General features: G+C 33.0%; 1 protein-coding gene across 47 annotated transcripts; it reads right to left on the reverse strand.

The window, feature by feature from the left end:
* Nucleotides 1-13,236: 13,236 nt before the first annotated feature.
* On the reverse strand, nt 13,237-23,028 carry SWEET50 (sugar efflux transporter SWEET50). 47 transcript variants are annotated; one of them, XM_041014446.1, is made up of 18 exons: nt 22,719-23,028; nt 22,476-22,601; nt 21,776-21,867; nt 21,446-21,484; nt 20,654-20,875; nt 20,260-20,453; nt 19,879-20,089; nt 19,469-19,630; nt 18,652-18,785; nt 17,836-17,967; nt 17,567-17,664; nt 16,750-16,801; nt 15,990-16,288; nt 15,778-15,919; nt 15,266-15,384; nt 14,755-14,844; nt 14,214-14,348; nt 13,237-13,445 (listed from the first exon to the last, which is right to left on the reverse strand). In XM_041014446.1, exons 2-9 carry the CDS (start codon nt 22,552-22,554, stop codon nt 18,762-18,764), a joined length of 1,023 nt encoding a protein of 340 aa, XP_040870380.1. In that variant the 5' UTR covers nt 22,555-22,601; nt 22,719-23,028; the 3' UTR covers nt 13,237-13,445; nt 14,214-14,348; nt 14,755-14,844; nt 15,266-15,384; nt 15,778-15,919; nt 15,990-16,288; nt 16,750-16,801; nt 17,567-17,664; nt 17,836-17,967; nt 18,652-18,761. The 47 variants fall into 47 exon arrangements, with proteins under 47 accessions (XP_040870380.1, XP_040870378.1, XP_040870373.1 ...); XM_041014444.1 differs by having other exon boundaries at nt 15,990-16,327; XM_041014439.1 differs by having other exon boundaries at nt 15,990-16,604.
* Nucleotides 23,029-72,089: the final 49,061 nt, after the last annotated feature.

Consider the following 72,089-nt stretch of genomic DNA (forward strand, 5'->3'; position numbering starts at 1 on the left):
GCCAGGATGAATAGGAAAGTTATCTTGCAAAAAAAAAAAAAAAAGACTCAGCCTGACAGATCACATGAGGCAACTATAGATTCCACTCTGAAAGATATACAACGTCATGGTGAGAAATTATAAATAAGATGTTTGCTTTTAAAAAAAACATTAGTCTATTCAACTTGACTTAATTTGTCTATATTCTTAAGTCATGACAGTTGATTCATTAGAGGATATAAATTCTAAATCTACACAAGGTACAATAATAGAAAATCCTTGCTCCATTTTTTTCCCAAATTTTAATTATATCTATGATATCTAACCTAAATTGTTACAACATCTTATTCTAATTTTTTGTCTGAGGATGAAAATTGCCAATCCAACAGTAATGAACCTACAATCAATATTGAAGGTAATACTTATAGCTCTGATATAACGTTAACGATATCAGCTGATATGCTTTAAATTAAATTGTACTATCTCATTAAACAATTTCAGGCTATCTGACTTGGGTGATCAGGCCATGCAATGTAGACATTGTAATGCAAAAATGTGGTATAATGAAAGAATTTCAAAAGATAAAAATACAACAAGTCCAAAATTCAGCTTATGTTGTGGAGATGGCAAAGTTAAACTTCCATTATTACAAAGTCCACCGAAATATCTTGAACGACTTCTGTTTGATGATAATGCAAGTGATAGTAAAAATTATCAGTGTAACATACGGACATATAACATGATGTTTGCCTTTACCTCTGTTGGTATTAAGCTAGACAAATCAATTAATGAAACCAGAGGACCTCCTACAATTAGAATTCAGGGTCAACCATGCCATCGAATAGGCAGCTTATTACCAATGCCTGGAAAACAACCGAAATTTGCACAATTATATGTCTTTGATATACAGAATGAAGTTGAAAATAGAATTAATACAATGAGGTAGTAGTTCTTTTGTTTATTTTATTATCAAATATGAAGAATTCTGATTGGGAAAACATGTTTTTTTGACACCAATGGATGTATTTTTATATTGTTTTTTGCATCCAACATGCTGTAATTCAACCAGAGATTGTTTCAACTTTAAGTCAAATGTTGGATGAGCACAATGTCCATGCAAAAAGTTTCAGAATGGCCAGGGACAGATTGGCAGATAGTCAACTAGATAATGTAAAATTGAGATTGATAGTTGGACGTGAAAAAGATTGTCGTACATACAATCTCCCAAATGTTTCTGAAGTTGCTGCCCTGATTGTTGGTGATTTTGATGCAGACTCAAGAAGGGATATTATTGTTGAAACTCAAAATGGAGAATTACAAAGAATCCATGAATTGCACTCTAGTTATCTAGGACTGTAGTACCCTTTACTCTTCCCTTATGGTGAAGATGGATATATACCTGATATACTTCACCGCTCTACATCTAGCAGCAGAAAAAGGAAGAGAAATCGTCTAACGATGAGAGAGTGGTTTGCTTATAGACTGCAGTCCAGGTCAAATGAAGCACAAACTTTGTTGCATTCTAGAAAACTATTCCAACAATCCATCGTTGAAGCATACACCATGGTTGAGTCTGAAAGACTTAGCTACATCAGGAACAACCAAAAAAAACTTAGAGTTGACAAGTATTGTAGTTTACAAACATCATTGGATGCTGGAAGCAGTAAAGGCTCGTCTAAAGGAAAAAGAGTGATTTTGCCTTCTACCTTTGTTGGCAGTCCACGTTATATGGACCAACTTTACTTTGATGGTATGGCAATATGCAACCATGTGGGTTTTCCAAATCTTTTTATTACTTTAACCTGTAATTCAAATTGGCCTGAAATTCGTAGAGTACTTGCACCTTTGAATCTAAAAGCAACAGATAGACCAGATGTTATCTCACGTATTTTCATATTGAAGTATGAACAGATGCTTTTTGACTTAACAAAAAAACACCTACTTGGAAAAGTAGTTGCATGTGAGTTTGCAATTAATGTGCTTCTTAAACTTATACATTTGTTTATTGCTTTTCGTTTTTCCCTCATATGATACAACTATGCAGAATTTCTATATTACTGTTGCACTATTAATACGATCAGCTAACAATTGCAGATATGCACACAATTGAATTTCAAAAAAGAGAACTTCCTTATGTGCATCTATTGCTATTCTTACACCCCCAGATAATAAATATTCATCTTCAGATGACATTGACCAGATAATATCAGCAGAAATTCCTTCACATGAAAATGACCCTGAACTCTATACATTAGTCCAAAATCATATGGTACATGGCCCATGTGAAATTATGCAATCTAAGTCTCCATGTATGAAAGAAGGCAAGTGTAGCCGTTTTTACCCTAAAATGTTTACCCTCAAACTGTTTTAGATTCAAATGGCTATCCAATCTATCGTAGAAGAAATGATGGTCGTACAATTTCAAAGAATGGAGTTATTATTGATAATAGATATACTATACCTTACAATGCAAAATTTCCGAGGAAATACCAAGCACACATAAATATTGAATGGTGTAATCAAAATACTTCCATTAAATATCTATTTAAATATATAAACAAAGGTTATGACAGAGTCACTGCTGTTGTTGTTTATGATGCTAATGGTGCACTTGAGAATCCTATCACTCAAAATGATGAGATTAAAGAATATGTAGATTGCAGGTAATATTAATTTAAGATGTATACTTAATTTACTCATTATTTCTTTAATTATCTTTTTTAATTATGAATTTTTTATGCCAGATATATTTCTCCGTGTGAAGCTACTTGGAGAATTTTTTATTTTCCAATACATGCTAGAAAGCCTGTTGTAGAGAGATTACATTTTCATCTGCCAAGGCAACACAATGTTCTTTATGAAGATGATGATGATATCCTATCAAAGCCAAACATTTCAGATTCAAAATTCTTAGCTTGGATGAATAGTAACAAATGTTTTTCAGAAGGTAGAAATCTTACTTATTCACAATTTGTTTCCAAATTCGTGTACAACCAAAAGGCTAGATCATGGAACCTCAGAAAGAAAGGCAATACAATTGGCAGACTAATATGGGTTCCACCAACCACTGGTGAATTGTTTTATCTAAGAATAATGCTTACTACATGCAAAGGACCTACTTTATTTGAGGATATTAGAACAGTTGAAAATGTTCTATACCTTACATATAGGGAAGCATGCTTCGCAATGGGTTTTTTGCAAGATGACAGAGAATTTGTGGAAGCAATCAAAGAAGCTAAGGACTGGGGCACGACTAATTATTTGAGGAAATTATTTGTCTTAATGCTATTTACAGGTGCCATTACTAAACCTGAAGAACTTTGGAATCAAACATGGAATTCGTTAGCTGAAGACATTGCATATCATTATAAAAAAACAACTCTGAACACATGTTAGTTTTAATCAGTTTGTAACTTTGTATGTTGAATAACATCATAGATAGGCATTGTTTAACTATTTTCTTCATCATTTCTTAGAATTAGAGATTGATGATGAGCAACTTAAAAATTTAACATTACTGAAAATTGAAAAACTTCCAACTTTTCTTTGAAAAAAATTCACTGATCATAACCAGTTTTTGAAAAATGTGTATACACCTGAAGGGTGAATGTTGTGAAAGTTTTCCCGAACGCCTAAAAATGGACTCGGATGAATGCACAAATTGATAAAAGAACATATTTTGGAAACACTGGGTTGACTAAAGTAGAGAAAATGAATCATGAGCCCTAGCATCACATGACCAAAATTTTTTCGACACTTGAGTGTCCCCATAGGTGCATGCATGACTAGTTTTGCATAAAATTTCCTAATCATCATTATTGCATTTGTGTCATGGAAAAAATATGGGGCATCCCCTTTTATCTCGGAACTGCTGGCCAAACCCACGCCCTAACATATGTCATGTCCAGCCGTTCTACAAGCTTTGAGCCGAAATCCCAACTTACCATAAACCTTGACCCAGGGTGAGAATGACCATAATTTGTCTCTGCGTGCCATTAGACACGATCGGGCCTGGATGGAAAGGGCGTAGAATAACCATAATTTGTCTCTGCGTGCCATCGGACACGATCGCCTCTGGATGACAAAAGGGCACAGAATGACCATAATTTGTCTCTGCGTGCCATCGGACACGACTGTGTCTGAATGGCGAAAAGGTGTGCGGAATGACCATAATTTTGTCTCCGCATGTCATCGGGCTCGCCACCTCTGGATGACAAAAGGGCGCAGAATGACCATAATTTGTCTCTGCGTGCCATCGGACACGATTGTGTCTGAATGGCGAAAAGGTGTGTGGAATGACCATAATTTGTCTCTGCCCACCACTCGACTCACTACTCCTGAATGACAAAGGGCGCAGAATGACCATAATTTGTCTCTACGCGTTTATCACTTGACTCGCTGCTCCTGAATGACAAAGGACGCAGAATGACCATAATTTGTCTCTGCGCGTTTATCAGGCATCGAGTCTTACAGATAGCAAAAGCGTGCGGATGACCATAATTTGTCTCCGCATGTCATCGGGTTCGCCTCTTACAGATAGCAAAAGCGTGCGGATGACCATAATTTGTCTCCGCATGTCATCGGGTTCGCCGCCTCTGGATGACAAAAGGGCACAGAATGACCATAATTTGTCTCCGCATGTCATTGGGTCCGCCGCCTCTGGATGACAAAAGGCGCAGAATGACCATAATTTGTCTCTGCGTGCCATCGGACACGATCATGTCTGAATGGCGGAAAGGTGAGCGAAATGACCATAATTTGTCTCCGCATGTCACACGACCTCAAGGTCAGTATGACTGAGATTGTGGGGTGGCCGACAAAAGCAAGGCTCTTGCTCCTACGTATCCTCAATGAGGAACTCAGACCTACGTAGTTCTGGATAACTTGTGAGACTAAAATAGTCTCGGTGTTTTCTTCACTAAAATGCGAACATGCTTTAGTAAAGAGACAAAACTTCCAACTGATCAGAGCAACATATGCTTTTTGGATGAAAAACAATGTGTCTACCGGGGAAGGAAAGTATGCTGATGAAATCTTCTCATAACCATAAATGAGATTTTGGACGTTAGCATTTCGCTTCTAAATGACCATTTAGAGGAAACATTGGGTTCAACAAAAAACTCTTCATTTACTTGGCACCTCTTCAATTCACAATTATTCACTTCACACCTCTTGACAACCATGCTCAGTTTAAAAGCAATGATCAAATCAACTGTCAATTATGGCATTGGAAACAAGCATATATTAAATACCACACTCTAGAAAACGCTATAATCTACCTTCTCCTACAAATCCTCTTTCACTTTTCTGTCCAGACTCCACTTTCACGCCATCCACAAAATGAACAGCACATCTTCAACAGCATCAAGTGAAGTAAGTCATTCCTACTCTCCTCTTCACACCAAGCAATTTTTTCTTCCTTTTCTTCAAGATCTACACTTAATCTATTAAAACTACGATATCTCTGTCATTGCAGATGAAAAATCCCATGATCGGACCGCCATTGATCATCCAATTTATCGCTGCCTTCAACAACGACAAAGACATCTTTTTTTTTTCAATTCTTCCATTAATATTATCGTTGCATATACATGCATTTATATTTCTCACTTTTTTTACAGAATACATACAACTTCCAACGTTCTACCATACATAATGGGCACCACAGTATCCCGAGTTTGTTCATCTGAGATACAATGGAGCCATCTACGAAATACGGGTCAAACGACACAAAGAAAAAGTGTATTTGGTAGATGGACTCGAAAACTTCAGGAAAGATTTGAAAATCAACGAGTCAACCACCATCAAATTTTTTGCCTGTGACCATCACTGCGTATTTGACATACATTTCATACCACCACTGGAGCGGCAAACATGTGGCAGGCAGAGACATTCATCCAGAAAGCATATCTGGACTCTTCGACTTACTCAGGAAATGCTGGATGCTCCTGAACCCCTGGTAAGTTGACTTTCATACATTAATCTCTTTAAACACATTTTTACCAGTTTAACAATTTTACTTTTTCCTATTTATAGAAACTCTCGCGTTGTACAGAAGTTCCTCTTAAAGCTTGTGGTAATCACATGACAGTCTTAAGGCGATCTGCCCCCCATTGCAATGGAAAGTTGAAACCCTGAATCCTGTTATTGGTGGAAAAGGCGTTGTCCAACCATGGTACGATTTTCTTGATGGAGATGAAATCTCTATTTACTATAGATACTAGTTGGTGACCCATGCGTACACGCACGAGTCAGTTGATTTTTTATTTTTTATTACATAATAGGAATAAAATGAAATATAGTGTGAAACAACAAAGAAACTTATTATTTATAATAATATTGTGCTTGAAACTATAAACTATTAACGGTAAATGCTAATTTCTATAATCCCTTTTTCATATATTGACGGTAAACTTACTATTTGGTTTTTTATATGCTTGAAACTACATAAAAGAGGTTAGACATTCACCTGTAAGAAGAAACATTGTTAACCGTACATAATTTGGATCCGCTGGTAAATGAAAAGAGCTAAAAACAAATACTGATATCAATTAACTATACCTTTCAATTGGTCCTTCAAGGATGAACTTGTCACAAAAATGTATGACCTGCTTACAATAAATCATTCCTGCATATGTTATCCTTGCATATAAATTATATGATATCGTTGTATATGAACTTATTTATAACGACATTGAACAAAGAAAGCAAGAAAAATCGGTAAAAGCTCATTTAATTAGGTACAGCTCTTCAAGTTGCAATATAGGCTTAAAATTAAATTGAGAAGTGAATTATGAAGAAAGTAAATATTTATAATTAACTAATTGTTCAAAATACATCATTCAATAACATGTCTAAAAAATTGTAAGCTACAAAAGGTAGTTTAATCAATATTACTATCATCCCAATCCTTTTGTCTTCTAATTACCAATTTATTTTCTTGTCTAATCCTTTTTATTTATTTTCTGATTAGAAAATAAACTAAGAAACTATAGAAGAACAAAGCCTACATAATAATAATAATAACAATAATAATAATAATATAAATGTTTTCTTGGCTCTTTCTCTCTCTAGGAATTGTCGCTACCTCTTTCAAAACCAAAGAAGTAAACAAATAATAAAGATAATTTTAACATTTATAATATAAATGTTTACAACAAACAAAAATCAGACAATTGCAAATAAATACGCAACAAGTATAACAAAGTATGAAATTATTTTTTTAAAACAAAATTAAAGTGAAAAAATGAGAGGAACATTGACGTCTTCAAATTCCGTGGGTTGCCTTGACCTACTCATGGTGAAGAGAAGAGATCACAAAAGCGAATAAAGAACGAAGAAATATGAGAATATCATGATTGCAATTTTAAAGAAGAAAATGAAACACGAATTAATAAGAATGAAGAAAGAAGATATAAATCTATAATAGAATAGCATGAAATTTGAAGTTGAAGTACCTCTCAAATAGCTTGAACCTTCCATCAAAATAATAATAATCATAATAATAACAAACATGCATAAAACAAAGCATAAAGAAAGAAACTTGTCGGCTGTATGTTTTTTCGTGGATCACCTTGCAAGTGAGAAAATCAGAAAGGGGAAAAAAATGGGAAAATCAATAAGGAAGGAAAAACATGAAACAAACAACTATAGAAACAACTTGTGTTTTGCTGATATTGCGACTCAAGTTGCACATCCACTCAACGAAGCAACAATTTATTTTCTTTCCTAATCCTTTTTATTTATTCTATGGTTAGAAAATAAACTAAGAAACTATAGAAGAATAGAGCCTAAATAATAATAATAATAATAATAATAATAATGATGATAACAATAATAATAATATAAATGTTTTTTTAGCAGAGCTTGTTATCTTCTTCTCCAATTTCTTTTTCTTGGCTCTTTTTCTCTCTAGGAATTGCTGCTACCTATTTCAAAACCAAAGAATTGAAAAAATAATAAAAATAATTTCAACAATACGCAACGAGTGTAACAAAGCACGAAAATTTTTATATAAAAAAATTCAAGTTAAAAATTAGAGGAACACTAACGTCTTCAAATCCCGTGGTTGCCCTGACCTACTGATGGTGGAGAGTAGAGAACACAGAAGCGAATAACTAAAAAAGACATATAAGGATAAGGAAGGACAATTTATCAAAATGGTGTCTACAATATAATGAATATCATCAGGAATGAAAAAATTAAAAATTATTATAGATGTATACTGCTACTCGCGTACCTTGTCCAGTATAAAAAATATATATACTATCTACTATACTTTCAATCCTTTACACCCCTGATTATTCTATCCAGATATAAATGTGTATAATTTTTTTAAAAAGAATTAGACCAGTTCAAATTAAGCTTTCATAATTTTCTTTAATTATCATTATTTATATCTTATTTAATCTTAAAATATTTCTTTCTATCTTTTTTTATCTTTTCAGTTAACAAATGATAAGAAGGATAATTCTATTATCCAATAAATTGAAATACATGTCTACGTATTTATCTCCAAATTAAATGATTAATCGAGTGAAATCAATTTTTTATAATTGTAATTATAATTAAAGTAATTAATTTTTATAAATTCTATTTTATAATTAATGAATGTAAATCATTTTTTTATTTTATCTTCTAATTTAAAAAATTTCACAATCATATTTATATTCAGTATTAGTATTTAATTAAAAAAATTAGTATGGAAAATATTTTTGTAAATAATTTAATTGAAATTAAAATAATTATATTGAAATAAAATATCAAATTAACTATTTAATGGTCAATTGATAAATTAAATTATTGAATACATAAATTAAATATTGAATTATTGAAATTGAACGGTCAATTATTAATGCATAAAATATAATAATTTGAAAAAAATAATTTTAATTATTAATTGATATAAGTTAAATATATTTCAAATATTATTATTGCTCAATTTCAATCACGCAGTATAAGAGGAAGGAAAAACATGAAACAAGCAACTATAGAAACAACTTGTCTTTTGCTGATATTGCGACTCAAGTTGCACATCCACTCAACGAATCAACAATTTATTTTCTTTCCTAATCCTTTTTATTTATTCTATGATTAGAAAATAAACTAAAAAACTAAATAGAGCCTAAATAATAATGATAACAATAATAATAATAATATAAATGTTTTTTTAGCAGAGCTTGTTATCTTCTTCTACAATTTCTTTCTCTTGGCTCTTTTTCTCTCTAGGAATTGTTGCTACCTATTTCAAAACCAAAGAATTGAACAAATAATAAAAATAATATTAACAATACGCAGCGAGTGTAACAGAGCACGAAATTTTTTTTATAAAAAAATTCAAGTTAAAAATGAGAGGAACACTAACGTCTTCAAATTCTGTGGTTGCCTTGACCTACTGATGGTGGAGAGCAGAGATCACAGAAGCGAATAACTAACAAAGACATATAAGGATAAAGAAGGACAATTTATCAAAATGGTGTCCACAATATAATGAATATCATTAGGAATGAAAAAATTATTATAGATGTATACTGCTACTCGCCTATAATAGAAGGAAATTACTCAATATCCTGCTATTTACATCAATATACAAGGATATTCAAAACATTCTAGCTACCTATATCCCACACATATTCTTTTGAAAAGAATTCATATATGCATGCTCAAGGTATTGTGCCAAAATTACATATGTCTGTATTCAAAGTATTTTGCTACCAAAAATTACATACGCACGTTTCTTTGCTAAACTTATACACATGCATACTTGAAATATTCTTGCTACCCAAGCTCATATACATACATGTCTTTGCTAAATTTATACACATGCATATTCAAAGAATCTTTGCTACAAAAGAAATTACATTTCATGCGTATTCAAGTATCTTGCTACTCATATTACATTTCAATTTAACAAGGTTTTTGGTGAGGTATCTCTTCGCTATCTACATGCAACACACACATATCTTGTGAGGTATTTTGCCACCCATTCTACCTCTATATGTGCATGATGAACAACATTCTCAAACAACTAGGCAAACATCATGGTGCAGCCCCAAAAATCAGCCGCTGGCCTAAAGGGAAAAATCCCTATCACAATGCCCTCATTTTTATGCTTTCTTGCACTCAAAACCAAAGGCTTGGATTCCTAGGTCTAAGTCCTTAATTTGGGCACTTATTTTAATCTTTACATGTTGTCCATATATACACAAATCAGCCCCACAATCCAAAGTTCACAAAATCATGTCCAAATGTCATTAAGGCATTTCACCGAGCACTTGGTGGGCACACTTTTGGGTGCCAATAACAAGGGAATAGGGGCAATGTGGCTTGCCCCATTATTTCAGAACACAACCTAGGCCTAAGGCCATCCCCTACAACCCCTCAATTCAAAGAAACAAAGCACAAATTTGCCCCAATTTATCTCACGGAATTGGCCAAATTATAAACCATCCAAAGCATAAAAGGCATCAATGGAAAGCTAAAAACCCATTGCGAAGCATGCTTATGTAAAATGAAATATAGTGTGTAACAACAAAGAAACTTACTATTTATAATAATATTGTGCTTGAAACTATAAAATATTGACAGAAATGCTAATTTCTATAATCCATTTTCATATCATATTCTTTTCCTTTCACTTTACCGTCAAATATACATATGTCAACCTAGCTACTTCCATAAAGTAAACATGCAAAACAAAGGAATGATTCTTAACATCATTAATTCAAACTCAAATCAACTTGAACAATTTGAGTTGTGTTTTGTAAGGAATTGAGTCAAATCTAACTCAATCCAGTTAGACTTGTTCATATAAAGGTTGAATAACAGATCTTATTTTTAAATCCAATTCAATCCATAAAATATAATTAAATTTTGTATTATATAGAAATTAATTATTAAATATAAAACACATTAATTTTTAGCTAATATAGTTTATTAAAATATTAAATTAGACCACCCATGATTTTTTAAAAATTATTTTTATATCTGTCTTAATCTTAGTTAAGTTTTCTCATGAGAATAATCTAATATATTTTATTTCTATCTAAAACAAAAATATTATATTAGAATTAAAATCATTAATTTTTACTGTATTCTTCCCCGACAACAAAGCCTTTTTTAACATCTTAAAAGAGTTAAAAGAAAAATAGTACAATATATTAGTTATTAGTGGCTACTCAAGAGCCTGGCTCCCGAGGCCTTCCACAAGTGGGATGGTTCGGTTACTGAAGAGAGAAGATCTCTCCTCAATACATGTTAATCATTTTGCTCCAGCTCATCTCTAGAGAAAGATAACATTAGTCTTAAATATAGTATTTGTTAGTATAATTAATAGTTTTTTAAAAGATAATTAAAAGAAAATTTAACGTAGATTAAAATAGTATAAGAAGCGGGTAAATTTTATTTTATGTACAAAAGTTACTCTACTTACTAAATCAAGTAATAGCTCATATTTAATTTTTATTCATTCTTTTAGGGTTGAGACCAAGGGAAAACGTATTCATACCCGAAATATGGTATTGCATATCATGACCATATAGTGAAAGATCATATTGCTAATATGTAGCCTCTTCTGAAACATTTAATTATATGCTCGAGTTCAAATTGTCAAAGTTAGGAAAAATTATTAGATAGCATGTATTAGCAAGTCTTTATAGTTCTTATTTATCTCTATATAACATGTAGTTGGGTTTTTTAATTTCCGAGGAAAACCAATAATAATTAAATTAAGTGTTATTAAAATTAGTTGGAACTACAGTAGTAATTTTTCTAAAGTAGTATTTCGGATAATATATCTGAGGTTCGAGTTAGTAGGGAAAAACTTATAGACCCCAAAGCTTAGTAAAGGATAGAAGATGAGGAAAAATAGGAAGGTAAAACTGAATATTTTTTGTGTCTATTTCATTCTCACTCTATTAAATTTATATTCTAACTCCTATACAAAGATAAAATTAACTTTGGCCGTGTAGGGCTAATCACTAATAACAGAATTATCATAACAGAATGAAAACATTCCTTTATTGCGGAATGGGATAGTGGCTTCAAATAAAATCCCTGAAGCATGTAGGCTTTCTGATGGTCCTATTGGGCCTGTTGTGGTCCACTTTGTTGTTATGTTCTCCATGTTCCTCATAGTCCAGGTTGCTATCAGAAACGGTAACATTTCCTTGGCATATAAGCTATTCAAATTCCCAAAAAATATCTAAGATCAGCTTCATATCCTTATCTGTAGAAGATAGTATGATTTACTACATCTCTCATACATTAATATTAATTGAACAAACTAAATTATCAGCGAGTTGATAACATAAGACAACCTACTCGTATCAATTTTGTCACTTAATGGATTTAGTATTCAGCATTTTAATTTGATATTACGGTGTTCAGATTTTCATATACTCATGAGTTATGAAAACAGCAAATGCTCCAAGAGCACGATTTTCATATACTCATGAGTTATGAAAACAGCAAATGCTCCAAGAGCCAGTGCTTTGAGAACATCTGTGATCTGTCAATTGGTACAGGAAAACACACTACTAAGAAAACTGCGTTTTACATCGGTGAAATAAGCATTTCAAAGACGGTGGACACCCGTCTTTGAAACTGACGACTTTGTATAGCACGGATCCTTCAACGGCAGTCGTTACAGGACCGTTTTTTAGAAAGACGCCCCTAAGCAAGTGGTTACAAAGAATAGGAACGTAGCAGGAAAAACTACTTTCTACATCGGTCGTTTAATAACCGATCTACAATGTAATTTTTTTCTACGTTGTTGTAGAAAATATTACATTCTAGATCGGTTATTAAACGACCGATGTAGAAAGTAGTTATTTCTAAAATAATTTTTATATATAAATTTAATATTATAAATTGATAATAAAAATAATTATTTATATTTATTAAGATTATATAAAATGATACTTAGTTAGATTAATAATATAATATTAAATTAACTAAAACCTATGTATAAGTTGAAAATTTAAAATTTATTATTGTCAAGTAATTATGATAAGGTCAAAATTTTAAAATTATATAATAATATTAAATTATATATAAGCTGAAAATTATGTATATAATATTAAAAATATAAAAATTATGCATAAGCTGAAAGTTATGTATATAATATTAAATTATATAATATAAGAATTATATAATATTAAATAGTAAATTATGTATATAATAAAACCATAATATAACCTGAAAATTTAAAAATTATTTGACTTTTAATTTTTTACTAATTATCATAAGTACATATAATTAAGCATCATATAAATAAATTAATATTATGTAAATAAGTACATATGAAGCAAGCAGAACTCACACCATGTGTCCAACAACCATGATTTGAAGCCCTCAGTTGCATAACAAAAAATTTCTACTATTAAGCACTAAAAAGTTGACAGACATATGAAGTTTCCAGCAATTAGCTGGCCATACTCCACTCCTAGTAGAAGAAAAGAAACTACCTGAAACAACAAAAAACCAACCACCGTACAAATTCATTCATAGTATATAAATGGTTAAAATAATTAATTAAAAAAAATTCCATCGTGAGACATTGGCTGTTATCAAACAAGGATTCACCAAATTCATGAACATGAAGGCTAGGCACTGATTAGAATCATCATCATCAGCAATGATTAGAAACAAAATATGAAAACCACTCCTAAGAGATCATCCAAGATATGATTAGAATGCGAATTTTAATTCACTTAAAAAATAATGAATTAAATCAAATTATTAAATGATAAGAAATTGAAATATAAAAGACTAAAATATATTTTATCTTTCTTTATAGGTTATTAGTGTTGTTATGTATATATACACTACACGTTTCACTTACCCCCATTTCACCTTCTAATATATATATATATATATATATATATTAGAAGGTGAAATGGGGGTAAGTGAAACGTGTAGTGTATAGAAGACAGTAGCAGTAGAAAATAAAAGGCACTTAACTCAAGTTTCATTGATGATATGGATCATAAATTCAGCGTGTGGATGAGTGTATTGATGAGTCTCAATTATTTAGTTTGAAAATGTTTTAGAAGAAAGGATGAAGAAGGGCAAGGCAAAGAGAATGGAGCAGGGGAGAAGGTGACAGAAGCTTTAGAGAAAAGCCTAGGAAATAGCAAATCTACGTTGGAGTATTCATAAACAATTACAAAAAACACCCACTATGACAGCAAAGGCAATGAAGTTAAGAAATGCATCAATTATTTAGCACTTACAGAAAATTATGATATCTTTGAAATCATATAATCTTCAGCTCTGAGATTGCTCATCATCAAATTCTCCATTGGATAAATCTGAATTTCGGATAGAATCTTTTCTATTGTGCTCCAATGAAGTTGCTTCATATATCCCTACATTATTCCATTACAATGAACATTTAAGATTATTAGCTACTAAAAGAGAAAAACAGAAACAAGAAATCCTTAATTCAGTAATCATTATATTTACTCTCTCTGAAATACAAGCTCAATTCTAGAAGATAGGAAAATGTAGTTGAATGGTAGTGAATAATGACTAGTAATTTTGGAGCCTCCTTAAAAATCAAATTATTACTAGTAAGAAAAGGCAATAAAAAAACAGTGAAGTTCAAGAATTCAACATGAATTGCTTCAAGATAAGCTGAGTTTAAAACAGATTTAACCTTTTTCCAGAATATGAATGTCATTTAAAAATCCAGGGGATAAAACCAATGTATATAGAATCCAAGAAGCAAAGTATCATAAAAACAAGTTAGGGCCTGTTTTACTTCCTTCTCACTTTTTGGTTTCAAAAACTGCTTTCTAAAATAATTCCATGCACGCACCAGCTGCTGCTAAATGCCTTGGCGAGGAGAAAACCATGTGTAATCTACAAAAAGAAAAGTAAGAATTTTCAGCTACTTCACAACAACAAAGAGTTCCAAATGTCATGCACCATACAGAACTTAAAAATTCAAATACAATTCAAATCTTCCCAAATCAATATTGGATTTAAATTTGACCTAATTTCTATCCAACTTCTTTCATATACATTTGATGAAGTCAGATAAGTCACTTAATTAATTTCTAGACAAGAAATTATAATTTCATAAAACTGAAAATTGAATAATTGATTCTAATGAGGATTAGGAGAATATTACTGCTGGAATGCTTATGCCATTTGCTAATAGTTATTTTATAGAACCTTGTCTGATAATCTAAAGAGCATAAGAAACCTAATTTCAAAATGCATAAACATCTTCCCATTACTCACTTTACTTATGGCAAGATTATTATCATTCATGGCATACCTGTCCTCTGCAATACTGTCAGCATAAAATATCACAATATTTCCAAACAGAATAGTGCTCAAGAAGGCCCAAGCAGAAAAAGGAAGCTTTGTGTTGCTATCAGATTCAGATCATGATCCCTGAAGGACATGAAAGAGGGGGGAACAAGAGGGTTATGAAAATTGTCAAATGTCAATCTTGCAAAAACCACAAAACAATATAAGAATCCCACAAAGACATAACCCTATTTAATATAGACGTAAAAGTGAAAATTACAAAGAACTCACTATGATCATGTCCCACATGGCAATAGGAAACATAAAACATGTTGCAGAAGCAATAGTTAAAGCATGGAGTCGCCTTTTAAGTTGATTCTGAAAACAAAATGTTCAGGGAAAAACTATTTTTCGAAGGCAACCCATTTTTTAAGCCATCACAATGAGCCAATTCATTTAGCGCACACACAAAAAAAATAATTATGGAATACACAATACAACACTTAAATTAATTATCAACCAAATGCATGCAAAAACCTGAAGCTTCTAGGGACCACCGAAACGAATTGCATCAATTTTCTTCTCCAGTGAAGCAGGGTCACCCACCAACAAGTCTAAATCAACCTTCATTTCTTCCATTTGCAAATTTTTCCCGCAACCAAAACTAGAAAATGATACCCTTTAACGAAAAAGTGTCAAAATAATTAATAAATTCATAAAAGGAAAAAGGGAAATCAAACAACGCACACCTCTTGACAACATCTGAATTGGTTGAAAGGCCATGAGGCACAACACCGATCTTGTCCTCCACCTTCAGTGGATCTACAAGCTCGTCGAAATCTCCCTCGGCATTCGCCTGAAACATTCAGTGGATCTTGGTCTTCTTCTTCATCGTCTTCTTCGTCCTCCTCGCGTCAGAGAAGGCGCGGATGGTTGAGGTCGAAGACTTGAAGGAGAAGGAGGTGTGGAATTTGAGGGGAAAAGGAAGGGATTGAGGGGTTCTGATCCTCAAAAGAGTTCTTCGCCCGAGAGAGAGAGAGAAGCGAGACTAAGGAAAGAAATGAAGGGTCATAGGTCTCTGCAGTTGCTAGCGAAATAAGAGAGAGAAAAAATAATAAAAATATAATCATTCAAAGACGGTGGGATAAGATCGTCTTTGTATAGAGAAGCACCACGACGGTCTTTTCAATGACCGTCCTTAAATTTATAATTTAATTACGAGCGTGTCATTCCATTATTTTCAAAGACAGGGGTATATCGACCGACGTTGTTAGCGCGTCGTAATAAGCAAGTTTTGTAGTAGTGACAGGAACTGTTCTTTGAGCAGCTTCTACAATCTATTAAGCTTTTAATGCCTAATATACCTGCGATTAACTAAAATTAACAAAGAATGGACATGAAAAAGATAACATTGGAGACCACCTAAATCAGACAGTCAAAATATGATTTATTTCTACTTCAATAGGCAGGAAATTTCAAAAGGACAAAAATAAAATTACATCAAAGTACCTTTTCTAGACCAAATAATTGTTTCGAAATGCTCCTCTGGAGAGGTCTAATCCTGGGGACACGATTCCACAAAACCACAAGTTACTACTTCAACCTACATGTGTCTGACGAGGTGACTGATGGACATCATCAAAATGCAGTTAGCTGGGTGGTATAGTTATAGGGCATCAAGGTTTAATGGGTCTTGGGAGGGTGTCCTTAAACATATAGCTACATCAAATGATCCCTAAAATACCCATGACTGAGAGCACCTAATAATAGTATATTTCATTCATGAGAGCATTAGTTAGAAACTTGTACCAAAGCCAAGCAAATTACAGAACATAACACAATGCAAAATACTATCCCTATAAGTGAAAGAGCCAGAGGCCAAACCAACAAACAACAACATCACAAGCTTACAATACCTTATTAGCAACAGTGTCATTGCCTTTCTCCCCCTTAAATATTTTATCCATGAATTTGTGGAGAAAATGTCCAAAGGGCTAGAGTAGGCGAAACCATAGAGCTGCTTCAGTACTCAAAAATTGTTCAGTACTCAAAAAAATTTCACTACAAACTTCAGTTCTGCTTCATCTTTTCAGAAAAGGTGAAACAGGTAGCATAGTATTTTTTTTTCATATGGTCATTGGTTGAGAGTTATGAAATGGTTAATGGTAAAGACCAAACTCTAGTTACCTTCATGGAAAATTCTGGTTGTTAGAAAATTCAGTCCAGACATATAGATAATGTCAAAATTGAAAATGAAATTGAAACAGTGATTTCGCACGTATAATAAATGATTTAGAAGAAGCACAGTTAAGTCAAGTGGACATACCATGAAAAGAAGTACCCTTCTAACTGAAGTTTCTTGGCCCCAGATAACTTCTGTGCCACTGCATCACTAAAACCAGCTAAAACTGCCACAGTAATCGCCTAAAGCCGCAAAAGTTTTGTTTTTTCAACAGCCCCATTAGTCTCTTAACAACCAAAGTGAAAAATAAATACATAAAAACATTTTCTTTCTTTCTCTCAATTCAACCCAATCATTCTCTTAGAAATTAAAGTGAGAAAAATGAAAAGCGGGTGAAAAGGGAGATTAGAAACCTTGGTTCTGAGAGGATGAAGCTGAAGTTGATTAAGATATTTCTTGAAAACGTTGTTGACTTCGTCAGACATGATGGTTGATCAAACCCCGAATCTTGTGTGTGTAGTTTAGTTTGTGATAATTACTCTATCCTGTATAAGATGGAGTGAGATTGAAAGTGACACAAACATAGGAAATATAGAAGGACGAAACAAAAGCATTGGAATTTTTTTGGGGATACAAACTATACATTGCTAGTATACACATATATATATTCATAGTGCTCGAATATCAGTGTTATTTAAAAAAAACTATACACATATAAGTATACAATTCTAAATACAAATCTATTAAAATGCTGGAATGAAAATATATCCCATGTGAAAAATAAATAATTTTAAAAGTGCCACAAAATGCACTTAGCATATCTCCACCTTCCTCCAACATCATTCCCTGGTCACGACATTCACGATTGAAAATGCCCTCTCTCCCCTGAATTATAATCATACTCATAAGCTGTTTAGATTAATCACCCAATATTTTTTCACTTAATTTCATTCATAATCAGTCTTTTTATCCTAAAACAATCACGCAGGCAAAATACAATATTTTTGTCATCAGTTAATAGGCGAAAAAGATAACAAATTTGAAACTTTGTCCATCAAGCGATCAACAATATGATATAGGTATGCTATCAAATTCCATGCAGAGATTAAAATTCGTATTCCAGAAACAGGTCAAATTTTCATGAGCTTGACATGCATTCATGCCTATAATATTACCATTGATTAATGGCAATGCTGTTTATGGGGATGGATACAGAAAAAAGCAATTACCTGTACATGTAGATGTCCATATCATGCCCAAGATTTTTGTTGCAGTAAAAACAGAAGCTCCTTTCCCTTATGACAGAGTTAACTTGGCCTTTCAAGCATCTCAACGCATGCTACAACCCTAAATTGGTAGTCTCCTTCAACAAATATGATCAATCTATATTTCCTCGTCCGATCTTTCCAAATTATATCTAAAAAAAAAACTTCGTACCCCATTGCCCAGAGGCTCTTCGCTATGCGAAGGTATGGGGGAGGGATGTTGTACGCAGCCTTACCCTTGCATATGCAAAGAGGCTGTTTCCGGATTTGAACCCATGACCAACAAGTCATCAAATTATATCTACGAGAAAGAAAATTACTACTCAGGGAAATGATCAATTTGGTTGCAGAGATGCTAGAACATAAATACTTATATGGAGAAGGACTATGAATGAGTGATCAATAAAGTGATATTTGAGATTTTTGGAAATTGCCATATGTCGGATAAGAGGCAAATTATATATCTAAGTTTAAATCTGTGTGTAAACTTATGGATATTAATTACTATCTATCTATAAATTCAATTCTATAAATATTATCAGCAATGCTATGTAGCACGAAAGTTTTATGCATGAACACTAAGAAAATAAAAGCTGAAATGTGATTGGTCGAGTTTAGATGAACAATTTTGTAATCAAATCCTTTGTCACAAATTAACGGTGGTAAAAAATTTTGTGCCAGAACAAATTCGTATTGATAAACATTTTCCAAATATTATATAGTGAGATATAATGGAGCTTTGGAAATTAATGATAGCAAGCTAAGATTTAGTATAACTTACCATGGCAGAGGGAGGTGAGAAATACATAACAATGTTTAAGCCTGCTCCCATAACACCAACAGCACCACCACGAGCTTCTCCTTGCAATGCTAATTGAGAAGTAGCTACTGCTTCTGCCGAAATTGCCACATCCAAAATCACAGCCAAAATGGCAGTCCTACCCTGAAATCAGATTCAAATTAATCTATCACCACTTAACAATAAACGGGATTTTGTAAGGTGAATTAATTAGAAACTGGCTTATATAGTTATAATATAATTAATTCATTAATATAGTACATATATGGTAAGTTGGATGGTTAAGAAAAAAGAGGAGAGAAAAAATAAATTTGATTTTCTCTCCTAATAAAACTAAGAATATTAATAATTAACATTTGTTCTTTTAAAAAAATGAAATATATACTACATACCCTTATCCCTTTTGGAGCATATATGAGAAATAGAATAACATAGATTGTCTCCACCACAATGCCAAAGCCATTGACAGTAGCCACGAGGTACTCTCTAGCCTTTATGATTCCATAGTAAGTCCATAAGGAGCAATTAAGCAATGTGCAAATGTAAGGAAGGCTCGAGAAATCTTCCGTAGATCCATGCTTCTTTATTTTCCAAAATGTAGGTCTGCATCCTTTTATTTAATTTATGTATCATCCAGTAGCAATAAATATGAGATATATTATAATCTAGAAAGCAAATTAAACAATGAAAAGTGAACTCTGCAATATTAGTTGATAGACTATTTACTAATAAACAAAAATTTGTATTTTGAATATTTGTTTATTATCACTTACATGATGTGCTGGGGCTTCCAAATGATAGAATAAGTGTGGAAGTTTCTGGTGGGGTCGAACCAGAGATAGAACTGTTGCTCCCTATTACCTTTGCCTTGGGTGAAGACGTTTGTGCGGAGAATATAAGGGTCCCCACTTAGGTTTCGCAAAAACTCGAAATCAATCTCATCATGTGTTGGCCCTTGGGATGACAACTGCACCGCAAAAAATGGAATTACTAGTTATTGAAATGACCTTTGTGTGTGGCAGCAGCACAAACAACTCCACAAAGAAAAGGACCTCATTTTGGAAAATTGTGATGTTTGTTTAGCTTACTTTCATTTCTTGAAGAGCATGCAAAAGTGGAAAAAAGACTTTATAACTATAACAGTGAAACAAGGGAAATGAAGACAACCTTAATAATTTGCCCCAGTTCACCCTCTTCTCTACTCTTGACATGCTTTGTCTTCAAATTTAAATCTTTCACTATAACACTATTGTCATGCTTGAAGATTTTAGTAATCTCCCCAACTTTACCCCCTTTCTCGTCCAGATATGACTTGCACCGCATCTCCTGCATTTTGTGCAAGATAGGAAGACTGTTTGGTTTACACTCCTTCCGCTCCCATCGTTTAAGCTGCCAGAGGTGAAACAGAAAATATATTACACAAAACATTAAGGCTAGCTACATAATATATTTGAGTATAACTATGTCTAGATACTGTTTTGCAATATAAATTTAGAGAAGCTTTCAGACTTGTTTTGTTTACATTAACATGAAAAAGGTTCATAACTCATTGTAAAGATAATTGAAAATGGATCTCAGTAAATACAAAGCAAAATAACGCTCACAAAATTTGGACAGGTTACAAAATGTGTGTTTCAAACATTGTTATATACACTTCTTTTGAACAGGGTTTTTAAATACAAAGCAAAATAACGCTCACAAAATTTGTAGAATTCTTTATATCAAGTGTGGATCAAATTTGAATCACAAGCATTGACTGGATCAAGTTCAATTGTGCTCTCAGATACCAACAAAATATATTTTAAACAAATTGATTTTATTAAGTGCCACAAAGTACCAACAAACAATGAACTCCAAATGACTGCACATGCAGTGCTCTTAAGTCCATTTTGATTGAGCTTAACAAAATTTGAAAAGAATAATCATTGGTCATGGATAAGGCAAGAATCTGATACTAACACTCATTACAATGGGACATTGCTTCTCTGTTGACTTACCCTGCATATGACAGATAATATAATATCAATTATCAAGTTAGTCTACAAAACTCTCGAGTACTGTAGGAATTATGAAATTTAGTAACAAACTTGATTTATTTTATCCTTAATGACCATTCAATTCGTTTATCCTTTGACCCAACACCTGAGTTATCTGCATTTGCATTAGTAAAAGAATCTACAAATTGAGGCCACATGGTAATATATATATATATATATATATATATATATATATATATATATATATATCACATAAAAGTAAAAATAGAAAGGGGGTCATCAATAAACTAACCACGAAGGGGGTCATCAAAAACCCGTGGGTGAGATCCTGGATCATCACAGTTACAATGGAAGTTGGAATTATCATAATACAATCCTTGCATCCTGCAGGACAATGTACCAAACTGGCTTATTGCAAAATTGGCTAAAACTGGCTTATTGCAAAATTGCCTAAAATTAATCATAATACGATCCTTGCATCCTGCAGGACAATATAATCCAATACATATAAAATTAATCACAGAACAATGCCTAAAACTGGCTTATTGCAAAATTGCCTAAAAATTTAAGATGCTTTGTTTGGCCATAAAGAAATCAAACCTGTGCATATGCTCAACAAAATCATCTATTAAAACAGGCCAAGCACATGCAAGCAAAAAAAAAAAAAGAGCATTGCATCAGTTAGTCAAAACACTCCACACCCAAAATTGAAAATTTATTTATTTATTGAAAAGAAACTATATAATCAAGCTCAAGCACATACAAATCAACAGTTTTGCAAATTGAAAAATAAAGAAGTTATTATTACATCCAAAATCCATTAAAAAAATACAAAGGGGTTAAATCCAATTAATGGAGGAAAAAAATCGACATGCAAAAAAGGAGAGTGGGAAAAAATGGCAAAAGCTGGGAACTTGAAGTGAGTCTGTGTGTGAGACACAGTGGGAAGTGTAGCTATAGTATCATAGTATGAGAAAAGGACTCAAATTTACCCACACTTGCAGCATAGTTGAGCGAATCCACCAGATCGCAAAGGCCACCCCTTTCTCCATTCGTGAGTGCACGAACCATTCACAATGCAAATGTCGGAACCCATTAATCCAAATTGAAAAATTCCACTGCCAAATACACACAATCCAAAACCCAAATCAAATTCAAAAACCCTAAAGCAAAAACCACAACAACAAAAAATTTAAACCTATCACACACTAAAATTACCCAGAGTCCATACATACCCATGCACAAAGTCTCAAGATTCACAAAGGGGAAAAACCAAAGGGTAGTAAAAAAACAACTTTAAGTATTTAAGCATAAAGAAAACAAAACCCAGATCTGACATGGAAAACACCAAAAAAAAAATAAAGGAAAGAAACGGAGAAAGCAAAATGAAGAAGAAACAAAGGCAACGAAGAAGAAAGAAAGCAAAACGCAACGAAGAAGAAAGAAAGGAAATGCAGTTGGTGAGTGGTGAGATGAAGGCAGACTCAATCTCTATGTGGCATGCGTCTGAGATGAAGGCAGAGGAAATGCACACGGCAACAAATGAAGCAAGGCCAAAATACACACGTCAACAAATGAAGCAAGGCCAAAATGACGTGGACCAACCAAAGACTGAAGCGGAAATGTCCAAAAAAACCAATAAATTGGACACATGTCAACAGCAGGAGCATGGACACAATAGGTTTTTCCCTAGACAACTCTTTTATAAGACTTAGTATAGATTATTAAAAAATTTGTGATATTATAATTAGAAGGCACGAGGATGGGGAGGATAGTGACAGTAATTAGACTACCTTTGGAAAAAAAATCTTGCTCATGTAGTTTCAACAAACTCTGTTAATGTTTATTCAATGTATTTATTAAAACCCGTGATTTTACTTAGTAAGAAATTAGGAGACTTACGTAATATCTTGTATTTTTTGTTTGTCCTATAACAAGATATACCCTCCTATCAAATATTATAGTATTGTTATAATATACTACAAATTATGATAGATAAAAATAATTATTTTCTGGTTTTAGATTGAAGTTTTCTTTTACTAAAATTGATTAAAAATGAAAACTAATTATCAGAATGGGTTGGTAAAAAAATATTTATTAAAATAGGTGAATTTATTAGGTATAAATGTAGGAGAAGTCATTCTATATGACACCTTATACTTTTTTTTATATATTATTGTCCGTCTTATATTGAATGAAAATTTTGGTTTTTAAAAAACAAATAAAAAATATCTTTTTGAGACAAAAAAAAACCATTTAAACCTCAATTTTTTTATTTATAATGTTTTGGTTCAGTATCTTTCCGTAAATGGCAACTAATTTCCTCAAAAATGATCAAGCAGCCGAAAAATTAGAAAAAAAAATGATTTCAAAGAATGAAGACCCAAAAATAAAACTTTCATATAAACTAATTAGGAAAAAAAAATTATTTTGGGAAGCCTAAAGAGAGGAATCAAACATTAGAAGGATAGAATAGGTTGAAAAAGCTAAAATTTCTTCCAGCTAAACGAGCATATGATCATTTAAAATGCAAGCTTTAAATCAACATAGTTAGTTTTGTCTTTATTTCATGCACTTCACCAAAAGAATGCAAGCTTTGAATTTTTTAAATAATTAATCGCTAATGCTAAATTTTTCTTTTTCTTTTTTTTTAATCCATTTATACACAATTCTTTCAAGTATCTCAATGGCATGTGTTGGATCAAGTGGCCTCGAAATAATTAAGAAGGGGAAGTTGAATTAATTATGAACGTGTCTTGACTAATTAAAAATCTATCTTTCTTAATGTTACTAGATTCAATTAGGTTTTTACTACTAAGTTAAGAAAGTAAAGAATAGAAATAGAAACTTAACCATAAAGTAAAAGCGATAATTAAAAGTACACAGCGGAAATTAAAGAGTGTAGGGAAGAAGAAGACAAACACAAGATTTATATTGGTTCAGTCACAAACCGTGCCTACATCCAGTCCCCAAACAACCTGCGGTTCTTGAGATTTCTTTCAACCTTGTAAAATCCTTTACAAGCCCAAGATCCACAAGGGATGTACCCTCCCTTGTTCTCTTTAAAAAACCAAGTGGATGTACCCTCCACTTGAACTGAACCACAAGAGATGTACCCTCTCTTGTTCTCAGTATAGCAATCCCCAAGTGGATGTACCCTCCACTTGAACTTATCCACAAGAGATGTACCCTCTCTTGTTCTCAGTGTAACAATCTCCAAGTAGATGTACCCTCTACTTGTATCACAAAGGATGTACCCTCCAATGTGTTGGGACAAAGAATTCTCAGGCGGTTAGTCCTTTGAATCTTTGTAAGGGGAAACAAAAGATATCTCAAGCGGTTAGTCCTTTGAAATCTTTTGCTTAAGGGGAAGGGAAGAATCAAAAAAATTTTCAGGCGGTTAGTCCTTTGAATCTTTTGGAAAGAGAGAAAAGAGACACAAAAGAATTCAGGCGATTAGTCCTTCTATTCTTTTGGCAAAGGGAGAAGTGAATGAAGAAAATGAATAGCACAAGTTTTTGAACAAAGAACTTTTCTTGGAAGAGAAAGTTTTGAACAAAAACTTTTAGAAAGATGAAGAGAAAAATGAATCAAAAAATTCAATAGAAAAAGTTGAAAGATATTAAATGATGTTGAGAGAAGATTGAAAGATAAATTATTGATAGTTATTGAAATTCATGTCATGGTCACATATTTATAATCTCTTGATGACTCAAGTCAAAGCTTGTGACTCTTGGCAGTTTCTTTAAAACTAGTCACTTAAAAAGTTGTGAGTTTTGAAAAAATCTTTAGAAACAAGTCACTTGAAGAATTGTGACGTCTGAAAATTTATTTTTCAAAATCAGTCACTGGTAATCGATTACCATTAAGATGTAATCGATTACACATCAACAGATGTGACTCTTCATTTTAAATTTTGAAAATTAAAACATTTAAAAGCTCTGGTAATCGATTACAAGTATTGTGTAATCGATTACACAAGTTGAAAATGTTTAAACACAAGTTGTAACTCTTGAAATTTGAAATCTTAACGTTTTAAAACACTGGTAATCGATTACTACCTTCTGGTAATCGATTACCAGAGAGTAAAACTCTTTGGTAATGATTTTGTGAAAATTTCTTGTGCTACTCAATGTTTTGAAAAACTTTTTAGAACTTATCTTGATTGAGTCTTCTCTTGTTTCTTGAATCTCGAGTGTTGAATCTTGATCTTGATTATTCTTGAATCTTGATCTTGATTATTCTTGAATCTTGATTCTTGAATCTTTGCTTGAAACTTTGCTTAACTCTTGATTATTTGGCATCATCAAAATAATCCTGGAAGACATTGCTTCCTCAGCATGTTTTTTAGGCTTCAATTTATTTGTATTATGTATTTGTGCTATAATAAAGAAGATTCATTTGGTTATAATATTGTTTTATTTAAAATATCATTATTATTAATATTTATATGTGGGAATCAAACAAAGAGATTTACAACAACCCACATCATACTAAACCAATTGAGTTAGACTCTTATGATAAAATACATTATTTTATTAAACAAATATATTTTTAAAATAAAAGAAATATATTTCAATTATTGTTTAATCTTTCACTGTATAATTATATTTTATTATAAACTTTGTAATTCTAATATATTCTTCATTTTTACTTATATTTTATAATATTAACTAAAAATTAAAATTAAAAGGTGAGTTTATTTAAATTTATTTTTAAAAATACTTTATTTAATAAAATAAGTAGTTTTTTTATTTTATAATCTTAAACATGTATGTTGACGCTCATATCATGCTAGTGTCCGATATTCTTACATGACAAAAATTACCCATTATGATAAATACTTTCTTGATCAACTTATTATAATAATTAGTTTTTATTTTTACCTCATTTTAGTAAATAAAACCTTAGTTCATTTCATATGATACGGTATAGAAGGTACACCATAATACTATAGACTAATATCAATCTAAATGTTTACACGAAAAAAATTACTTTCCCACCATATCATGTGCTGCGCCCACTTTTCATTATGGAAGTTATTCAAATGTGGTTTCCTAATATATGAAAAATTAATTTATTTTAATAAACACAATTCCCCTTTAATACTTTTTGTACATCCTATTTAATTTGGCTTTTAAGATTTTAACACAAATACTAAGAAATATAATTAATATTCTTAATTTAAAAAAATTGTTTATTATTATTATTATTGTTATTGTTATTATTATTTAAAGCAAAGACCACTACTACAAAAAGCAGTTTTAACATCGACTTATTAACATCGGTTTTGGACAAAATCGATATTAAGTTAAACGCGGTGTCATATTTCTAAATAAAGTATCCTTCTTAACATCGGTTTTCCAAGAAACTGATGTTAATGCATACACGTTAACATCGGTTTTTCAAAAACCGATGTTAACCAATGATGTTAACATCGGTTTTTCAAAAACCGATGTTAACGTATAATATGTTAACATCGGTTTTTCAAAAAACCGATGTTAATGCATACACTTAACATCAATTTTAAAACGATGTTAACTATGATGTTAACATCGGTTTTTGAAAAACCGATGTTAACGTATGATATGTTAACATCGGTTTTTTAAAATCGATGTTAATATAAACTTTTTTTTAATTATTTATATATTTTAAAAAAAATCATATATTGCGTTATTAATTATATTTTAATTAAAAAAATATAATAATTAATAAACAATTATAAATTCAAAAGGTAAGCATTTAAAAATTAAACTAAATTTTTAAAATGAATTTCGTAATTTTAATTTTATTATTATTTAATCAACAAAATTTGACCAGACTTCACCATATTTTTTGTCATTTGACTAAGCAAAGTTTTTTCTTCACTGCTTAAATGACCAACATACAAATGGAGGTGAAATTTAATATTTTGGTTATTACCAAATGCATTGTGTTAAGAGTAAATAGTGGATGCTACTAAAAAAAAGAGTAAATAGTGTATGTTAATAATTTAATTTTTTACACTAATATTTAATAATAAATTATTATGTACAATTTTTTCTCATGTTAGTTATCCTAAAAATTGTAGTAATAATAAATTTTAACTAATGAATGATATAAAAAAATTACATGGTTTCTTTATAGAAATTAAAATTTTGCGTAACTTTTTTTTTGTCAAAGATCTGTCTATCGCAAATGTCCAAATGTAGTGTGTGACTACTACCCAAGTAAGTGTAGGGTCGAATTGATTAATTTTTTTATTCGTAAAAATTAAACATAAAAATATATAATAATTATTCAACCAAGAAAAGACAAAAAAAAAATAATTGTTTAGTCAGATCTCTTTGATCGATAAAATAATTAATTTCAATGGGCATATTTCAGAATAAATATAAAATCATTGTTATTTATAAAAAATTCTAAAAATTAATTTAAGATATGATTCTTGCATAATACTAAATACATGCCGTTAAAAAGATACATATTTTAAAAAATGTGATTATATCCCATGAAAATTAATCAACATTATAATGATTAGCTCAAAAAGATCCAAATTTTTAAAATTATATTGAGCTTTATAGAGTTAAAAACTTTAATTATGATGATTATTTAAAATAGAAAAAATTTACAATTTATTATATAAAAAATAATTGTTAATAATTAAAATACACTATGCCTTGTATTTAAGGATTTTTTTTAAAAATAATCTTATATTTTTAAGAACAGAGGAGGAAGTATATAATAAAGAATAGAAAAATTATTGATAAATACCTAATATGCTAACAATACCTAGTGAGAGAGAAAGAAAAGTAAAAAAAAAGTATAAATGTTATAGGTAATGAGATTTGAGATATGAAGAGATAAATAAGAGATATTGATTAGATATATAAAAAAAAACATAAGTATCCATGTACTCCTGATTTTTTTTAATTTTTATTTGAAAACTTTGATTATAGAAAAATAAATCAAATATTAAGTTGTATATCGATAAATTGTTGGTCCAAATAGTAGTGGGTTAAAGTAAGATTTTGGATTTGGATCTCGTAGATGAAAAAAAATATTGTTAAGTAGTTTAAGACCATCATGTCATCCATCATTCCGACCAATAATCATAATAAGTGAATAATAATTATTGTATTATTCATTGATCTAAGGGATTTTAATTAATTTAAAATATTAAATTATCTATATGTCACATGATTATTGATTAGGATCATAGATAATATGATAGTCCGAATCACTTAATAATTTCTTGATTGAGAGGGAAGAACATATGAAATCATTTTATTTAAAAAGTCAGGTAATCAAGTTCATATGTAGGATCTTTAAGCATTTTATCTTCAACCATTTTATTTGATTAATCTAGAATATTTCATCTAATTGATTAAGATGATAAAAATTATTTTGGTTATCATCAAACATGTTTCTAAAGCCACTATGAAGCATTGTAACATCATCGAAAAAAAATATATTTTAATCCATATATTCACTACAAAGAATCATTCATCAAAAAATAAAAAAATATGACACAATAATATTCCAAAAGAAAAATATAAAGAAACAACACAATAGAATTTGATAGACCACAAAATTATCATAAATTGGTGTTCGACTTTCACTTAAGAGTTATAACTGTCATGTACAACTTACCGTACCCTCGATTAGGAAATTTTTTGAAATATATCCCTATTGGGTAATTTTGAAAAAAAAATTGCCTACTCTTAATAAAAAAAAGCCGACAAGTTTACCTCTTACATTTTTTATTTCTCTCAAGTTGAGATATGACTTTGGCTCTGAATTAATAAACTCTTTTATCTATCTTTCTATTGAGCAGTATACTACATTACATAATGCAATCTGTTTTGCACTTGCACGCATATACTACCGATCTTAATTAATAAATAATATAAAATCCAATGCTACGATATTAAAAAAAAATCAAAACTATGGTCAGCTTATTTCTTTTCCTAATCTTATAATCATTAAGTTGAAATTCACATTACTGTAAAGTTAGTTAACTTTACTGTTAACAACGATAAGTTTGGCTCCTTTTTTTTTTTTTTTATCAAGAAAGGACAATTATTTTCCAAAATTTCAAAATGGAGTTACATTTCGAAAAATTATCAAGTCAAGGGTAAGTCGTAGATACCATTTACGACTTTAGAGTTTTTTTATTTTTGTTTTTTTTTAAAAAAAGTCGTGAAAATTTCTTTGACTTTATTATGAAATCTGATTTTTTTAGAAGTCGTTGGTAGATGGGCCTGTGACTTTTTAGTTTTCCTTTTTTTTAATATGTTTGAAATAGAGGTCGTAGAATATGTTGGGATTTCTTTTTTTTTGAAATAAGTATTATTAAAATAAAAATTTATTTAATTTATTTAATATGATTATTTTAATATTAAGGATAAAATATTTATTTACTAATAAAAGGTAAGAAAAATGTGAAAAAGAAAGAAATAAATCATGGATAAACTGACGACTTCAAATTGGAATTAAACAAAAAAAAATGAGGTTGCAAGGGTTTCATGACTTTGGTGAGGACAATTTTTTTTAAGAAAAGGAAAATTAAGAACATTCTAATTTAATTTTTACAACATAGATTTTACTGTGCAAATGTGGTTTACCAACTGTTTAGATTAATAAAGAGAAAAAAATTAAAAGGAATGAAAGAAAACAAATAAAAATTAAAGATAAATATAGTCGAAAAAAGTGTTGTTTAGGCAAATAGAAAAAAAGAAAAATAAGTGGAAATATTAATATTACTTGTTTGAATGAACGTAAAAGAAAGCAAAAATAAATAAATAATTATATTAAATTATTTTATATTAATTAAAAAAATATGCAAATATATTTCTAAAACAATTTTTAAAAAATTTACTTTATAAAAAATCATTTAGTTTTTTACACATTACCTCTCATGCCTCAGTCACTAATATTAAATTATGAGTAGAGACGTAGAGTAACAAAAATATTAAATTATGCCTCATTTCGTAATTCCTTACTACTAATTAGTATTTTTTTTTATCATATTAGTAAATTAATTTGGAAAACAATATCTTTTTTTTCAACAGAAAAAACCTGCAACACATCTGCACTCGGAAAGCTTGAGGCATGGACTACGGCCAAAGCGATGAAAAAGAAAAAAGAGTCAATTTTAAAAGATTTAAATAAAATTAAAAAAAAAAAAATGGGAATGATACATAGTTTCAGGAATTAAATGGATTATTTCAAGTTTTGAGATGATGCTCCTTCCTCTCACTCACTCACTCACTCTCCCTCGTCGCCGCTGAGACACGAAGAGTAACTGTCATCCTCACTGTGTCGCCCTTGCCATCACGAAGAGTAGCTGTCATCCTCACTGTGCCGTTTCAGGTGAAATTTTTATGCCTTCATCACGATTTCACCCTTTATTTTTAGGGAATTTGATTTCGAAATCACAATAGAAGTTGAACTTCACTACACCCGTAGGGACTGCACGTCTTTAGTTAGAAAAAGAAGTCAAGAGGCAAAACCTAGCACAAAAAGCATATTTGATTGTTAATGTTGATGGAGAGTGTGGAATGCCAGTGTGAACATTATTCTGGGGTGTGTGCTTTGAAAGAATTGTAGTAGCTAGCCATAGTAGCGTTAGTATTAGTAGCGACCCCAGTGTTTATCTTTCACCTCAACTTTTTAATTTCTTCCTCTTTTTTGTTGCAGTGTCTTGGAGAGACCCCCTTGACCACATGGTTACTCACAACCAGCTACGTACCACCCTAAAAGAGCCTTGTATGTAGTAGTTGCCATCTTTGCTTTATCTCTTTCTTTTGTGTTCTTCTCGATTTAATTTTCTTTCACCAATTTTTAACATGGATTGTATACAAATTAAAGTTGTTAGTATGATCCAATAGTGGGCCACTAAGGAAAATATGTAAGGGATAAAGAAAATAGATTTTATAGTGTTTCATCTTCAAACTAGGGACATCGAGTTCCTTCTTTAAGTGAAATTTTCACTAATTAACCCTTAACTACAACCAAGTATTTTTAATTATCAGCCTCTTCAGACCTTACAACATGATCCTATCCTAACATCACTTATCCCAAGTTTACAACATGATCCTATCCTAAGATCACTTATCCCAAGTATTGGTTTTTAACGCTAAACCTCGCCAAGCTTTCAAAGACCGCAAAAGTTTATAGGTTTATAAGATAACTCTCAACAAAGAAAATATATACAAGATAAATAGCACAATACAAAAGCTTTGCAAAAGCAAAGTATGAATTTTTTAACTTTAGCGTTTATTATCCATAAAGACCAAAGTTTTTGAGACTTAAAATATAAACTTCGCTAAACGGTATTGGTCTCTATTTTTTGTTCTTCTCTTTATAGTTGGTGAATGGTGATGAAGACTTAGTCGTTCGAAAATATTATCTTCTCATTCAGTTGGTGCATTAAATGCATGGGCACATTCTTCACGTAAATATAGATTTACTTGTATTTTCTAAAGAAGATATAAAAGGTGTAGCAGTCTAAGATTCGATAGTTTATATCTAAAAGGTACACATTCATGAAACATACACATTTGTTGGATGCTTAGTATAAAACTTTTTTATATGAAGTCCATTTTAAATACAAATTTGTTTCTTTACAAAGTGTAGTAAACAACATTTTTATAGTAAATCATATATAACTACACATGAAACATATTGTTGATAGTCGATAAATTTTAATATACAGCATTTGTTATCATCACAGCATTAAATGGGGTATAGATGCTTTTGTGTCTTTGGTTCCGATATATGATAATTTAATTAAAATATCATATATACAATTATATATTTTATAAATTATTAATTCAATTACTAAAACATAGCATTACTAAAGTCATGAAGTTCCTTGAAAAAATAAAAGACATGAAAGTGAACCCTATCTAATATTAGATGATTATGTTGCTAATGTTATTTGGTTGTAACTTATGTTTAAATGATTTAAGGTTAGGTTTTGGATGTTTTTAATTATGATGGTTTTTGAAGTTATGTTTGGATGAATTAAGAGTGAATTTTTAATTTAGTATATTTTTATTAATATTTTTTATTAATTTATTGACATTACGCCACATAGTAAAGTATGATTGATAATGAACTTAGGTATAGTATGTAGTGCTAGATTATTGTTAGACTTTTCGTAAGCACACCAATTGTCGTCTCAAGTTATAGATTTATAAAAAGATATCGTCTCTACATGGATAGTTCAATAATTATGTACAAGTTTAGTTGAAATATCATGGGTTTGTTTAACTAATGAAAGATAACTTAAAGTAACAAAATAACAGAAATAACAAAATTAATAGAATTTAGTACGTCAGAAATACATAAAATTACAAAAACAATAAAAATGAAGTTAATTAATTCAAGAAAACGTAGGATTGAATTTTATCGATCACACCCTCAGTATCCTAATAAGATTAATATATATGAATCATTTTTTAACATTACCGATGCACGCATTAAATTATCCTGAGTCGGTCCCTCGCACTTGAGACCTAAGAATATTTAACGAATATCGATCTCTCGCATATGAAGTAAATACCCCAACATTACAATCATAATCTCGTGCTTTTTGCAATCAAAACGTTGTGCTCTATTCCTAGCAATGTAACGTAAAGAGTAACTTCATTTAGTTCAAATTCTAAGAGTACTTCCCGGTCAAACTTAAAATTCAATTTCATGAAACTAGTGATCAAATAAAATCATGCATTACGAACAAAATTAAATCGCAAATAATGAGTATAAAATATTCATACATATATAATATCAAAAGAGATACATAAGGGTACAAAGATTACATTCAATCCTTAAGAAAAATTAAACGATCATTGCGCAGAACACAGGACTAACAAGAAAAATGACGAAGGATGCGATTCACAGTCACAACTCTATAGCGTCTGGGCTCCACTTTCCACTTTCTTCTTCACTTCCTCAACTTCTCACGTTTTCTCTTTGCTTCTGGATGTCCTTTTCATCTTCCTAGACACGACTATTTATAGAAAAGAGCCAAGAGGTGCAGACAAATTCACCTAGGCGAGCAGTAGCTCACCTAGGATAATTTCTTGTTTAGTGCTATAGTCAGAGCGAATGAATGTCTAAAATCTTGGAAAAATAACTATTTTATCCTTCCTTTTTTAATTTATTTCTATATCTTACAAACAAATATCAAAATCTATAAAATCATGGATGAATCTTTCATATTTAAACAAAAACATTAGTATATATAAAACAACTAGATTTAAGGGTAATTTATAAAAAAACAATTACAATGGAAAGATAAGTGTTAACATTTTAATTCCAAAAATACCTGAAATATGACACTTATCAACTATAAGTTTTTTATATTTTTTATTATATATTTTTAATATTTTTTAGGATAATTTGATCTTATTGCTTGTTGTTCTTGTATTTTTTTTCTTTTATACCATTGTACATTCAGATTTTTATAATTAGAATAAAGTCTATCTCTTCATTTCTCTTTGTTCTCTCTTCTTCCTCTTAATTTCCCTTATCTTTATTTTTGCATTTTTAACATATAAGTATATATGCAACGAATATATGGATGAGAATTAAAGTTTCTACTGCTGTAAGTATCTAAATGAGTGTCAGTATCGTATTTTATTCAAATGTGGATATGGAGATGAATTATTTAATTAGTAACCTAGGTATTCATTGTTATCCCTGAAAATGTCATTTATAAATTGTTTAATTTTTAGCATTATAAAGTTAATTATGAAAATTATGTTATTTTTTGTTTAATATTATTCAATACATTATATTAAAACCAAAAATAATATTATTTAAATATTAACAATTTAATAATGATTAATTAGATTATTAAACTTTAAATCAAGAGAGTGAGAGAGAAAGTAAGAGAGTGGGGTAACAAGTAACAACTTAAGATTTTATATATAATGTTTAATTAATTTATTTGACTATAACTTTTCTGTTATTTTTTTCTTGGCACAAGTTCATCACGAAGTCATTCAAGCCTTGGCTAGAGTCAACTGTGGAGAGATACAAAATCATGTTAATTAAAAATTATTGATTCGCAAAAGAACATTAGAAGTTTAACTAGACTCACGGATCCAAGACAATGAGAGGAAAAAAGAGATGATCAAATTGTTCTCCAGAATTATCGTGGAAGATTGACTACTTAATTTGCTGTCAATAAAATTTTTACAATAATATTTCAATAATACTAATAGATTATTAGTTTTTGTGATGCAATCCTACCCCCCAAGGGCATTGGATAAAAGACTCTAAGAAGATTGGGCCAAAAATGCAAGAGAAGGTCCTAGAGTTCTCATGAGCCTTAGGATAGATTTCGGGCCCATGGGCTACGTATGAGCCCACTTATCTTGGTACATATTAGATTAAGGTTTCATTAATTTTGGGCCTTGTATTTAGGGCTCCATAATGTAGGTAGGGTACCCTAGAAATATAGGATTTTTCAGCCCTTGTATTTTAGGGCACCTATACTAGTTTTTGTATTAGGGGTAGTTTTGTAATTTCACATGCACTAAGTGGATATTTGATGTGTGTGGTTGGAAATAAATTTAATTGAATTGGTAGAAGCCTAATCCAATTAAATTTTAGAGGGGGAGGTGAGCATTTGCTTACTACACCCCATTGTCACATCATATAGTCACACTCTGTGCATGTCCTTCATGCTTTTCATGCCTCATGACACCTAAGCACACTTAGTGGAGAATCTTGGAATTGATCTTGGATTAGTGGGCTGAACCATAACTAAAATTCACTAATCATAATTAGTGAAATTTTGGCTCCAAAGTTTGGCTCCACAAATTCAATTTCAAATTCAAGTGAAATTTGAATTTCCCTCCAATTTTGTGTGACACTTAGGCTATAAATAGAGGTCATGTGTGTGCATTTTTTTGAACTTTGATAATTTGAATATTAAACTTCAGATTTCAAAGCTCATTTGGAGCACAAAATTTCGTGCTCTTCTCTCCCTCTCCCTTCATTCATCTCCTTCTTCCTCCAAGCTCTTATCCATGGTCTCCTATGGTGGTGAGCTTCTTCTAGACTCATCTTCTCCTTGAAGTGGCGTCTCCTCTCTCTCTTCCTTTCTTCATTCCGCTGCCATTCATCTTCCAAGAAGCAAAGGAATCCATTGATGAAGAAGATCCTAGGCCTACAAGCTCCAATGGAGCTTGCATCATTTTGAGTTTTACTTTCGTATAACTATTATAAAAAAAAAAATTACGAGACTACTATAATTAAACTAAAGAAAACAATATGTTATACAATATTAGTTTTATTGTAAAAAGATGACAATGAAATGATTAAATTTAAGTATGTGTTTGAAATTCATGAGTTCAACTGAATGTTAATCTATTTTTACTTTTTTTTTATAAAAAAAAGCAAATCTAGTTTTATTTTTGCTACTTTAGAAAAGGGGGGTTTTTCGCTTACAAGTTCCCAAACAAATTTTCAAATACATACACCCTAAGGTATTTTAAATCACTCATACCTGTTGTGTTTTTGTGAAAGTTAATAAAAGTTACTGTGCATTTTTTTATTCTTAAGTTCTAACGGCCAAGCACTCAATCTTAAGTTAGTCTTCATATTAATAAACTGTAACTAAAGATGAATTTTGTCTATGGTATAAAAGGTTCAAATTTTGAAGTAACTACCTTAATAATAAGGCTTCACTAATTCCTCTCTTCACCTTTTTTTTTCTTGGGTCACATATGACGAGTGTCACTCAATTTATTGAGTTACAGATTAATTAATCTCATTCATGATTCATGATTGTTGTTAGTTCAAAAAAATAATTTATACACAGTAAAAATTGAATATAAATTATCTTACAAAATAAATTATTTTCACTCATAATTTTATTATTTAAATATATTTTCAAACAATCAAAATGTGGGTTCAAAAATGACATCAAATTAATGAAAAACTTTAATAAGGGATTTACATTAATTACTCTAAAGTCAAAAGTTAGTCTTACAATTATATTTATAAAATTATCTAGTCAAACAATAATAAATAGTAAATCATGTGACTTTATTATGTTGGAATTTTTAATAAACAATAAAATATCATATAAGCATCAAAACACATAACGTCAAATTATCAAGAGATTTTTAGGAATACTTGGATCCATAGAACTTGATTAACACATAGCGGAATCTTACAGCGATCACGAACAATTGGTTTAATGACCTTCCTCAACTAAATCACATTCTTCCTTATGGGACCTTCGTTTTCTCTTCAGATAGGGAGAAGAGAAACTGTTTCTTGATTTGGTGTCTTGGGGCCATAACCATGCCTTAGGTTTTAACCTATAAGGGTTCCCATTATCCCCTAATGGGCCAAACTAGTTTCCGCTCATTAATCCCATATCATTTTTCTGTTGGTAGTCTAATGGGCTCATTGAATTAGATCAGTCTATATTGAACTGATCTAAATATAAATAATTAATATAAATGTTATAATATAATATGTAGCTCATATTAATTAATTAGGAATTATAAAATTCCTAACAATCTCTCAGTTGGGCTTCATATTAACCTTAGACATTTATATCACAAAATTCTTTAGACGTGCAACCGTATGTTATTTACTTTTAGACTACTTTTATACAATCTGGTTCATCTCATATAGCAACAGGAAACCACTGCGGTTTTCATCACAATTCAACGTGACTAAGCCACAATGATCACCACTGTTACTCATACTCGATGACATAGATCAAATATGGATAAGCGGCATGAAAATTACATATAATGTGATCTTAATCATGTTTATTTCCAACTTGTCCAAACTTTATTCTTTATAGAGATCAATCCAAAGTGCAATACAAATATTGCACACAAAAAAAGCTCATAATAGAATGATAAACATCAACTTTATTTTTGTAGAAAAGCCAAACAATACAAATATCTTAAAAACATAAGATATAAAACATAAATGGGACTTCCACTAAACTAAGGTACTGTTAGGAACTACACCCGTATGAGCAGTGTGCTCATGAAAAACTCTAGATACCAAACCTTTAGTAAGTGGATCAGTTAGCATGGAATCAGTTCCTATATGTTCTACGGAAATCTGCCAATTCTGAACTTTTTCCTTCACAACCATGGTTGTACTCCTATTGCTGTTGGAGTCAAGAACGACAAAGTTATTGTCACAATAAATTTTCAATGGTCTTTCGATGCTATCGACCACACACAAACTAGTGACAAAGTTTCGCAGCCATATCCCGTGATTAGATGCCTCAAAACAAGCAATGAACTTCGTAGCCATGGTTGAAGAAGCTACAAGAGTCTGTTTAGCAAACTTCCAAGAGATAGCTCCTCCAACCAACATATATATGTATCCAGAAGTGGAGTGTTTGCTGTCTTGACATTCAGCAAAATCAAAGTCTGAGTAACCGGTGATCTCCAAATTGTTAGACTTCTGATAAGTGAGCATGTAGCCTTTTGTTCTCTTCAAGTAATGCATTACGCGTTTCACTTCCTTCCAATGCTGCAATCCAAGATTACTCAAGTATCTGCCCAGAACTCCAACGACAAATGCTATGTCAGGACGAGTACAAACTTGAGCATAGATCAAACTTCCTATTGCTGACGCATAGGGAATATTCTGCATCTCAATTCTTTCAAAGTCATTATTGGGGCATTGTTTGAGACTGAATTTGTCTCCTTTAGCTATTGGGGTATCTCCTAGTTTACTATCTTTCATATCGAATCTATCAAGTACTTTATTGATATAACTCTCTTGTGACAACCTTAGGATACTTTCAGAGCGATCTCGTAGTATCTTAATACCTAACACAAAAGAAGCTTCTCCAAGATCTTTCATTTCGAAATTTTTCGTTAGAAATCTCTTGGTCTATTGTAAGAAGCCTATATCTCTTCTAGCAAGTAGTATATCATCGACATATAATACCAAGAATATGTATTTACTCCCACTGAACTTATGATATACACAATCATCAACTACATTTGCCTCAAAACCATATGAGGTAATGACTTGATGGAACTTGTAATACCATTGACGGGAAGCCTGTTTGAGACCATAGATGGATTTCTTTAGTTTGCATACCATGGACTTTGAGTCACCTAACACAAAGTTTTCTGCTTGACATCCATATGATGTAGCTCTAAGTCAAAATGAGCTACCAATGTCATTATAGTTCTAAAAGAATCCTTTGAAGAAACTGGAGAAAAGGTTTTTTTATAGTCAATGTCTTCCTTCGGAGTAAAGCCTTTAGCAACTAGATGAGCCTTATATCTCTCGATATTACCCTTTGAATCCTTCTTGGTTTTAAATATCCATTTACAACCAATAGGTTTCACACCTTCAAACAATTCGACTAGATCCCAAACTTCATTGTCTTTCATAGACTTCATCTCATCCTTCATGGCGTCAATCCAATTTTGAGAGTTAGAACTGCTCATAGCTTGACAGAAGTTGATTGGATCATCGTCTATTAAACCAACGCCATCCTCATGTTCTTGGAGAAATATAATATAATCATTTGAGATTGCAATTCTCCTTTCTCTAATGGATCTCCTTAATGACACTTCTTGAGGTTGCTCTAAAGGTATTTGAGGGAGAACCTTATTGTTGTCTTGTTCTGGAGCAATGTCAATAGTTTGAACATTGTCTTATATTACTGGAGTTGTGTCTTAAACAGTAATAGGTACGAGGACTTGATCACTGTAAATAACAGGTTCTTCTTCAAAGACAACATTCCTTATGTTCTCTTCCTTCCTAAACTCAACTTCCTCAAGAAATCTCGCATTTCCGTTCGAAAAGATCTTAAGGTGGGATTGTAAAATTATAGCCCTGAGAGTGTTCAGCATAGCCAACAAAATAGCAACTAATTGTTTTTGAGTCCAGCTTTCTTTCATAAGGCCTATAAGGTAGTGCCTTAGCCGGACAACCCCAAATGTGCAAATGTTTAATGCTTGGCCTTTTACTAGTTCAAAGTTCATAAGGGTTTTGTTAACTGCTTTACTTGGTACCCTATTAAGGATGTAAACTGCAGTCTTTAAGGCTTCTCCCCAAAGTGACTTTGGCAAAGAGCAATGACTAATCATACTTCTCACCATATCCTTTAGAGTTCAGTTTCTTCGTTCTGCTACACCATTCATGCTAGATTTTCCCGACATAGTGTATTACAAAACAATTCCGCACTCTTTGAAGAAAATCGCAAAAGGTCCTGGACGTTGTTCTCCTGATCCATCATATCTGCCATAGTACTCATCACCACAGTCAGATTTGACAGCCTTAATTCTTTTTCCAAGTTGAAGTTCAACCTTAGCCTAGAAATTCTTTAAAATGTCTAGGAATTGGGACTTCTCATGTATCAAATATAGATAACCGTATCTAGAGTAGTCATCTATGAACCTAATGAAATATTGTTGTCCATTCCAAGAAGTTGTGGGAAAACGACCATAAATGTTTGTATGCACTAGTTCTAAGACATCTTTAGCTCTTTCGACACCTAATTTCCTTATGTTTGTTCGTTTTCCCTTTATGCATTCAACACAGACCTCAAAGTCTGATAAATCCAAAGGGTCAAGAATTTCATCCAACACAAGTCTCTGAATTCTCAGTTTACAGATATGGCCTAAACGCTTATGTCATATGGTGGCTGAATTCTCATTCAACTTTCATTTTGTACCATGTGAACTTATTTGCAGTATTTCATTATAGGAACTAACAACATCGAACATGAAAAGATTATCAATTAAAGAACTAGAACCAACCATATTTGAATTTTAGTATAGACTAACTTTATTATTTCCAAATGAACAAGAAAATCCCAATTTTTTCAAACTAGAAATAGAAATCAAATTCCACCTAAAAGATGGTACAACAAAAGTCTCAAATAAATCTAAATAAAATCCAATTTTTGACTATAATCTAAAAGTTTCAATAGCTTCCACTGCAACCTGTGACACCCTCTACCCCACACATATATGCACTAATAATAAAAGAAATAATTAAAAAAAATTAAACTTAATTCAAGTTTTTAAAACATATTTAAATACAAGTCTTTCAAGAGGGTAGCAAGCTCACATTCACCTTTCTAACATCATCATAAAACTTTTCTAAATAAATAATAAATTCACTTCAGCTCAAACAAGGCCGTCTATAAAACCCTATACCCCAATGTCACATTGTATCAGAGCGTTGTGTCTCGACGTCCTTCAACACATGGTTCCTTAAAGCAATTCACCTAGTCATCTGCTCCCCCGAACACAAAGTTCAAGATCATCACAGGATCCAAACACAAACAACACACGAGGAGTAAGTTATCACATTCCTAACTAATAGAGCAACAAGACAACTAGATATACATATCATATAAACCAAATAAAATTTAGTTACACGTAATTCACGTAATTCCACCACTTTGTCATTCAAAGTCCAGTTTTCAATCATCAATCACATTACACAAGAATCACACGCTCTGATCAAGACATAATAACACATCAATTTCATAATGAACAATTAGCAAGCGCATGAGACAGTTATGCTAAGACTCAAGCCTATATGCAATGTGGTACCATGTCAGTGAAAAACCACCCTGGGGCGCTTAGGAGTACATAACAAGACACACCAAACAATGGGTTTGTCAGGTCACTCTCACTAAGTAAGATCATAGGGAGACCAATCAGGGTCACGATGTTTTGCGAGAATGCTCCAACCATATGGGATCAGCATAGGCTTAAAGGAACACTCAAACCCGGTGACCCCCAAGGCCTACACTCCGAAGAGTCCGTCAGGGCCTCTCCCTCCTGATTCAGGTCCAACCCCTAAAATCATTTTAGCACACAGACACTGCTCGTGAATTATACAATACCCATGACCTCACACTCGTGTGTTAAACATGTAAACATATTGCGCTACAATTTAACACTGGTTCCTAAATAGGAAACCTAAGCTTTCTCTTTAACACTGCGCATTTACACTTTTCTCAAGATAACACTGGTCGGGTTATTGTACAATTCACAGCTTACAACACAAATAATGTCACATCAAGAGTTAATCACACACTTATTCACAACCAAAACTCATTCACAATTTCACATCTCATAATGTCACAATCCACCATCACATGTTTTCACATATCTCACAATTCAACACATGTTCTACTTTACACTTTTACTCAATCTCAATAACAATATTATAATCTCAAGGCAACATATTATTCCATAATTCATCATATATTTCATTTATAAACACTGCTCATGAATTATACAATACCACGACCTCACACTCATGTTTCAAACATGTTTAACACAATTCGCTACAATTTAACACTGGTTTCTAACTAGGAACCTATACTTTCTCTTTAACACTGCGCATAAACATTGGTCGGGTCATTTATAATTCATAGCTCACAATATAATTAATGTAACATCAAGTGTTAAACATATTCACTTATTCACAATCGAATATCAGGTCCATACTTTAACATCTCATAACATCACATCAACCTTCTCATAACATTCCTAATGATATTCATAAGGTACAACATACACATGTTCATCAAATTTAACCATAATATTCTCAAACTCCAACACTTAATAATTTTTGAAATCATACTATAACACTCTACAATATTATTTACATAAATTATTAATATAAATAACTACCTCTATATATATAAACTAGCATACATCATATTGAATCACAAATTACAAAGTAAGCTTTCAATGCACAAATTCTGAATAATTATATGAACACTTTGGTCAATTTCAATTATGATATCAATTTTTTAAATTATATATAAAAACTTAAAAAAGCAAGAAAAGTAGAAAATACAAAATCAATATCTCTCTTTAAATTTTTCCATACTTTATTTCATCAATTCTTATTAATTAGAAAAATGCTTGATTTATAGGGTTCATGCTCAACACAATAGCATGTCAATTTCACAACAATTGGTCTGTTAAACATATATAATTTACTGTAATAATTATAAGGATAAAATGAAAATTGCAAAATACCCCAAAACTCATTCTAATTGATATCTCTAAGGATCCCTACACATGTTCTCACTAATCCCCAATTGTGAATAACTCATCCCTTATCTCTGAGCGGACTCACGTGTCTTCAGCCAGTGATAGCAGCATCTCTAGCGGTTCCCTGAGATTCCTTCAGTTATTCCTCCAACTGCTCCGATAGAATTCTCAAACGTCAGAGAGACTGAGAAGAGATTGAAACCTCCACTTGTACTGTCTTCATGAGATTCCTTTTTCTCCATCCACAAATAATATCTCGTAAATCCCAACGGTGGAAGTATGTGCAATTGAATTTCGAACAACATATCCAAGTTTCATGAAAATCCAACGGTTAGTGAAACCGGAATCATAGTTTTACCGAGACAGTTTTGGGTTTCTACGGGAAATTAAAAGGCTACAATATGAAGGGTTTTCCTATAATCTCAGATATGATTTTGAAATTTCCAACGGTGAGAATTCTCACAAATGGGTTGTGAACCTGGTGTTTAAATTTCACGACGATCCAACGGTGAATGAGTCCGAGATCGTCATTTTTCTGAGACAGGTTCAGTGAGCTGCGGGAAAAAGAATGGGTTTTGAGAGGAGAAGGGGGAAAACGAAAATGAGAGGCAGAGAAGGCTGAAGAGTCAGTCTGAAAAACCTAGCATGTTGTTATTTATAGCTAGGGGCATTTACGACCTATTATTTATTCTATTTATTTATTTTTATTATTTTTACTAAAAAACTTTTTAAATTTATTTATGAAAAAAATGAGATGTACACAACCTTCTCGCCATCACCTACAAAGAAGAACCTTTCATCATCACTTGGCGGTCGGCTCCATAGGCAACCCTGCATAGTCATACTTATGTGAGTAGTAGCACCAGAATCTATCCACCAGGTATCTTTAGGTACAAAAGCCAAATTAAGTTCAGAACAAACTAGAGTAAGAAATTTAGCTTTCTTCACACGCCATACGACATACTTGGGACACTCTTTCTTCATGTGTCCCGACTTCTTGCAAAAGTAACAGGTAAATTTCTCATCATTCTTTTGTTTCTTTTGCTGAGAAGTCCCTTCCACAACACCCTTAGTCTTCTTCCTTTTCTTATTCTGAGAGGTCGAAGTCAAGTGAGCACTTTCTGTCCTATCTCTCTGCAGCCTCTCCTCCTCTTGCACACAGTGAGATATAAGCTCATTGAGGGACCATTTGTCCTTCTGAGTGTTATAGCTCACTTTGAATTGCCCAAAGTGTGTAGGAAGCGAGATCAAAACCAAGTGCACGAGCAGGTCTTCACCAAGCTTTAACTTAAGTGACTTGAGTTTCGATGTGAGATTGGGCATCTCCATAATGTACTCCTTTATGTTCCCTTTGCCTTTATACTTCATGGAGATGAGTTTAGCCAAAATGTTACTCGTCTCCGCTTTTTCATTTTTGGTAAAGTATTGCTCAATTTCCTCAAGGAATTTCTTTGCACTTTGACCTTAAAATATAGAGTCTCGAAACGGCTCTGAAATAGAGCGCTTCATGATCATAAGGCACATTCGGTTGGACCGATCCCACTTCTCAATTTTTACCTTATTAGAGGTTTTCGGAGTGGAAATGGATCATTTCGTCCTCAGTGCCAAGTCCAAATCCATATAGCCAAGAATAATTTCTACGGCTTCCTTCCAGACCTTAAAATTTGTCCCATTCAACATTGAGATAGAATTCAATTGGGCAATAACATTTGTAGCATTGACAATATTAACTAAACAAAGAACAAAAATTAATAACATGTTCACAAATAATCAAGCAAGTCATATAAAATATATATAATAAGACATGCAAATATTTTCCATAACAGATCCATCACAAGATACCCAGCACAACATTAATTCTAGTCTTTGGACAGAGAAATTAATTTGTAATTGGTACTCTCAATGCAATGATCAAATATTGACAATTAGTTTTGTCAAATAATAGCCTTTCTTTGGACCGACTATTATTCTCATGAAAAAAAACTTTACAATTGTCACATATTTATCATCACATATATGTTATTATTTGGCCAAATTGTGTCTTCCTTTGGACCGAGCACAATTCGCATAAATAATTCCATACTAACATTCATGCAATTTAATTAAATCAATTTACACAGTAGAGGTTACTTTAGCAACATAATGGTTCAATCAATTTAATTAAAATTATCGGACATGCAAATAAATGGAAAGGATCCGTAATGGTTAAATTTGCTCCCAATTATGACAGCAGTAAATATTTGAAAACAACATCATGGTAAACTAATTATGCATCCGAAATGAACATACCACGGTACTATCACAAATTTATACTAACCACATGAATATCATAAACTATCAGTCTATCACCGATTCATGAAGGAAAACCAGTTGGCAAAAAAACAATAAATTATTCATATAAGACAAAAGACCATTGCCTTATTACTTATTCATATAAACAAATATATATATATATATATATATATATATATATATATATATATATATATATATATATAAATGAAATTGTGCCAAGTACAAAATACCAACTTTGTATTTGACGTAAAGAGTTTTCGAAAACCTTATCTGTATAAAACAAAAAAAAAACTTTCTTACTCACGAAATATATACTATTCAAGAAAACCAATGTCGGATACGTAGTTTATCCCAAATAGAATAATATGAAAGCACACGTGACATAAAAAAACTGTATACAAACCCGTAAATCAAATGCAAAGGCCTTTTATTCATTTAAAAAAAATTTACGACCATAACACATAAATTTGTGGGTTTTACAATTTTATTGATCAAAATAGTTTCTCCCCAAAATAAAATTAGGGTTCATATAACTAAAATGATCCAAATATAATACATATCAAATAACTTTAAATCCCAATAATCTAACAGTAATGGCGGCTCTGATACCACTTGTTGGAATTTTTAATAAACTTTATAAAATACCATATGAGCACCAAAACACATTATGACATATTATCAAGAGGTTTTAAGGAATACTTGAATCCATAGAGCTTGATCAACACGCAGCAGAATTTATGGCGATCATGAACAATTAGTTTAATGACATTTCTCAACCAAATCACCTTCTTCCTTTGGGACCTTCATTTTCTCTTCAGATAGGGAGAGGAGGAACTGTTTCTTGATTTGGTGTCCTAAGGACCATAACCATGCCTTAGGTTTTTAACCTATTAGGGTTTCTATTATCCCTGAATGGGCCAAACTGGTTTCTGCTCATTAAACTCATATTAATTTTCTGTTGGCAGTCTAATAAATCCATTGAATTAAATCACTTTATATTAAACCTATCTAAATATAAATAACTAAATAAATGTTATAATATAATATGTAACCCATATTAATTAATTAGGAATTATAAAATTATTAATTAGGAATTATAAAATTCTTAACGTATTACCGTAGTTTCATTTTAATCCTGTATTTTTAATCTTTTATTACACTAGTTAGTCTCGTTTTTTAATCCTGTATTTTTTTTTCCTTCTCCTTTTTCTTTCTCATTTACTTTTTACTTTTTTTCTTTTCTCGTTATACGTTATTTTTTTTTTTTTTTTTTTATCTCATCTAGATCTCATACAGCCTAAAAGGGTGTACTTTTATCTGGATTCTTAATTGTAGTTGCCTTCGTAGAAATGTTACAATGCAACTATTGTTGTCTCGTGATGCATTCATGCTAATTATATATTTGGTAGGTTAAAGAAGAGACTGAGGGTTGATTGATTTGTCCCTTTCAAGTGAACATGCGGGCGAGTGGGGCAAATTAAACAAGTGCCTTCCATTGATGACAATGAGCACTACCTTTGCCTATCCACTTGTCCACTTGGGGAAATAAAAGGCATGATTATGAATATTTTACATTCTTTTATTTTAGTTTTACTTTTCAAACTTATCCACAGTATGTAAATTATAATTTTTTTTACAAACAACAATCACGTATCATAAATAAAATTTTATATTTGATTCAGAACACACATGTAGTCCTGGACAACACAAGAAAAAAAAAACTTATGCTCCATTTTCTAAGTTGTCATTACCAAAATTTTACTATACTTTCGAAAAAAAATCATGTGTTAACATATTGGTAATGGAGTATAATTATATAAGCATCATCGTTTCTAAACCAATTAATTTGGATTAGTTTAGATTGGATTATTTTGGTGAAATTTCTTGGTGGCAAGTTAACCTAAATCGAATCAAATCAATTTAGAAAAAAGTTGGTTTGGATTAATAGTTGAGTTATATATTATTTTTTTTTACAGCTGACTGCGTAAAAAAATGTAAAAATAATTAAAAAAAATAAAGTGGGAAACAATTGAAGACATCCCAGGCTTCCCCAGTTTCACTCATTGATCTCATGATAGGCACTACTGTGTTCTTGGACTTCGGCTACAAGATTAGATCAAGTTGAAAAACGAAGGGTTAATGGTCTTCTATAATATCCTCTCCGAGAAAAGTTTAAATTAAACTTTCAATATATATGTGTGGTTGGGTACTGTTATCTGTATGATAAATGTTATACATTTGAAAAATGAGATTAAATAAGATTAATGAAATAATAAATTTCAATATAAAATATATTCTTTGTTCCTTGAAAATATTATACTGGTTTTAATTTTTATAAAAAATGGTTTGAATCTTTAAAATTTGAAAAAATAAAATTGTGTTTTGGTCTCTTGTGAGAGATTGAAAAGTCATTTTTTCATTATTTTATATATATATATATATATATATAATAAATAAATAAATATATGTAAATATATTTTTATATAAAAATAGTATTAGTGTTAAATATGTTAAAAATTTAAGAATATTGGAATAAACAAAATTTAATAAACACTTTAAGGATTTTTATAAAATATTAATTGAATTATTTAAAATACTTATGAATTTCTATTAAAAGATAAAATAAAACTTCTAGCGAATACTAGTAATTTTAAAAGACAAAAACACAAAATAAACCGAGAGAAAATTAAAAATTTCGAGAAATTTAACTTTATTTTTATTTTTTTTTGTTTAGTTATACGTATTAGTGTCATTCTAATAAATATGCAATCGAGAGAAACATACAAAATGAAACAAAAAAAAAAAAAAGATTTTGAAAAATCAACTCGTCTCTATCAAAGAAGTCATCCCCTCCTCAAGTGCGTCACTGATACCTAGCATTCGAGGGCTAGGGAACCACCACACTGCGCGTGACCCCACGAAAAGCTTGAAGCCTCGCGGAGAAAAAGGAAACGCAGGTTCTGAGAAAAGAGAGAGAGAAGGAGCTTCGAGAGAAAGGAAATTTCTGGAAATTCTTATTCATATCCTCTTCAAGTTAGTTACAGCTTTTATAATGTGAGGACCCATGCTTAACCATAAATGGTTAGCTGTTATTGCTAAGCCCTAACAATATGAACAATACGTAACTACCTTTCCCGCCATGTTCTACCCACAGCGTGTACCCCATTTCCCAGGCTTATCTATCCTAATTGGTAAATATCCCAATGCTTAGGTAACTGCTTTGTCCTAGCTGAACGTCTCTGGTGCATAGCTTCATCTTCAACGGACGTATCATCCCCCCGTTCTTCAGACAAAACCTTGTCCTCAAGGTTGTAATGTTCTTGAAGCACTTGCCAGTCTTCCCATGATGCGTCTTGTCGGGACGAACCTGGCCACTGTACCAACACCTCACGGCGCATTCCGTTATCGGCGGCAATCAGCTTGGAGTCAATGATCGTGAAATGAGTGTTGGTGGTCTCTTCGGTCCCCATGACTGGTAGGGGATCTGCGTGAACTGCTTTAGGGTCTCCCACGAAAGCTTTGAGCAATGATACGTGGAATACGGGGTGAATACGACTGTGAGCAGGGAGCTTCAGCCGATACGCGACTTTACCCAATCGTTCCTGCACCTCGAAAGGTCCATAGTAGCGCTTAGTGAGCTTCGAGTATGTGGTTTCTGAAGCTGAGACTTGGCGGTGGGGTCTCAATTTGACTAATACCCAATCCCCGATACTGAATTCCTGGGGTCTACGGCGAGCATCGGCGGCGAGTTTCATCTTTTGCTGTGCCTTAAGCAGTTTCCGACGAAGCAACTGCAAAACTTCTTCTCGTTGACGAAGCATTTCGTCGACCTCCGTCATTGCTGCAGCGCCCCCCAAATACTCTGGAATGGCTGGTGGTTTTCGACCATAGATGATCTCGAAGGGGGTGACCCCAGTACCGGAATGACACGAGGTGTTATAAGACCATTCGGCCCATAACAAAAACTGCCCCCACGACACCGGTTTACGGTGAACAAAGGCCCGTAGGTACTGTTCTATGATGCGCTTGGCAACCTCCGTCTGCCCATCGGTCTGCGGGTGGTAGGAGGAGCTGAGACGAAGCTTGGTACCACTTAAAGAAAATAAGTCTTGCCAGAACTTGCTGACAAATAAAGGATCCCTGTCGGAGATAATGCTACGAGGCAAGCCGTGAAGACGAATGATCATGGTCGGGAACAGCTCCGCCACTCGTCTTGCAGAGTGTTTAGTGGGTAGCATGCCCAAATGGAGCCCCTTAGAAAAGCGATCCACCACGACGAGAATGCGCGTATTGCCCCGATATGATGGTAACCCAACAATGAAATCCATGCTAAGGTCTTCCCATGGCCGATATGGCACCGGAAGAGGGCACAAGAGTCCTGCCGGTTTGCGATTATCATATTTCGTCAGCTGGCATGTGACACAAGCCGCGACGAAGTTACAGACATCCTTGCGCATGGAGCTCCACGTGAAGTTCTCCTGAAGTCGTTGTAGTGTTTTCTGAATCCCATAATGGCCTCCCGTGGGCGTACTGTGAAACAATTCCATGAGTAATGGAATGATGGCGGATCCCTCTGGAAGCCAAAGACGCTGCTTGTGGATAATCAGGCCATTTTCAAGCTTGTACTCAGAGGCTATCGTGGGATCCTTTTGGATTTTCTCTAGCAAAGTCAAGGCTTCAGGATGAGTGACTAACTCCTTCTTAAGATCAACAAGAAAAGTGAATTGGGGTATGGATAGTAGATACAAAGAAGCCTGGGTGCCTTCGGCAGCAACTCACGATAATGCGTCTGCGACTCCGTTCTCACGCCCTGGCCGATATTGAATACTATATTCGAATCCCAATAGCCTAACGAGGTATCGATGTTGCTCTGGCGTCTGTACTGCCTGAGTCATAAGATCCCTCAGGTTCCGGTGATCAGTGAGGATCACGAAAGGGTGACCTAACAAATAATGTCGCCACTTCTTAACAGCCATGTTAATAGCTGCAAGTTCTCGAATGTAAGTGGAGGAGGCGCGAAGCTTTGGGCAAAATTCCTTGCTGAAGAACGCTATAGGATGTCCATTCTGTGAGAGGACTGCTTCGACGCCGGTGCCTGATGCATCTGTCTCTACCACAAAAGGTATATCAAAGTTAGGAAGTGCCAATACGGGTGCCGTGGAGACCACCTCTTTTAAGGAGATGAAGGCCGTGGTGGCTAACTCTGACCACTGAAATTGACCCTTACAGAGCAACTGGGTTAGAGGTGCCACAATCTTCGCATATCCTTTAATAAATCGTCTATAAAAGCCTACCAATCCGAGGAAACTTCACAATGCTTTCACTGATTGAGGTAGAGGCCACTCCTGAATAGCATGTAACTTTTCCGGGACTGGTTCAACTCCGTTACTGGAGACGACATGTCCCAGGTATTCTAGTTGGGACTGGGCAAAAGTGCATTTGGGTCGTTTCAAGGAAAACTTCCCTGAGAGCAAGAGTTTGAACGCTGTTTCGAGGTGACCCAAGTGATCCGCCATTGTTTTGCTATATACCAACACATCGTCGAAGAAGACGATGATGAATTTGCGCAGAAAAGGCTGAAAGAGCTGATTCATAGTTGCTTGAAAGGTCGATGGGGCATTACACAAACCAAAGGGCATTACTCGAAACTCGTAATGCCCTTGATGTGTTCTGAATGCAGTTTTAGGGATATCGTCATTTCTCATAAGAATTTGGTGGTAACCATGCATGAGATCCAACTTAGAAAACCATCGTGCCCCGCCGAGTTCGTCTAACAACTCGTCAATGGTTGGTATAGGAAACCTATCTCGAATGGTGATGGCGTTGAGAGCCCTATAATCAACACAAAATCTCCATGACCCGTCCTTCTTCTTTATCAGTAACACGGGTGATGAAAAGGGACTGGCATTGGGTCGTATGAATCCTTTGTCCAACATCAAGCTAATCTGGTCTTCTATCTCTTTTTTCTGGTAATGGGGGTACCTATATGGTTTCACGTTGACTGGTGTTGCTTCGGGAAGGATGTCAATAGCGTGGTCAGTGTCTCGTGAGGGTGGTAGTTCCAGTAATGGCTGAAATAGTTGTGAATATTTGTTAATCAGCTCTTCAATTTCGAGAGGTATCGGGTTTATGTCAGGTTGTGAAGTTTGGCATGGTTCCAATTGAATGTGAAACATCATACTGGTGCCATTGGTATGTATCATTCGTCGAAGCTGAGAGGAAGAGATAGGTTCAAGAGCCTGTTCGTGTTCACCACGTAGTTCCACAAGGTGGCCGACGGTTATGAATTTCATGGTGAGGGTGGTGTAATCCGTCAACACCGGCCCCAACGTTTTCAACCATTGTACTCCCAAGACTAAATCAGCACCACAGATAGGCAAAACATGGAAATCAATGACGAAGGGGTGTCGCTGGATAGTTACCTCAACGTTAGGACATGTCTGCTGGCATTGAAGTTCCTCGCCATTGCCAACCGTGACCCGCAATGGTGGAGTCACAGTCGTCGTTAAGCCCACCAACATAACCACCCTGTGGTGCACGAAATTATGCATGCTACCACCGTCTATCAATATGCTCACCGGTTAGCCATGAATATACCCTTGCATACGTAATATTTTTGGTACCACGTGTCCAGATAATGCATTGAAGCTTAACTGTGCAGGCGGTGGCTCAGGCACGATCTCCGGCAAGGTCAACTGAGGATCGTGTGGTTCCAGTACTTCATCACTATCTTCCATAATGAGCAGGAACAAGGAGGAAGAGCACTTGTGGCCGCGTGAATACTTTTCATCACATTGGAAGCATAGGCCCTTTTCTCTGCGCATAGCTAGTTCCTCCAGCGTGAGGCGTTTAAAAGGAACTGTGGAAGAGTTGGTACATGCCGGTGTCGGTAATAATGGAGGAGTAGTTAAAGATGTAGATGTTGGAGGTTGTCGAGAGCTTGAGGATGCTCCTGTGGTAGGTCAAAACGTTCTTCGCGCATCAATTTGTTTCTCCTCGTGTAACCTAGCGTAGGCTACTGCTTGACTTATGGTGGTTGGTTGCATGACTTTAACTTCTCGGCGAATCGAAGGTATCAAACCCGAGATGAAACAGCTTAAAGCCATGGGAGCAGGTAAACTAATGATTCGGTTAGCTAGGGTTTCAAAATCGGAGAGGTAGTTGCTTACCGTCGATCTCTGTTGCAGTTTGCATAGCAATCCCATTGGATCCTCATAAGTGGTTGAAGCAAATCGTGAGTGGAGGGCGTGAAGGAATGCAGTCCAAGACGATAATTGACCATTTCGGTGCATCCATTGGAACCAAGCTAATGCTTGTCCTTCCATATAAAATGATGCGATGGTGAGCCTCTCGTGATTTGGAGTTGTGTGATACTCAAAAAATTGCGTAATTTTAAAGATCCAACGGTAGCATCAGAGCCGTCAAACCTTGGCACATCCAGCTTCATCCGATGCGGCGCTGCAAGAGGTCCCGATGCCGGAAACGAAGATACCTCTGGCTATGCTTGCGAAGGATTGAATCTACTAGCTTCAAGATGTGCTAGTCTCTCCGATAAAGTCTCCATTTTCGCCTCCACCGTCGCCGCGAATTTCTCGAATAATTCCTCCATTTTTTTCGATGATAAAGCTTTTGATCTCGTGCCTGCCGCCATGCGTCACAACTTTGTGCTCAATGAAAGCACCAATGATACCTAGCATTCGAGGGCAAGGGAACCTCCACACTGCGCGTGACCCCACGAAAAGCTTGAAGCCTCGTGGAGAAGAAGGAAACGCAGGTTCTGAGAAAAGAGAGAGAGAATGAGCTTCGAGAGAAAGGAAATTTCTGGAAATTCTTATTCATATCCTCTTCAAGTTAGTTACAGCTTTTATAATGTGAGGACCCATGCTTAACCGTAAATGGTTAGCTGTTATTGCTAAACCCTAACAATATGAACAATACGTAACTACCTTTCCTGCCACGTTCTACCCACAGCGTGTACCCCATTTCCCAGGCTTATCTATCCTAATTGGTGAATATCCCAATGCTTAGGTAACTGCTTTGTCCTTGCTGAACGTCTCTGGTGCATAGCTTCATCTTCAACGGACGTATCTGTCACACACTGTAATAATGCATGATGGTTGGTGCAAGATAATTATTTTATCACTACCTGTATCATTCTACCAAAACTAAAAAAGAAAAGAAAATAACAACTCAAATATTTTTATTGATGATAATAGCCAAAATGAGGAATTACAATATATATATATATATATATATATATATATATATATATATATATATATATATATATATATATATATATATATATACTCCTAACTAGTGACCGTCAATAACAATAGTACAAGTGTTCTCATTTAATTTTAAGAAATATAAAATAAAACTGAATACTTTAAAAAGGATAATACCTAAATAAATTAATATTTAAACTACCCATTTGGATCTCTGTAGGTCTTATCATTGTGGACGGATTCATTTGAATCTTATCCACAAGTCCTTAACAAATTCGGCTTGCCCTCTTTTCTTTTCTTTCTTTTATTTTTAAGAAAAAAGAAATTAAGTTGTATGGAATATGGATGGGTTTGGAAAGAAAGAAAAACGAACACGTGATTGGATTTGGTGGGTAGCTACGTTAGTTTTGGGTTGAATAAAAAAAGGGAATTTGCTATACTCACTTCCCTTTTTGGCTAAGTACATATCCCTTTTATTATTTCTTTAAATTTTACTTATTAATATTCTATATACCCAAAATACCCCTTTACACTCCCCTTATATATTATAAAGGTTTAATGGCAAAATCCGTCTTCTTATATTTCAAAATTTACTATCTTAATCCCCAAAACTGATTTTAACCATTGATTACTTGACGACTATTAATTTTAAATGTTCAATCGACTAAAAAGTTGACCAATATTTTCTTAAAAAAATGTTTGAGGAAAGACTAAAATCATGATCTTTGGAATGAACGACACAATCCTTTACTATTACACCAAAGTGCTAATTTTAATATTTGGTACAAAATATAATATTAATATAATTTTTATGTGAAAATAGTTCAAAATTCAAGTTATATTCTTTTTAATTTATTATATTTTATAATCTTATATATTATCTTTTAAAATATAATATGTAAGATTAAATTCTATTTTCACATAAATTAAAATATGTATATTTATATAAGTATTATTTTTATTTTATATATTATATTAACTTTTAAAATAATGCTTATGATTTAGTGACAATATTTTTTTATCTATATTAATATTTTCATGTTATTTATTGTAATATAGATAAAAAAATAATGCCAATAAATCACATACATAAATATTTTAAAAGAATAGAAAACACTATCGTTTTATTTAATTATGTATCTTTATTATATAATTTAAATAAATTTAAATATAAATAAAAAATATCTTAATATAGGTAAAAAATACTATCATTAAATCATATATATAAATATTTTAAAAGATAATAAAATACTATCATTTTATGAAGTTATAATTTATATAAAAATATATACATCAAAGATAAAATTTATATTATATATTTATTGTATAAAATAAGTTTTGAATCATGTGATAAAAATATATAAGATTACAAAAATATAATAAATTAAAAAAGAGTAAAGTTTGAATTTTGAACTATTTTCACATAAAACTTATATTAATATTATATTTTGCACAAAATATCTAAATGATCACGTGAGTGTAACGGTAAAAGAGTATATGTCTTTCACTCCAAGGATCATAGTTCTTATCTTTTTTGAAAATATATAAAAATTCAAATAATAAATTAAAAAATAGGATAATCGATTTGATGAAATAGGCAAAATAAGAGAATAAATTTTACAATTAAGTCTATTATAAAAAATGTATGTAAACCCTTCTCATCCTTTCTAATCAATTTTTCCTCCTCTCATCTTTTGTCAATTGAAGGTATTAAGAATACACAACGATTGAAACTATGAGATATCAGGTATGTGCACAAAACTTTGTTTCTTTCCTTTTTCAATTTTTTTTATTCTGGAATGGTGAAACACTCTTTAATCATTACTTTGGAAATTCATTTTCGTAATGTTGGTTTAGATGTATTTTGGAAAGTATTTTATGAAATAGAAAATCTTTAAAAATATTTTGTAAATTACTTCTTAAAATATAAGAAATATAAATTATCTAGTCTCGATTATAACCAACAAAAGTCTTTTATCTTTTGGTCTCATATAAACAAATTTTACTTATATTTTAAGCAAAATTGCTTTTTTGGTCCCCCAGTTTATCTCCAATTTTGGATTTGGCCCCCCTATAATTTTAATTCACAAATTTGGTCCCCAGTTTTATAAATCCCTGTAAAATTGGTCTTGGAAGTCCGATTTGGACGTTGACTATCATGTGTCACGTGTGATTGCCACATGTCAATGCCACATGTCAATGTTTGAGTGGTTCCCTGTAAATGTTTCATTTTTTGTAGATAAAATTGTACTTTTGGTCCCCCAATTTTACTCCAATTTCGATTTTGGTCCCCTTATAATTTAATTCGCACATTTGGTCCCTTAGTTTTATAAATTCCTTTATAAATTCAACCAAATTTTATTACGAGAGAAGTTGTATTTCAAATTTCAAACAAAAATACCATTGTCATACATAGGCCACTTAAGCGTATACACATAATACCGCATGGGGGAGATAAAAAGAAAAAAATAGGGGGTTATTACAGAACCTGTTAAAGTAAGAGATCTGAAAATTTCAGACCTAGGTTGAGATTCATGCGCCACTTTTCCAAGTTGAACAACCCCGGAAGTGGGAGAGAGACAAATAGTGATTTTTCTCTAGATTTCAAGTGAGTGAAAAACTTGCGATGAAAAAGAAGTGCGAGATTTATCAAGATCTACCATGTCTCTACCACCAGTGGCTAAACCATTCAAAAGACCAATTTTACAAGAATAATTTATAAAGGAATTTATAAAACTGGGGGACTAAATGTGTGAATTAAACTATAGGGGGACCAAAATTGAAATTGGAGTAAAACTGGGGGACCAAAAGTGTAATTTTACCTACAAAAAATGAAGCTTTTACAGGGAACCACTCAGACGTTGACACATGACATTGACACGTGGCAGTCAACGTCTGAGGTTAACGGTCAACGTCCAAATCGGGCTTTCAGGATCAATTTTGCAGGGATTTATAAAAATGGGGGACTAAATTTGTGAATTAAATTATAGGGGGATCAAATTCGTAATTGAAGATAAAGTGGATGACTAATTTTGCAATTTTGCCTATATTTTATTTAATGAGATTCTCGCTAAAATATTTTTCATTTAATAAGGTTAAGAACTTTTTTATGCTTAATATCAAGTTCAAATTAAGTATAATTTAGAAAAAAATGTTTGTTTGTTTTTTTATTAAAAATTACACAATTAAATCAAATTAACTCATGTTCAAAATAAGTGTGAAGTATGCTCTTTTTTGCTTATGATGGATATCAGAGGAAGTATTGTAGAAAGTTGTTTCTTTGAAGATTTTTTATTTTAGAAAGTACTTTCTAAAATACAAAATACAAGTTCCGGAATCTATAGTCTGAAATTTATAAAGATATCAGTAAACATTGCAGAGACTAGAAAATACAACCTGCAAATGGGTAACAATATCAATGGTGGCCACCTTAGATCCTTCTTGCTATTGCCTGAGAATTCATTCATACAATTTCTCCTGTGAACAAATGTAAGCAGCGTTATTCACATAAAAGAAAAAGTTAAAACTTCAAACACATCAAATTGGGAAATTTAAGCAGTGCTCAAGCCACTTGATAAATAAATATTATGAATTGGTAAAACCACAGACTGACGGAAAACAAAATCTAAAATCAATTGTTGAAAATAACTTTAAACAGTAAACAACAATTAAAAAAAAAAACAGCGTGCTTTCAATGAAAGTGACACCGTGCACATATTTGCAGAGTTTAATTAATAATTAATTTTGTTTTTTAAAAAGGAAACGACAGAAGAGCTTACAAGAGCATGTCGTTCACCCGCCTGGAATGAGTTTTTGTTCGTTCACGAATCAAAACCCAACATGCTAATGTTTAAGAGGGCTTGCAACATGCACAAAACAACTTTAAAGAGGGAGGGGGTGGCTCTGCTATGAGACAGCAAATAAATTTGGGGAAGAAGAATGGGATAAAACAGAGGGGGGAGTGTCTCTGCTGTGAAGCTTTAAAAGAAAAAGGCCATTTACGTAATTTGGCTTTTGAAAAAAGGAAATGGAGTTTACTTAGAAAACAAGGAAAATGGATATAGAAAATGCCTAAAAAAGTGTACTCAAAATTTGGGCTTTGGGGTGTTGCAAGATGTTGTAGGGATGGCTGATGCTAGGTGCACCAGCATAATTGCTTGTGCACCAAGCATTTTAAAAAAATGCAAAAAATGTCCCTCTTGTATCTTTTTTTTTTTTTTTTTAAGGTGGTTCCTGTAGTGTTTTACGCCTCCATGCTTTTTTCTTCCGTTTCTCTCTTTTGTGTGGTTTTTTCTTAAGAGAGGTGAGCTTGGGTGAAGGTGAAGGGGTCGGTGGTCATTGTTGCGATGGTTGGTTCGTCGTCGTCGGCATACGAGGTAAACATTTCTGCTGGGTGTGTGAGTTGATCCATGAGTGGAATGTCGACATATGGATCAAGTTGATCCGTATGTTGATATTACACATACGAATGTAGTTGATCCATTTAAACCTTACGGATCAACTTGATCCGTATAAAGTTGATTCGTAAGGCTTATACGGATCAACTTGATCCATATAAACCTTACGGATCAACTTGATCCGTAAGTTGTACAAATTTTGAATTTTTTTAACATTTTTTAAGTTTAATATTTTTTAATTATTATTATTTTTGTATGCTCATTTTTAAAAATAAATTAATTGTTTATATGTGTAATTGAAATAATTCGTATGTAGAATGATATAGGGTTTTTGCATTTTATTTTATATGATTATCAATTGTAATGTTTATAAAATGGTGCGCAGTAAAAGATTATGTAGAGTTTTGTATGATATTATATGTATAGTGCGGTTAGATGTTGTATGTCTGTCATGTTGAAATTTTTGATTTGTTGTTAAGATGAGTGAAGATCAATGGATGTATGACAATATAATGTCTGAAGAAGTTGATATGGATGATCAAAATGAACAAGAATGTGGTGTGAATGAACAACATGTTGATTGTTCGGATGCGTTCAATACTTTTCAGGTAATAATGTTCATGATTGTTATTAATTTCATAAAATCAATGTCCCTTAGAAGACTAAAATTGTGTGGGTTGCGTTGTATGTGTTTGGTACTCGAGATGATGTTTTGCAGTGGGCTCGATTCGTTGCTCATGAAAATGAATTTGTGGCGGACATTATGAGGTTTGACACAAACACTAGTAGTAGAGGAAGGACTTCATTTGTGTTAATTAGTTGTGAAAGGAGTGGTCAATATAGGTCTAGGAAGAAAGATTTTGTTAGAAGAGATACTGGAAGTAGGAAATGTAGGTGTCCCTTCAAGCTTCACGGGAAACCAATGGTTGGAGGGAAAAGTTGGATGGTGAAGTTGATGTGTGGGATTCATAATCATGAATTGGCCAAGTCATTAGTTGGACATCCATACGCTGGCCGCTGGGTGATTGACTAAGGATGAAAAGACAATTATTGCTGATATGACCAAGTCAATGGTGAAACCAAGAAACATTCTACTAACGTTGAAGGAGCACAATGTCAATAGTTGTACAACAATCAAACAAATATATAATGCAAAAAGTGCATACTGTTCTTTCATTAGAGGAAGTGATACTGAAATGCAACATCAAATGAAGCTTCTTGAACGGGATCAATATATTCATTGGCATAGATTAAAGGATGAAGATGTGATATGTGATATCTTTTGGTGTCACCCTGATGCAGTGAAGTTATGCAATGCATGTAATTTGGTATTTTTGATAGACATTACCTACAAAACAAATAGGCACAGACTCCCACTACTTGACTTTGTTGGTGTGACACCAACGGGGATGACATTCTCTGCTGGTTTTGCATATCTGGAGGGTGAACGTGTTAATAATGTGGTATGGGCTTTAGAACGGTTTTGAGGTATATTTCTAAGACGTAATTCCCTCCTTGGAGTTATTATGACTGACAGAGACCTAGCATTGATGAATGCAGTGAAATCTGTATTCCCTGAGTGTACAAACTTATTGTGCAGATTTCACATCGACAAGAATGTCAAGGCAAAATGTAAATCACTAATTGGTCAAAAAAATGCTTGGGAGTATGTCATGGATGCCTGGGGAAGTCTGGTTGATTGTCCTTCGGAACAACAGTTCGATGAATGCCTTAAGAAGTTTGAAATTGCTTGTTCACCTTGGCCAATGTTTGTTGACTATGTTAATGAAACATGGATAATCCCCCACAAGGAAAAATTTGTTACAGCCTGGACGAATAAGGTGATGCATTTAAGAAACACAACAACAAACAGGTATGAAAATGTTCAATTATTTCTATTAAGGTTGATGAATTGATGGAATTTAATTATTGTATATGTTTATTATTTTTTGTGTATTTGAAATGTAGGGTTGAATCTGCTCATTGGACTTTAAAAATAGTATTACAGAATAACCTTGGAGACTTATGTAGTATTTGGGATGCCATGAACAACATAATCACACTGCAACACACTGAAATTAAAGCATCCTTTGAAACAAGTACACATGTGGTTGGACATGTTTTTAAAGTTACCTTATACAAGAAGCTTCTTGGAATGGTTTCAAGGTATGCTTTAAATCAGATTGCTGCTGAGTTTGAGTGTGTACATTATGCTGGCAAGAATCCTTCTTCTTGTGATTGTGTCATGAGAACTATGCACGGTCTTCCTTGTGCATGTGAGCTATCTAAATATGTTCTTGGTAGCATCCCACTAGATTCAATCCATATGTTTTGGAGGAGACTCAATTTTTCAGACCAAGGATTATCTGAGCCGGAAGTGACCATAAAGGAAGAGATGGAAACTATATCTAAAAGATTTGAGGAACTTGATGTTTGTGGTAAGTTTACTCTTTAGAGTAAACTCTATGTGTCCTCCTCCAGCAAAGGTCAACACTAAAGGTGCACCGAAGAAACCAATGAATAGAAACCAAAGATCAACAAAGCGTGATCCGTCTTACTAGGAGTATGTAAATGCTTTACATTCTGTGCAAATTAGCAATTCTTCAGTGAAGCGTAGTGATGTAAGCTCCATTGGAGCTTGTAGGCCTAGGATCTTCTTCATTAATGGATTCCTTTGATTCTTGGAAGATGAATGGCAGCGGAATGGAGAAGGAAGAGAGAGAGGAGATGCCACTTCAAGGAGAAGATGAGTCTAGAAGAAGCTCACCACCATAGGAGGCCATGGATACGAGCTTGGAGGAAGAAGGAGATGAATGAAGGGAGAGGAAGAGAAGAGCATGAAATTTTGTGCTCTAAAAGAGCTCTGAAATCTAAAGTTTAATTTTCAAATCATCAAAGTTGAAAAAATGCACACACATGACCTTTATTTATAGCCTAAGTGTCACACAAAATTGGAGGGAAATTTGAATTTCTATTCAAATTTCACTTGAATTTGAAATTGAATTTGTGGAGCCAAATTTTGGAGCCAAAATTTCACTAATTATGATTAGTGAATTTTAGCGATGGTTCAGCCCACTAATCCAAGATCAAGTCCAAGATTCTCCACTAAGTGTGCTTAGGTGTCATGAGGCATGTAAAGCATGAAGGACATGCACAAAGTGTGACTATATGATGTGGTAATGAGGTGTAGCAAGCAAATGCTCACCTCCCCCTCTAAAATTTAATTGGATTGGGCTTCTCCCAATTCAATTAAATTTATTTCCAACCACACACATCAAATATTCACTTAATGCATATGAAATTACAAAACTACCCCTAATACAAAAACTAGTCTAGGTGCCCTAAAATACAAGGGCTGAAAAATCCTACATTTATAGGGTACCTTACCTATATTATGGAGCCCTAAATACAAGGCCCAAAAATAATGAAACCTTAATCTAATATGTACAAAGATAAGCGGGCTCATACTTAGCCCATGGGCCCGAAATCTACCCTAAGGCTCATGAGAATTCTAAGGCCTTCTCTTACATTTGTGGCCCAATGTTCTTGGAGTCTTCTATCCAATGCCCTTGCGGGGTAGGATTGCATCATTCCTTCCCCCTTGAAAAGGATTTGACCTCAAATCCCGAGGTTTTTGAAACTCTGGGCTTTTTTCCTCAACACCTGTAAAAAGAACAAAAACATATGCATTATTGGTGTTTGGTATGTTGAAGTAAGGTAAGGTCTAAAAACCCATTTCCTGGGTATCTTTCCATGAAGGAACATGGTTCCTCACCAACTCAATGAGTGGTGCTACAAGTATAGAAAAATATGGGACAAACCTTTTGTAAAAGTTTGTTAAGTCATGGAAGCCCCAAATTTTTCTTATACTTGGTGGAGTGGGCCACTCAGGATTGACCTTTATTCTCTTAGGGTTGATGGGAACCCCTTGATCACTATTTAAAAAATTAAGAAAAGTAATGCAATAAAACATACCTTTTTCTGTATTTTCATGTTGATTATTCCTACAAAAAAGTATGACAAGCCTAAGGTGTCCCATATAAGTACCTAAGTTTGTATTGAAACTTAAAATTAGAACAAACCTACCTAATGAGTCCCTATGTACACAAATCATGAAGATGTTGGGTGCACGAGTGATTTTACAAAAGAGGGTTGTACCACTCAAAACATTCATCATACCACCTATTTTAGGGATTTGATGCCTAATAATACCTATTTTGGGCACCAACAAAGCACAAGGATTTAAGCTCTTGCGAACCAAACCCTCATCCAACAACTCCTTTACTTGAGGAATAAACTCAAGCCTAAGAGGTGTGGCAATGCTAACAAGTGTCTTTTCACAAAGGAGAAAATGTGGAGGTTTTCTAAGAGGGGAAATAACTTTAATATTTGTCTTTATTTCAAAATGCCTTTCCTTCTTAGCTAACCTCTTGGAGGAGACACTTGCCTCCTTACACTCCTCCTTAATCATTAAAGGTTGTCCTTCTTCTTGTGGGTAGATCTCTTCACTAGATTCTTTCCCTTTTGCTTCTTCACTTTCACTAGAGGAAGGAAAAGTAGTAGCCTCATCTTGGGTACTATAAATGTCTTGGCCCCTCATAATCATGGTTTTCTTGGTGGGGCATTGAGAAGTAATGTGTCCTCTTCCAAGACATTTAAAGCACTTTATAAATCTAGTCTTCTCTTGCATACTAGCCTTAAGGGGTTGCCTTTCTATTGTCTTCCCCTTATCATCTTTGGGCTTAGAAGGTGTCACCCCTAAGATGCCTTGACCTTGGTCTTTCTTTGGATAAGAGTGAGAGCCATAAGATTTTGAAGTAGACTTCCTTTTAAGTTGTTGCTCTACCCTTATTTCCCAATCTAAGTTAGCCTCTACATTGTCCTTCCCATGGAAGTATGAGAGGTTAATGTTAGCCTCTTGAGGCTTTCTTTCCTTTTCTCTCATATGGGAGTGAGGTATAAGATGTGACCTATGCCTTCCTTCATAATAGTCATAAAGTTCTTCACTTAGGCTCTTGCAAGAGTTATGACTACTATAGGAGACATGTTTTTCTTTTCTTAATTCTTTTAGTATTTCCCTTCTTTCTTCCTCTCTTATTTTCTCTCTTTCATCTTGACTTATTTCTTCTACTATTTTTTTACCTTTTTCTTTTCTCTCTTGTTTTTCTTTCCACAACTTAAGGGATCTCAACTCACCTAATATCTTATACAAGGGGTCCTTAGGAGTAGAACCCTCACCATTAACACTAGATGAAGAATGAAGACTCATGTTGGTTCCTAAGTTATGGCTTGTTGGGGGTTTGAAAGCAAAAGGTAAAAAAAACTATGGTTGAAACTAGCCAACATAAATACTAAAAGAGGTGTGAAAGATAAGGTAAAAACTAATTGGTAAAAGGTAAGCTATCTAGGCAGTTTGACAATGGAAGGTAAAGGAAATAAGCTATGAAAGTAAGCAAGAAATTAAAGAGCAAGAAATGAAAACTAGGCGGATCCTAAGTGTTTTGATGACCTCATTTAAGGTTCCCAACAAAACACTCACTATCCTAAGGGAAAATTGCCTAAAATTATTACACACAAATGGAAGTAGGGTGACCTATTGGAGGCTCCCAACTTACTTCCAATGAAAGGCCTTTTTGTTACAAAATTTGAAAGCAATGAAGGTAAGTAAATTCTTAATTAAAAAAATTACAAAAAGGTCCTTAATTTTTGGTGATTGTTATCTCTTTGGCGATTCACTTAATTTGAAGTGCTTCTTAATCCAATAGCTCTTAAGGTGGTTTTCCCCTTGCTTCTTGACTCAAATTCTTCAAGGGATGGCACCAATCCTCCTTTCCAATTCCCTATATGGCAACTCACAAACAAGGAAACAAAGAGACAAGCAATAACCAAAGACCCAAAAAATGAAATGAAAGCTAAACCAATTGAGTTTTAACAAGAAATTTTTTTTAGGGATTTTTCAACAATCAAAGCAATGAAAAGCACATAAAAGCAAGCTAGGACTTATAGAAACTTAGAATGGCACTAGAGTAGAGTAAAAAAATCAAAATAAAAAGACTCAAGAAACCTCTAGTTTTGGAACTTTTTTTCACACTAATTTTCAATTGAAATTTCAGAACTAGGATTGTTATAAAATAGGCACCAATTATAGAACAAATTTTGAGCCAAAACAACAAGCACACTTCCCTTTCACTTTTTTTTCCTAGACACTGATTTTTCTCCCAATTTGTGTGATTTTTCTTATTTTTTCCTCTAATTCAAATCGCTTGGTTCTTTTTTCATAATTTTGATCTAGATGTCTAAAAAATTCAGTAAATATTTCAGCTCAAAACACGTAGTGACGAATTCCCATTAATTTATACAAGTTCGTATGTTCAAGCTGCCAGCACCAGCGATTTCAACCTAGAAATCAAGAGTAATGTTTATGTTGCTTAAGGCTTGGATAGTTACAATTTGTGTTTGCTTATTCTCAATTATCTTAAATAACACAATTCAAGAGAGCTTAAGACTTATTTTGATTCACAAATCCAGCCACAACTCAGCACCACAACTCAACTTCATCATAGGCATCATGTAGGAAACTTAGAAAACAAAAAAAAAAGAGTTCAACAATAAGACTACTTCTAGGAATTGATTTAAAACATGTTATGAACTAAATAACATGCATGAATTAGACTAAAAATTCAAAATATAGGCTAAGAATGACAAGAATACATGAAAAAATGTATCTAGAATTCAATCAACAAAATAAAAATTCAACACAAACTTAGAATATAACATGACAATTACTATGACTAAACATGACTCTAAGACAACATGGATTAAGTGATTTACACTTAGACTTTTGTGTTTTTTTTTCTAATCAATATTTTGGAAGAAAATTTAGATCTACAGGTTTAGCACAAGAATATTATGAATGAAAAAAGATAGAACCTAAAATCAACACAAAAACATGATTCAAGAGTAGATCTACAAAATTTGAACCATAGAAATGCAAGAACAAGTGTAGATCTAAGATTTAATCGATTTATTTTTTTTAATCTACTCTAAACAGCACCAAACCACAAGACAATGGAGGATATACATGGAGAATAATATGAAGAACAAGGAATTAAAGAGAATTCACCGAACAAAAAGATAGAGGAAGCAAAAGAACATCACCTAGATGAAGATGCTCTTGATACCACATGATGTAAGCTCCATTGGAGCTTGTAGGCCTAAGATGATCTTGGAAGATGAATGGCAGTGGTGTGTGATGCAATCCTACCCCGCAAGGGCATTGGATAGAAGACTCCAAGTAGATTGGGCCAGAGATCCAAGGGAAGGCCCTAGGGTTCTTATGAGCCTTAGGGTAGATTTTGAGCTCATGGGCTAAGTATGAGCCCGCTTATCTTTGTAAATATTAGAATAGGTTTTTTCCTTCATTTAGGCCTTGTATTTTGGCAATTCTAGTAGTATAGGGTTTTAGCCTTGTATTTCGAGGCATTTTGAGTAGTCTTTGTAGTATGGACTTTTTTTTTGTATTTTCATGTATTTTGTCATGGGGGTGAGCTTAGCTATTATAGGGGGTGTGTAGCTAAGTTCTAGCTTCTCATCTCAAGGAGGTGAGCTTAGCTATTAGAGAGGTGTGTGTAGCTAAGCTCTAGCTTCTTTAGGAATCTTTTCAAGGAAGCTTCTCAAGGAGGTGAGCTTAGTTATTAGAGGGGTGTGTGTAGCTAAGCTCTAGCTTCTCAAGGAAGTTTTCTCAAAGAAGCTTCTCAAGGAAGTTTTCTCAAGAAAGCTTCTCAAGGAAGCTACCTAGTCTATAAATAGAAACATGTGTAACACTTGTTGTAACTTTGATGAATGAGAGTCTTGTGAGACATACTTCAAAGTTCCACTTCTCTCCCTCTTTTATTCCTTCAATTTCGTGCTCCCCCCTCTCTATTTCTTTCCCTCTTTCTTTTCCTCCATTGAAGCATCCTCTCCAAGCTTCTTATCCAAGGCTCATCTTGGTGGTGAAGCTCCTTCTTCCATGGCTTATTCCTTAATGGATGGCGCCTCCTCTCACCTCCTTTCCTTTGTCTTCCGCTGCATCTCCATGGTGGAAAATCACCATTAAAGGACCCCATTGAAGCTCAAAGATCCAGCCTCCATAGAAGCCCCACAAGCAAGCTTCCATCAGTGTGACACCCTCTACCCCAACATATATATAAATAAATAAAATATATAAAAATATCGGTAACCAAATTCACACGGGTAAAAGGTTCACATTCACTTCACTATTATCAATTAAAACTTATTAAAACATATTTGGCACAAAATAAGGCCGTCAAAATTTATAAAAATATTTTGTTAAATTAGTGAGATAAAATAAAATAAAAATTCACTTTTCAATAATCAATCACACTTTTTCACTCATCAATCACATTACACAAGAATCACACATTTCGATCAAGACATAATAACACATCAATTTCATAATAAACAATTAGCAAGCATATGCAACAGTTATGCTAAGACTCAAACCTATATGCAATGTGGTACCATGTCAGGGAAAAACCATCTTGGGGTGCTTAGGAGTACATAACAAGACACACCACACAATGAGTTTGTTAGGTCACTCTTACTAAGTAAGATTATAGGGAGACCAGTCAGGGTCACGATGTTTTGTGAGAATGCTCCAACCATATGAGATCAGCATAGGCTTAAAGGAGCACTCAAACCCGGTGACCCCCAAGGCCTACACTCCGAAGGGTTCGTCAGGGCCTCTCCCTCCTGATTCAAGTCCAACCCCTAAAATAATTTTGCATGCAGACACTGCTCATGAATTATACAATACCCACGACCTCACACTCGTGTTTTAAACACGTTCAACACAATTGTGCTATGATTTAACACTGGTTCCTAAATAGGAAACCTACACTTTCTCTTTAACACTGGTTCCTACTTAGGAACCTACACTTTCTCTTTAACACTGCGCATCAACGCTTTTCTCAAGATAACATTGGTCGAGTTATTGTACAATTCATAGCTTACAACACAAGTAATGTCACATCAAGTGTTAACTACACACTTATCCACAACCAAAACTCATTCACAATTTCACATCTCAGTGTCACAATCCACCATCACATGTTTACACGTATCTCACAAATTAACACATGTTCAACTTTACACTTATGCTCAATCTCAATAACAATATTATAATCTTAAAGCAACATGTTATTCCACAATTCATCACATATTCTATTTATAAACACTACTCATGAATTACGCAATACCACGACCTCACACTCAGTTTCAAACACGTTTAACACATTGTGCTACAATTTAACACTGGTTCCTAACTAGGAACCTACACTTTCTCTTTAACATTGTGCATAAACACTGGTCAGGTTATTGTATAATTCACAGCTCACAATACCATTATTATAACATCAAGTGTTAAACACATCCACTTATTCACAACCAAATATCATACCCACAATTTAACATCTCATAACATTTCTAATGATATTCATAAGGTACAACATACACATGTTCATCAAATCTAACCATAATATTCTTAAACTCCAACAGTTAATAATTTTTGGAATCATACTATAACAACTCTACAATATTATTTACATAAAATATTAATATAAATAAATATATAACTAATTCTATATATATAAACTAGCATACATCATATTAGATCACGAATTTCAAAGTAAGCTTTCAATGCGCAAATTCTAAATAATTATATGAACACTTTGGTCAATTTCAATTATGATATTAGTTTTAAACTATATAAAAAAAAACCTAAAAAGCATGAAAAGAGAAAATACAAAATCAATATCTCATTCTAAATTTCTCCTTACTTTATTTCATCAATTCATGCTAATTAGAAAAAGGCTCGATTTATAGGGTTCACACTCGATACAATAGCATATCAATTTCACAACAATTATTTTGTCAAACATATATAATTCACAATTATAATTATAACGATAGAATAAAAAAATGATGGAAACACCCAAAAACCCATTCCAATTGATACTCTAAGGATCCCTACACATGTTCTCACTAATCCCCAATTGTGAATAACTCATCCCTTACCTCTAAGTGGGCTCATGTGTCTTCTGACAGCGATAGAGACATCTCTAACAAATTTCTGAGATTCCTCTAGTTGCTCTGATAGGGTTCCCAAACGTTAGAGAGAATGAGAAGGGATTGAAGCCTCCATTTGTACTATTTTCATGAGATTCCTTTTTCTCCCTCCACAAATATTAACTTGAAAATCCCAACAGTGAAAGTGTGTGCAATTTCATTTTGAACAACACATACAAATTTGACTACAATCCAACGGTTAACGAATTCAGGATCGTAGTTTTACCGAGATAGTTTTGGGTTTCTGCGAGAAAATAAAAGGGTACAATGCGAAGGGTATTCCTCTAGGCTCAGACATGATTTTAAAATTCCCAATGGTGAGAATTCTCGGAATTGGGTTGCAAACCTGGTGCTTAAATTTCATGACGATCCAACGATGAATGAGTCCATGGTCGTCATTTTTCTGAGACATGTTTGGTGGTCTGCGGGAAAAGAGAGGTTGAATAGGGAAAACGAAATTGAGAGGCGGAGGAGGCAGCTGAGGAGTCAGTCTGAAAATTGACCTAGCATTTTTCTATTTATAGCTAGGGGTATTCACGACCTATTATTTACTCTATTTTTTTTTATTTTATAAAAAAAGAAACTCTATTTTATTCTTTATCAAATGAATAATAAAATACTCTTTTTATTTTCTCTCAAACCATTATTTTAATTAATAAAGTTGTTTCCCCTTATCATCTATCATTATACAAACAAGGCCCTGAGTGGCCACGTGTCAAGCGTATGTTGCCCCATTTCCCGCCTAAAAATGTCACATCGTGCTACAATACCTACAAAAAAGTAGCACTTTTGTCTATCCTCTTTTTTTACGTTTTTTTTTATTTTACGAATACCAAGACATTTATTGTTTCCGTTTTGCATTTTCGGGTTACACTGTCATTTCGCATTCCTGTTGCATGCCTGTTACTTGGTTCCGTGTTTCTTTTCTCTCCTGTGATAAAAAAACATGGAAGACATGCGTTGGAAGCTTCGGATGTCTCCTTTGCTGCTCATGCTCTTGCTTATCTCACCACTAGCTTTCCTTCACCGTAGCTGCATAGACACATAAACAGAACCTTCGTAAGTTTTCATTTCCCTCTCCGTCTTCTGTGTTTTTGTTACATCTAAATATGCGATTTTTAACACGACATCTCTTCATTTGTCCACCCGTCTTTTGCGTTTTTTCTTTTTGTTTTTTTTCCATTTCGCTTCTGTGTTCTTTGTTTAGCAGAGAAGGTGGACGAACACACTAAAGCTGCGATTTTGATGAACGGACCCTTCGTAAGTTTTCATTTGCCCACCCGTCTTCTGCGTTTTTTCTTTTTGTTTTTTTTTTCATTTTACTTCCTCTGTTCTTTGGTTGGCAGAGAAGGTGGACGAACACACTAAAGCTGCGATTTTGATGAGTACGAGAGTGTTTTCTTTGTTGCTCCGACGTTGATGTGCTTCGTTTACCCTTCCCGTCTTCTGCGTTTTCTATTATGTCGATTTGTTGCGGTTTTTCATACTTAAAGTTTTCTTGCATGCTTTTGGTTTCGCAGAGAAACAGTTGCATTTATAATGATCTCCTTCAAAGCTTTATGATGTTGCTTTGCTTAAACTTATCTTGCATGTTATTTGTTTCGCAGAGAAGGTCGACCAACACACTAAAGCTTTGATTTTTATCTCAACAAAAACAACGATTTTTATCACAACAGGTGTGTTTTCTTTGTAGTTCTTTCAAAGCTTAATTTTTTTGGTTAATTGTTTGGGTGTTCTTGATCCTTCTCCTACTTTGTTTCGCATAGAAGCCCGAACAACACTAAAGCTTTGATTTTTATCTCAAGAAAAGCAGCGATTTTTATCACAACATGTGTGTTTTCTTTGTAGTTCTTTCAAAGCTTAATTTTTTTGGTTAATTGCTTGGGTGTTCCTGATCCTTCTCCTACTTTGTTTCACATACAAGCCCGAAGAACACTAAAGCTTTGATTTTTATCTCAAGAAAAACAATGATTTTTATCACAACAGGTGCGTTTTCTTTGTAGTTCTTTCAAAGCTTAATTTTTTTGGTTAATTGTTTGGGTGTCCCTGATCCTTCTCCTACTTTGTTTCGTATAGAAGCTCGAAGAACACTAAAGCTTTGATTTTTATCTCACACAAGAAAAGCAGAAATTTTTATGACAACATCTGCGATTTTTTGGGTGTTCTTGATCCTTCTTCTACCTTGATGGCGCTTTCTTTGTTTTCCCTCCCCGTTTTCTGCATTTTCTTCCATTTCAATTTGTTGGGGCTAATTTAAATAGTTGCTTAATCTTTTATTCTGTGTTCTTTTACTCTGAAACATATTTTGTTGTTTACTTAAGGTTGTTAATATTTTGGTATATCCTAACTGACATTGGTGCATTTCTATGATTCTTTTTTCTTTAGCTTTTACCTTTCCTGTGCACTATATTTGGTTGGACCTTTTGTGTTTCAAATATTAAATTGCTTCTACCTTTCTTGTGTATTATATTAGGCTGTTTCCATTGTAGGTTTTCCCCTTATTTGTTTGATTTTACCTAAGCCTTTTATGTCAGCCCTAATATTTGGTTGCTTTAGTGTCTTTAGCATTTGTTGGTTATCATTATTTTTTCTTTAGCTTTTACCTTTCATGTGTATTATATTTGGTTGGACCTTTGTGTTTCAAATATTAAATTGCATCTTTTGTATCCATTGCTGCTGGGTAAATTGCTTATTTGTGTTGTACCTCAGCTGTGAATGACTTTTTTTCGTGCATGTCTATGATTCACTTTTTTTTTCCTTCTAGCTTTCCTGTGTATTATATTAGGCTATTTCCATTGTAGGTTTTCCCCTTATTTGTTTGATTTTAACTAAGCCTTCTATGTCAGCCCTAATATTTGGTTGCTTTAGTGTCTTTAGCATTTGTTGGTTATGATTCTTTTTTCTTTAGCATTTACCTTTCCTGTGTATTATATTTGGTTGGACCTTTTGTGTTTCAAATATTAAATTGCACCTTTTGTATCCATTGCTGCTGGGTAAATTGCATATTTGTTTTGTACCTCAGCTGTGAATGACTTTTTTTCATGCATGTCTATGATTCACTTTTTTTTTTGCTTCTACCTTTCTTGTGTATTATATTAAGCTGTTTCAATTCTAGGTTTTCCCCTTATTTGTTTGATTTTACCTAAGCCTTCTATGTCAGCCCTAATATTTGGTTGCTTTAGTGTCTTTAGCACTTGTTGGTTATGATTCTTTTTTCTTTAGCTTTTACCTTTCCTATGTATTATATTTGGTTCTTTTGTGTTTCAAATGTTAAATTGCACCTTTTGTATCCATTGTTGCTGGGTAAATTGCTTTTTGTGTTGTACCTCAGCTGTGAATGACTTTTTTTCGTGCATGTCTATGATTCCCTTTTTTATTTTGCTTCTACCTTTCTGGTGTATTATATTAGGTTGTTTTCGTTGTAGGTTTTCCCCTTATTTTTTGATTTTTTCCTAAGCCTTCTATGTCAGCCCTAATATTTGGTTGCTTTAGTGTCTTCAGCATTTGTTGGTTATCATTATTTTTTCTTTAGCTTTTACCTTTCATGTGCATTATATTTGGTTGGACCTTTTGTCTTTCAAATGTTAAATTGCACCTTTTGTATTCATTGCTGCTGGGTAGATTGCTTATTTATGTTCTACCTCAGCTGTGAATGACTTTTTTTTCGTACATGTCTATGATTCCCCCTTTTTTTTTTTGCTTCTACCTTTTGTGTGTATTATATTAGGCTGCTTCCGTTGTAGGTTTTCCCCTTGTTTGTTTGATTTTTTCCTAAGCCTTCTATGTCAGCCCTAATATTTTGTCTTTAGTGTCTTTAGCATTTGTTGGTTATGATTCTTTTTTCTTTAGCTTTTACCTTTCCTGTGTATTATATTTGGTTGGACCTTTTGTGTTTCAAATATTAAATTGCACCTTTTGTATCCATTGCTGCTGGGTGAATTGCTTATTTGTGTTGTACCTCAGCTGTGAATGACTTTTTTTCGTGCATGTCTATGATTCACTTTTTTTTTTTTGCTTCTACCTTTCCTGTGTATTATATTAGGCTGTTTCCTTTGGGATTTAGCTACTTATTCCATATTTTTCTTCCCTACCTTGTCCTTGGCCCCATTACAACCTTTAAAGACCTTTTGATCCTCATGTGCATGTGTTTGTCAAGTTGTTGTCAATTTTAGAATTTTGCCAAGTCTATGTGGTGTTTGTTTTCATGGGTGCTTCGAGAGTAAACATTAGCCTAGACACTTGAGAGATAGAGTGTATATTTTGTGAGGCTTTATCACTTTTCATTCTTGAGCTGATTAACTATTTTGCCATGATTGGGTTGCTTGGATGATTTTCACGAATGTCTTGAGTCTTGATCTCTTCATGTAAGATGTTACCCATTCCTTTCACTCCTTGATGTTCATTGAGAAATATGTAAATGTTTGTGTTTGTCCCTCTTTGATATCCTTGGCTTTTGTTCTTTATTTCATTTTGCCCAGGAGTGCAAAAGGCTAAGTATGGGGGGTTTTGATGTGCCATTATTTTCTCCT

Source organism: Glycine max, chromosome 3, assembly GCF_000004515.6.
Source record: "Glycine max cultivar Williams 82 chromosome 3, Glycine_max_v4.0, whole genome shotgun sequence".
NCBI classification, from domain to species: domain Eukaryota; kingdom Viridiplantae; phylum Streptophyta; class Magnoliopsida; order Fabales; family Fabaceae; genus Glycine; species Glycine max.

Bases quoted from the DNA above. Each gene is read 5' to 3' on its own strand.
- SWEET50 (XM_041014448.1), bottom strand. From the start codon at position 22,554: ATGGTTCGTGCACTCACGAATGGAGAAAGGGGTGGCCTTTGCGATCTG. The intron at 21,485-21,775 runs GTTAGTTTATTG...TGTCATATGCAG, and splicing joins TTTTGATGACCCCCTTCGTG to GGTAAGTCAACAGAGAAGCA. The intron at 20,876-21,445 runs GTTAGTATCAGA...CACCTCTGGCAG, and splicing joins AATGTCCCATTGTAATGAGT to CTTAAACGATGGGAGCGGAA.